Source organism: Tiliqua scincoides, chromosome 8 (assembly GCF_035046505.1).
Source record: "Tiliqua scincoides isolate rTilSci1 chromosome 8, rTilSci1.hap2, whole genome shotgun sequence".
Lineage (NCBI taxonomy): Eukaryota > Metazoa > Chordata > Lepidosauria > Squamata > Scincidae > Tiliqua > Tiliqua scincoides.
In genome coordinates, this window is record NC_089828.1 from 33,364,892 (window position 1) to 33,425,758 (window position 60,867).

The window sequence follows — 60,867 nt, forward strand, 5'->3', positions numbered from 1 at the left end:
CAATTTTAGTGCCTTGCCAGTATGCCATGAGATGAAACAGGTTGAAAATTGCTGCTTTGTACAATACAGTACACTTGCTTAGAGCCACACTGGGTTTTTTTTTCTTTTGAAAACCAAAGTTTCCCAGTCTCCTTCTTTTCATTTCCTTCCTTCGTGTCTTTTTCTTGAACACGTAGGAGGACATGGGAACATACACACTCTGCACATGTTTGGAAAAATTCTTTGCCATTTTCTTTTGCCTTTCTGGTCACTCTGCCTTTGGAAACTGAAACTTGCAATGTTTCCATTCTGGAGAAAGCACTCTGCACATGCTCAGAGGAATATTTAGCAGTGGAATTTTTTTTTAACCAACAATTGTTGGTCCTTTCTTACCTTTACTTGTAAGGGGGGGGGGGTAGAGGCATTCTGCATATGCTCAGAGACACACACACCTGTATTCTTGTCTGTAAGTTTTCCTTTTACTAAGGGAGGAGATTCTGCACATGCTCAGAGTTATACACACAAATTAAAAATCCTTACTCCTGAAGGAGGAGGTACTCTGCACATGCTCAAGAGCCCCACTCTGGGGAGGGGGAGTGGGTGAAAGCCAAAAATTGCCACTCCTTCCTTTCTTAAAGAGAGAGAAGGAAGGAAAGAAAAAAAAGAACAAGCAAGGCAACTTTGGGCTTCCAAAAAGCCCAAAGAAAAAAGTGTGTGTACCTCTGAGAATATGCAGAATCCCTCCACCCCATCTCAGCCTCCTCTAGGAAAAGGGGTGGAGGGATTCTGCATATGCTCAGAGGCATGCTTGGTCTTTTCTTTGGTCTTATTGGAAGCCTAAAGCTGTCTTGCTTGTTCTTTTCCTTCCCTTCCTTCTTTCTCTTTAGAGGAGGCGGTGGAGAGCAGCAGGAGGGGAGGAGACGGGCAGGCTCAGCTGATGCAAGAGGGCCGGCCCTTTGCAGCATCTATATAAGGGACCCGACGGGGGCGCTTCGTCACCTCCCTTCCCGTCCCTTCGATCGGCGGCGAGAGCCGGGCCGTGCCTTTCCATCAGCGGTGGCGGCAGCACTGCGGAGCCCGGGAGGTGAGAAGGGGGGGACACTCTCCCCCCTCAGGCAGCTCTGTGCAGCCTATTGCATGGAACAAATGCAACTGACCAGTCCTGGGAAGCCCTGGCAATCTTGCAGGCAATTCTGCAAAGGGAGTGGGGGTTGGGGGGCAGAAAGCTGGGCTTTGACACCCCCCCCAAGAAGCCCGGCCTTGAGTCTTGCAACTCTTCCATCTCTTTTTGTTTCTGCCATTGCAAACTAATTGCACCTCTAAACGCTATGTTTCTCCCCCCCTTAAAAGGGGTGGGTGACAGTTTGGGGGGGGGGAATTCAGTGTAAAAGGAAGGGGGAGGGTTAACTTTCATCCAGCCCACCCCCAATCTATGGGGTGGTGGGCAGGAAACAAGCCCACCTCCTTTGTAAGAAATACATACGTTGCAGCATTCAATTTATCTGCAGCCTAATCAAATAGCAGGGACTGGTTCCTCCTATTACAAGGGGCTGGGATGAGCTGAGAGGGTTGATCCCTCCTCTCTTTCCCCCCAACTATCTGTCTTCCTCTCCCCTTCTCTCTTCTCCCCCCACCCCAAGGGATAATAGAAAAAATCAGCTCAAGGGAATGGGGTTGATACATATATCTCCCAGTCCTTTAAAAACAAGACCGCAAAGCAGTCCACTCCCACTGGAAAAAGAAGGGGTAATATTTTGCAATGCAGTGCAGCCCCTTCTATGCTGCAGATGTGTGTGTGACATGGGTTGTAGGAATAGTTGATCTTTATTTCAAACTTTTGAGTTTCCTAAGACTTAAAATCCCCCCCTTTTTTTCTGGTCTCTCAATATTCCCACAACTATATGTTGATTGGTGTGGGTGTGTGTGTAGCATTTGCACTAGTCCCCCAGAACTGCCTGCAGCCCCTAATTTAGTCGACAGAGCAATGTGTATATTTTGCATGGGCTGTCTTTTACCCTTTACTTAAGCAGGGACAAACACATTCCCTTGTCATTTCAAAAATTTGGATCTTTGTGTTCAAATAATTCTTTTTTCTATTGCAAGTCTTCGTGCCTTCTTGAAAAACCCATACACTATTTTTCTTTTGAATATAATTAATGATTTCTGTAAGGTTGCAATACTGCACAAAGGACTGGAGATCTGGCGCAGCGCCTCCCCCTCCACCACCGCTTCCCCCCTATTCTCTTCCCCCCCTATTCTAATTCTCTTTGTAGAGAAACCCATCTATCTAAAGTAGGAAATCAGAACTGCTATTGTATAGACTGCAAATTTTCTTTTTTGAAAAAAAAGAATTTGTTTAATGGCATCTGTGGGCATTTCATTGTGCGTTTTCCTTCATATAGTTAGGTTTTCTTTTTTGTTCCGTTTTGGAAATGCTTCCTGCTGCAGCAGGTTGGTGTGCTCATTTTTCCTGGGGTGAAGCACTTTTTGACTTTTCCTTTTTTGCAGAAAGACCAAAAGTCTTATAGGTAGGTGGAACCTGTAGACTTGAGCCTTGTCCTCTTTCCTCCTTCAGATGTTTGTATATCCTAGAAATTATTATGTATTTTTAAAAATGCTGATTTTGGAATTTTCCTTTATTCAGTGGTAGCTGCTCAACACCATTAACGCACACCTCTTTTTTCCCTCCCCATAGGGTCTCCATCAGCAGATCCGGATTAGCTCCTTATCCACCTTTCCCCCTTTCTTGGTTTCTTGTGTTTTCTTTTTTTTTTTTCTTGTCTCTCTCCCTTCTTCATTTCGATCTTTCTCTTTTTTCTTAAAATAACCCCACTCTCTTGCACTTTAAAATCTCAAGATGGTGCAGAAGAAAACGGAACTCAAAGGTTTCCATCGCTCCTTCAAGGTAAGGCAACCTACATTTTTAACGTGAGTTTAAAATCTCACTTGGATTGTCCTTCATCTCTGTACAGGGTGGACATTGGAAGGAAAAGTCTGTTGGGAAACAGAATTTTCTCCCTAAAAACTCAGATAAATAATTTGTGTGCAAGCTTCCAGATTGTACAGAGATCTTTGTCTAACAGGGTGGAAAGATAACTAATCTTTGCAATGTATAACTAAGTAAGGAGGCTACTTTTCATGAGTGGAAATATCTATTGAATAAGCAAGATTGAAGGGGAGGGAGCATATAGAGTGAGGTCACACTGGGCACTGACCTGGATGACACGGGGTATATAATAAAGAACTTTTCTCAGTGCTTCTGACTCAGTTCAGTGTAATTGATTGGTGTTGGGGGAAACCGAGCCCTTTGTCATCTGGGGGGATCCCCAGTCAGTAGCTGACCTCATCACCCCTCTACGAGTTGCTCTTGGGCTTGCAAAGTTTTTATTTATTGAGCATGGTCACTGTGGGGCTCATTCGTACAGCACTATGCACAACCATGGGTCCCTACTCCAAGGAGTTTACAACTCCCCAGTGAGAGAGGGAAGAAGAATTGAGACAAGAATAACCTATTACTAATCATATTACATTTATGCTGCTTTTTCTTCAAGTAGCACAGGGTGGAGTACATGGCTCTTTCTCCGTCTCTTTGTCCTCACAACAATCCTGTGAGGTAGGTTAGGCTGAGAGGTAGTGACTGTGCAAAGGTCATCCAGGAAGCTTCATGACTGACTGTGATTTGACATCAGATCTTCCTGGTTCAAGGCCAACAGCTCTAATAATTTTGGGTGGTGTTTTGTTGGCAACTGTACTTCAGTCTTCCTTGTTACCGTGGGCATCAGCTAGAATGTGTATTTTGCTGAACCTATTCTGAAAAAGACCACACAGCCATGCTTAATTGGCTGCTTTTGGTGGCATAGCCTCACAGGAATCCTTCATCTCTTCAAAGCACTTTGAAAAAACACCTGATGCTGGAATGTAATGAGAGCTTGAAGTACATTCTTGTTCTGTTTTTTGCTGAGTGAGCAAAGGTGTGTGCTCTTTTTTCCTCTAGCCTATGTTTAGGTGGACGCTGGGCTGGGCTCACTTTGAGGTTATGGTTCTGCAGTGTTTGTTATGATTGTACCTGCAACACTATAGTTGCGAACTGTGGCTTTTAATTTCTTCTAGGAACAACACAGAGAGGCTTGCAGCATGTGTGTGAGATGCTAGTGGACACCTGGATGTTTCAGGAGTGACCAAACTTTTGGCGTTTGTTTTTCTCTATGATTCATAAAGTTGATGTAGAGGATTTCCCCCTCTCTTGCTGCCCAGTTGCATAGTGATAGACTAGTTCTGTGGGAGCACAGGTGTGGAAACAAGTACAGGATGGTGTGATATGGGGCAGTTTGTGCTTTAAAAATTTTAAAAAGTCAAGTTTCTAGTCCTTGAGAAAGCAGTCATTGAGAGAGGAGACAAAGTGTTCTAACCACTTTAAAATGTATATCTTTGTTTGCCCTTCTTCAGAATCTTACCTCTCTGCGGTCTGTGGAATTGCAGGTGCGAAGATGGGTGTGGCTTGTATGTGACTGAATAAGACTTTTGAAGGCTTAAGGATGGGGTTTCAGTACCCAACACAACTTGGTGCCTGCCCCCACAACTTGTGGAATGACTTGAAAAATATGCATACATTGTGGAATAAATGAAGCAAAACTAGTAAAAAGAAACTGCTGTGCAAATGGATTTAATTTGCAGCATTCATGCAGGCTGTGGAATGGAGCTACTTGTTGCATAGGTCCAGCATTGTTGTATTTGTGCTTACTCACAAGTGCATCCCCTTAAATTCAGTGGGGCTTATTCCTGATTAAATGTGTGTGTAATTGCAGCCCTAGGGCGCAGTCCTAACTGGCTTTCCAGCAGCAAGGTAGGGACAATGCAACTCTGAGGTAAGGGAACATTCCCTTACTTTGAGGAGTCCTCTGAGAGTGCCACCCAACTGCAGGATGCAGCAAATGTCCCATTGGCACAGCTATGTCAGCTCTGGAAGGTTGGTTAGGATTTAGGCCTTAGTTAACTGTGGTGCAGAATTTTGAACATATTGTTAGCTAACCTTGCCAACACTTGCACCCCAAATTTTGGGTGCTGCACTCCAAATCTTGACTGAGGGATTGTACTGTTGGGAAGGTTGACATAAAAAACAGTTCTTATGTTGACCCTCTTCAATCCAGATGCCCTGTCCTTTGCTTTTCTTCCTGGGAGAGTTAATTATGATGGGTCCATCTGTGGTTTACATGCCCTCTCTTCCCAGTAGCTGTCTTATTCCCATTGCACAGGTGGGGTCACTGAGTCTGGGAGGGAAGTGTCTTGGTTGAGGCAGAGTCTGAGAAATAGGGACTTGCCTGAGGCCACATAAGGAGTCTCTGGCTGAGAATGCTCTCCTACCCAACACAGGTCACAGGTCCATGCTACTTATTAATTCCTCCCCACATGGCTGCCAGTCTGCTGTATACTCAGCCATGGGATTGTCCCATGATGCATCTCCAATCTTTCTCGTCTGTCTGTCCACATCCTGTTGCTCCTAATGATGGGATGTCATCGTCTCTGATTGGCAGCTCATGGGAGCATGTGAGGGGTTGGCCCTGCTGGGCACCGAGCCAGACCAGTTAGGCCGGTCCTAGCTCTTTAGTAGTTGTTGTGACTTGCGTTGAGGTTAGCCATTGGGGCTTGCTGCCAAGGGCCTACAGACTACAACGCCTCCATAATGGTTGTGTGCAGGCAGAATTCACTGTGGTTATGCAGAGCAAAATCATGGTCTTGAACCATTTGGAGACATTTATTTTCCAGGGTGGAGAATGTGTTCAGATCATTTTAAAATGTATGTGTTTGCCTTTCCTCTTGCCTCTTTGAACCTGGCCTCCTAAAAAAAAAAAAAAAGAGTAAAAAGAGAACACATCAAGTTACTAGTCCTTGTAGTGGCAGACTTAGAAAGCTTGCCTATTTTCTTAGTTTTGTTCAGGGAAGGTGTATTTCTGAAGTCCCTATGAGTTTGCAGAGTATTCTGGGCTGCCATTCTGTTTTGCATGGCTATGCAGGACACTGAATTTGCATGCTACTTTTCGTGTGGTGGCCATTTCTTGAGCTGTGGTTGTCTAATCTGGATGGCTGAACCTCTTGTCTCTTCAGCATCTTTGTAAAAACTGATAATGGCAAACATTTGGTAGTAGTCTTGTTTGCTGAATGCCATTCTTAGTATTGTGCGGGGGTGTCCTCTACCCTAGACTACATTGGGGGGGTGTCATCTGAGATGGTTTTGCAGGCACCTTCTATATGCATGTGCCTGGGTTACCCTTGTGGGGTGTGAGGAACATCCTATCTTGAGGCTAGAATCTAGTAGATTCATACGGGTCACTTTCTGGGAATAGATGTGATTGTAGGGTTGCAATGAGGATAGAAGGAATTTTAAGATATTTATTTGTATACTGCCTTGTGAAAAGTATTACTATTTATACACCACTTTAAAAAAGTGTGTGTGTGTGTGTGTGTGTGTGTGTGTGTGTGTGTGTAAGTAATATATGGGAAGGGGCTGTGACCTAGTAGGGGATGAACTGTTCTGCAAGCAGAAGGTTTGAGGTTCAGTCCCTGGTATTTCTGGGTAGGACTGGATCCCCAGCCATTAAATCAGTGTAGACAATACTAAGCCAGGTAGACCTGTGATCTGACTGAAAGTACCACCATAATTTTAATGTAGGTTGGGTCTCATTATTCAGAGGGTTCCGTTCCAAGAACTCATATGGATGGCAAAAAACACACTATAGCAAATCAATTTTTTAAAAAGTCTCTTTGCTCCAATGATTTAAAAACAGCTTTGCTGACCTTTGTAATACACACAGAGGCCATCAGTCTCTCTCCAGGAGCTTAGGCTTCACTAGGAGGCAGCAATCCCTCCCTCCACCAGGAGCCCCAGCAATGGGGAAAGAATGGAGGTGGTGATAATCACTGCCATTTAGCCTTCTTTCACGTGCTCAGGGGGAAGGGAGGAGTGAAGCCTGCAGAGAGAATGATTGATGGATTGTCAGCCCACTGCCCTCTCTGGCATTATTAAATTACTGTTTTCCTTTAATTTAAAGGGCCCTTCTCATCAACTTTTCGATAGAAAAATCTGAGGTTATACCTGTAATCACTTGCATGAGTGTCTCTCTGCAACAGTAAAAAGCAGTTTTTTAAACTGTGATTTTAAAGGGTTGCATTTTTCCCCTTCTCTAGGGATCAGCACATTCCTTCTCATTTGCAGGGGTCATTTGCGTATCTCCTATTCCCACAACAGCCCTGTGAGGGTGCTCTGAAGGAGTGAGTGGCTCAGAGTTGCCTGGTGAGCTTTGTGTCTGAGCAGGGGTTCAAACCATGTCTCTAGAATAGTCCAGTGGCTCTTTCTGTAATCTTAACATAGGCTCTACTCCCTGTGTTTGACCATACACATTCCAGGTCTGGATTTGGGTGTGACATTCAAAGCCCCAGTTGTGGGTAAGATAATACTGTGCCACTGGCCATATCCAGCCTCCCATCTGTGTCTTGAAGTGGGAAGCAGGCAGCAGGACAGGGAGGGAGAAATAAGAAAGCTTTTTTGACTCCATGCCAGAGTGGTAACCACTCTGCCAGGTCCAAGAATGGCATCCCTTTCTGTAGCTGCAAGGCCGAACCACACATAAGGCCAGCTGAGGCGATTGCCTTGGGTATTAGACTGGTAAGGGGTACTAACCTCCACCCACCCACTTCATCAGATAAAGGGGGGCAGCATTCAGCATGCCACCTGAGGTGCTGAGATGTCTTAGTTTGGCCCTTTGTAGCCATTAGCTTATGATGAATAAGGCAGCTTTCACTGATTTAATACATTCTTCAAATGTGCACTTCTGGGAGGCATTGAAAAATGTCACATTTTCCCCTCTGAGTGTGGGTCAGGTTGCTGACCCTGTGCATCACTGCATTGTTTCATGTCTCCTTCCGTGATTAGGCAGGCATGGGGTCCTCTCTCCAGTAGAATGCAGGGTTTTGCTTTGGGAGGGAGACATCCCCCTTCCTGGGCTGGGCACTTCCAAACAGCCACGTTAGCTTGAGTGGATTTTTCCAAAATACTGGGATTGTTTTGGATACTTTGCCCATGAGTGGTGGTGGTTAGGACTTGCTGCATTGGCACTCTTGGCATGATTCTCTATTTTTAAAAAGTGTTTGTGTGTTAAAATGTAGAGCTTTTTTAGTATGCATATGTGCACCTTAAAATCTTGTTGCAAACAACATCTCCTGTGTAGGTGGAAACTAATGTTACTTCCTGGCATTCAACCAAGCAGCAGTGCGGTATTAAAACTCTTGTTTATGTGGGTTATGTCGTGGATGGCAGCTGGAAGCAGTGGGGGGGGGGGGGTCCAGTGGCAGGCGGCTTTGGGAAGGGGGAGGTCTTTTCAGTGAATAGATGTGCTTGTGTTGCAGCCTTCTGGAGTCAGCCATTCAGACCTCACTGTGTGTGTGTGGGGGGGGGGGCGAAGACATTGCATTGCTCAGGGCGGCTGGGAATGATGTAACTTTGGTTGTACCTCGTGGTTCGGGTGCGAGGGTGGCTGTGAGGCCCCAGGGAGGGAGAGGCAGGTGGGGCGGGCTGTTATGTAATCACCTCCTGAGTTCTGCAATGTTTTTGCTTGGTGTTTAAAATAAGAAGGTTTAGTGGTGGGGAGGAAAGTATTAAAAAGCTGTATGGAACCAAAAAAATTGTGTATGTGGTGGGGGGTGTGTGTGGACATGGGCCTAACCAGAAAGTTGCAGAGGATGGAAGAAAAGATTTCTAAAAACAGATTGGGGCGTGTGAGTGTTTTGGGTTTTGTGTGTGTCTTTTATAAAGTTGCTCAGACATAGGATGAGATTCATGCAGGGCTCAGCACTGTGCTGTCAGTGGCACAGGGGTTGCTGTTCAGCTTTGCAATAGAGCAGGGGTGCTCAATAGGTGGATCGCGATCTACCGGTAGATCGCAAAGCAAAATGAGTAGATCGCGGAGTAGATCTGGGAGGAAACGCCGGGAGTAAGGCCCATTGTACTCAATGGGGATTACTCCTGGGTAAGTGTGGCTAGGATTGCAGCCTCACAGCCTAATCCTAGGCATGTCTACTCAGGAGTAAGTCCTGTTATACTCAGTGGGGCTCAAGGTACACCAACATACATTGTACACATAAATGTTATATGTTATGATGGCGTGAACATTGTAAAAAAAAACTCTGGTAGATCTCCGGGCCTTGCTGGGTTTCAAAGTAGCTCTCGAGCCAAAAAAGTGTGAGCACCCCTGCAACAGAGGATATACATTGTGGGTTCTAGACTCTTGGGAGCTTGGGACCCAGAGAGAAGATGTAGTGAGAAGCAGCCTCTATTCTTCTGCTACCCCCCCCCAAATCAGTTTAAATAATTTTCCAGCAAATGGGGGAGAAAAATGTAGAATGTGTTCGAGTTCTTTGCACAAGGGCTAGGGGTAGTGGTAGAGAAACCTTCTGGCGGGGGGGGGGGGAGGCGGCACTCCTTTGATAATTTTTCAAATGGTCTAATTGCAACCCCCAGAAAAAAAAAAACACAACTGAAATTTTTCTGTTGTAGTTGCAGCTTTCTTGCACAGGTTAGGGAAAAAATGGTGAGTTATTAAGATGTGAAAAGAGTGCGATTTGGGTTGAGGGGTTGCTATAAGTGTCCTCCCCCCCCCCCGTGTCTGTATCTTTTTCCTTTGCAACTCCTGTGACCTCCAAGTGCAAGGCATTCTGGGATAGGGGGCTGCCTCCACCAGCTCTCCTCCCTGGCGCAGCATGGCAGGTTTGCAACATAAACATGCGCAGGAAAGGCAAGGGAGAAAAAGCAAACCACTTTTCTAGATAGCCATTGGGTTGAGGGAGGGAACCGTTTCCCCACCAGTCAGCCTATCTGATGTGTCCCGAGTGCTGGCTGGCGTCCCAGTAAATAGAGCCATTGGGGTGTGTTTGGAGAGAGAAGTTTAAAGAAAAAATTGTGGGAGGATTTGCCCTCCACCCAAACAGATCTCGTAACAATTGGCTGGCTTGTTCTGTTCAGGTGGCTGGTAAATAAATGCCTTTATCAAGAGGATGCCCTGGATTGTGTTTAATTGATGATAACATGCCAGCTTTTAATTATTTCCTTGGTATTTTGGGGTGTGGGTTGATCTCTGTTAAAGGACATAAAATAGGAGTGAGATGTGGAGAACAAAATTGAACAGGGTTGAGTCTCAGCAGAGCTGAAGGGGCAGGTTTGAGGGAAGCGGAGGAATTGGGAATTTGTGCTGTGAGATGGGTCTTAATCTTGGAGGCAGGTTTTTAACATTGTCTGAGCTAGGACCTGGTTACATCAGCAGTAGTTTGGAAGGATTCTTTAGAGTATGCAAAGAGTGCATTGCTGCACTGGGGGAAAGCCATATCCTTTAGTTGTGCGAGAAACTTACACAGGCTTTCATCTTACACACTTCACAAAAACCTGTTGGAGGGCCTTGCTGAGAACAGGACCACTTTAAAATGCAGGAGATCATGAAAATACACTTCTTTTCCTTAAAAAAAAAATTCTAAATATGGAAACCTAGCACTTCAGGATGTGTCCTATTTTTTCCACTTGATGTGCTATCTTTCTCCATTCAGAGTCTTTTTTTTAAAAAAAAGGAGTAGTAGTATTTAAAGTGCAACTTCTTGCACTGCTGCCTACCACCTGGTATAGTGGTATAGTCCGAGAAGGCTATACTTCTCCTGAGTTTGTAAGCTTGGTTCCAAGACAGTAGTGGTTTCTTACTTCTTGGGGCCTGGTGATGGCCAAGATTCCTCCTCTGAGAGCAGTGCTAATAAACTGTTGTGTTTTGTGTGTTTGTTTTGGTGTTTGTTTTCCCATCACTCCCACCAGACACAGCAGATGCACACAGGAGTAGGTGTCTTGTCCTACCATTAAGCCTTCTCTCTGCACCTTCTTTCCCTAAACTGACCCCAGAAGGTAGCTGCACAGTTCCCACTGATGTATTCTGCCCCCCCCAGTCATCTCCACTTCCAGTGAGGCAAGACCAGGGGAGGCAGTTCCATGTGAGCACCAGGGTGCTGAGATAAAGTTCCCCCTGCCATACCATGAAGTGGTTGCAAAGCACCTGACTAGTATAGCAGCTGGAGGCTTTTTTCTTGGTTTTGTCTGTTTTCAATAAACAATCTCCTCCCAGTTCATTATGGGCTATTTCTTTGACAAGCTGGCGGGACGATGTTCCAGCCAGGGCTTGTTGTCGGACCAGCCAGTGGCATGTTCTGCCCAAATAACCTCGCCCTTCTTCATAGCAACCTGCTTTACTAGCTTGTGTGAGCAACACCTGTCAGTGGAGGCAATGACTACGAACTGGTCAGAGCTGGAGCCTGTGGTACTGTGTTACTGGTGACCACAAGGGTGACTTTGAAAATAGTTGGAGTGTCGGAACACTCTTGAATGAGTGGAAAATTAGGAATTTGCTACCTCGCAAATACACCCACAAGTTACTGTTCCTGAAGGCTGCAATTCTAAACATGAGCCTTTCTGAATATGGTGAAACTTACATCTGAGTAAATGTGCCCAGAGTTGTGCTGTATGAATGTTTGTATTTAAAATCATTCTAGGTTGGTTTTTTTTACACAATATGCATATAAAGCAGCTGATAGAAAAACAAAAACAAGAACGTGGACATAAGGCATTAGTCATTTTGAGTCTAGAGGAAATGATGAGAAACCCATTTGGGGGGTGTTTCGGTGCCTGGGCTGCTGACTTGAACTGTGTGTGTGGGGGTGGGGGGTGGGGGGCAATTTTTGACTTGCAACGACCAAATGAGCTCATTTTTATTTGAAGGGTGGCCTAGGAATATGTTTTTAAAATACAGCAACTGTTACCCTGCACATGCTGGATCTCGTCTGATCTTGGAAGCTAAGCAGGGTCAGGCCTGGTTAGTACTTGGATGGGAGACCGCCTGGGAATACCGGGTGCTGTAGGCTTATACCATAGTCTTTCGAGACTGAAGGTTGCCAACCACTCACTTGGAGGCCTCTTTTGTTTCCTAGATGACCAGGTAAGCGAGTGTTTAGAAACCACAGAGGTGACTGGGCAAGGCAGAAAAGAGCGACCCATACAATTGGGGGAGGTTGAAGTGTTTGGGGCTTTTTAGTTTAGGAAAAAAACTAACTAAATAGGAACAGGATATTTATGATGTTATACACTATAGACAAACTGGTGGGGATAATTTTGTTTTTCATGGGAGAGTAGAAGCTTATCAACGTCTAAGTCACAATAGCTAAATTGGAATCTCCATGGTTAGAGCTGGAGAGAGGTAGTGGCTAGGGGAAGGGAAATTGCTTTTGAGAGTTTCTGAGAGGCATCTTGGCTGACCACTGTTGGAAACAGGATGCTAGACTAGGTGGAATTTGGGTTTGATTTGGCAGGACTGCTCTTAAGTTCTACTCAAACTTGGCAATCCTGACAAAAGAACATCTATGCTGCCCTTGTAAAACTCTCACAGGGGTCAGCAACTGCTGGCCTGATAGCCTGCATGGGCCTACTGAAGGGTACAGGCTGCTGCAAGGTTGGGGATGGAGTTTTTTGTTTTGTCTTGACACCCTCTTGGACCAAATGGGACAAAATTGTGTATGTATGCAATGGGAGGGGATCTGCCCTCCAGATGTCTTGAATATTTTGGCCTTCAGACAAATGCTAATATTTGGTTCTGTGTTGTGTGTATGTAGGTTGTATATGCAAGAGAGGAACATCTTCAATTGTATCTGCTCTTTTTCTGGCAGGGGCAGAATCCTTTTGACCTGGAATTCTCCCAATCAAATCACCTGGAATCTGTCTTCAACTTTGAATGCCCATCCCGCCCTGGTGAGCCCCCTGCATCTCTTTTAAATACAGAGGAAAGAGGGTAGGAATCGGATTGAAGGTACACAAGTCTTGATTCAGGGAAGGGAGGAAAGGCTGGTGTTCACAAGGCCATTTTTAGAAAGTATTGTTCAAGAACTAATTAGATAAATTCATAGAGAAAAGGTTGTGGAGAGTCATGATAAACTGAGTGGAGCCTCCGTGACCAGAGGCAGTATACCTCTGGATAGCCAGTGTGGGGGGCATATAATGGGTAGGGGTGTTGCCTTCAAAACTTGCTTGTGGGGTTCCCAGAAGCAACCACTTGGCTGCTGTTGGAAACAGGATGGTGGGTTAGATGAACCTTTGGTATGATCCAGTAGGCTGCTGTTATGATAACTAAGGGGAGCTTTGATGTCCTGAGCCAGGCTGCCTGAGTGTGAGATGTCAGAAATGAATGAAGGCTGTCATTTTTGTGCCCTGCTTGAGAAATTCTCAGAGCCATCTTATTGGCTACTATGGGGAAGTCAACGTTATGCTAGATCAGTGATTTTCAATCTTTTTCATCTCATGGCGCACTGACAAGGCCACTAAAAATGTCAAGGCACACCATCAGGTTTTTTTTACAATTGACAAGGCACGCCATGCTGCCAGTGGGGGGCTCACATCCCCATTGACCCTACTAAGAAATGACCTTCCCCAAAATTCCAGTGGCACCCTAGTGTGCCACGGCACAGTGGTCGAAAATGGTTGGCCTAGATAGATCTTTAGTCTTATCCAGCAGAGCTCCTGTTCATATATGTTCTTTTAGAGGTTTAATCTTGAAAGCTGTTAACTAGGTGAGCCAGATAGAACACCCATGCACAGTGGCAGTCAACCTCTGATTGTGAATCTGGAGGACTGTTGCCTTCAGGCCCTGTTGTACATGCATCCTGCTGTGGATGCATGCAGCTATATGCTGTTCAGGGGCATGATGCTGATGTAGGTAGACTTAGTGTTCTGATCCAGCATAGCCCTTGTGTTGTAAAATTTCTTGGGCATCAGAGCATGGGCTTTGATTGGCTCTTTTAGCCAACTGTCAGGTGCTCAGTACTCGGAATTCCTTGTGTGGGTGGGTGGGTGGATCCATTCAACCTCCTGTATCCCACAGTGACCCACCAAATGCCTCAGGGAGCACAAGACAACAAGAGACCTGAGTCCTGGTGCCCTCCTTGCATATTCTGAGGTAACCCACTTCTAAAATCAGGAGGTTGCACATACACATCATGGCTTGTAACTCATGATGAGCTTTTGCTCCAGAAATTTGTCCAATTCCCTTTTAAAGGCACCAGGTCATTTATGAAGAAGTTAAAAAGTACCAGTCCCAGGACACATCCTTGGGGCATACAGCTTTTCACCTCTCTCCTTTGTGAAAATTGTCCATTGACACCCACTTAGGAACTGATCGATTTTCCATTGACCAGTTCCCAACCCTTGAGAGGACCTGCCCTCAAATTCCCTGGCTGTGGAGTTTCCTCAGCAGCCCTTGGTAAGGGGCAGCAGCCTTTAGTGAGAGATACCAGGTTGTGATGGGTTGAGGTGTTTACAAGTCAAAAGGCTGAATTTCCTGTGGGTCCCCCTTCAACTGTGCCCTCATTTTGAGATGCTAAATATAGACTGAGGGAGTACTTCTGAGTCTGTGGGCAAGACTCATCTTTGTTCACCTCAAGACCTGGTGAACATCTGATTGTAGGAATGGATGCACTAGTGAGTAGTGTATTAACTGACTCTGAAAGCTGCCTTGTTGTAATTGTTGTAACTGTTTTTTTGTGGGACAGACATGCCCTCAAGTCAACCTATCGACATCCCCAATGCCAAGAGAAGGAACAAGAAAAAAAAACGCTGCAGAGCCACGGATAGCTTCTCAGGGAGATTTGAAGGTAAGATGACTAAATGAGTGGTGGCAACATCCTTGACATAATTTTTTCTTTTCCCTAGCAACAAAATATTTCAGTGTAAGTTGTGGGGCACCTGAATCTTGCAATAGGAGTTTGACCTTATGGGGAGGATTCCCTTGATCCCCAGCTAGGCCATTTTCTCCATGAGGACTAGTAGCAGAAATGTGAGAGAGCAATTAAGTACTGGAAAATGTTCATGAATGTGATCAAGTAAACTACAAGTAAACTCATGTCTCTGTTATGGTTTTTAACTATTTTAAAAACACACAGTAAACCTCCTTGTTATATGCTCACAGCTTCAAGGGTTGTTCTTGCAAAGTCTTGAAAATGGCAAACAAGACCAGTTCTCTGCCCCCACCAAAAGAAAATAAGGGAGTTGTATCATCTTGGTTCAAGGGCTGTTCCTGTGCAGCCTGGAAAATGGCAGAGATCAATTCTCTGCCTCCAACTAAAGAAAATAATGAAGGTGAATCATCTTGGCGCTGCTAGGTTTGATAAAATGATGAGAAATCCAGGACCGAATATAGAGAAGTCTTAATGCAGGGCTTTTCAAACTGGGAATCCTTCCACCCACCCCAGCTGCCTCCGCCTCCTGCCCCTGCAAGAACTTACAGTGGCTCAAACTCTCCTGGAGAGTTTGAAAACCACTGTCTTAAAGGATTGATTGCCAGTTACTACGGATATGTTAAATATCCCTTGAACATGAATTATAAACCTTGGCATTTATATCTTGTAATTTTTTCTTTCTTTGTTTTCTTATTTGCTATCTTGTTGGACTTGTAACTAGAGCTTTTTCAGCTGGAGATGGAAATGAGTGTAGGGAAAGATCTATATCTGAATACTTTTTTAAAAGCATGAGTAGAAATTTATTTTATTCATTCATTTTTAAAAGGAGAGTGTTGCAATGCACAAGCTTTGAAACTGGAAGAAGCTTGGTTTGTTAAGCTCTGTTAATTTGTCACTGCTGTCTAGTTTTGCCCAAGTCTCCCCAGAAGCTTAGTGCAAGGTTTGATCTATTCATTCCTAACACATTCAGTCTTTGGTTTCTCTCCCTGTCTGCTTCAGATGTTTACCTGCTCCAAGAAGAGATACTTGGGGAAGGAGCCCATGCGAAAGTCCAGGCCTGCGTTAACCTTATTACTAATAAGGAGTATGCTGTGAAGGTATGAGCTCTGAAGAAAAAAGGGTGCTTGAGCCATTGGTTCTAGTTCAGCTAACCCATGAACAGGGTTCGAGACATGTATGTTCTAGATATTTCGTCCCTCCCCCACCTCTGCAATGTTGATGATCTGGTCAGTAGATCACAAGAGAATTGCGGCCCTGAGATACCTCTAGATTCACTTGTGATCATTGTACTGTTGTAATGTCAGTTGGTTACAGAGCATCTTTGGAATTTGACAGAATTTGTTCTGGTCTCTGCTTGGCCTGAATGGCTGCTTTCTGTTTTATAAATTGCAATTGATACAAGTTTGGGGAAAGGAGCTAAGGTTGTGCAAAGAGGTTGGCTTTGCAGACTGCAGAGGAGCTGAGGTCTTACCAGGCTTTCAGATAGTGATGCTGTTTTGAGAAGTATCTTTAAAACAAGCTTGCAGAAGCCCTTGTGTTTCTCTTGGCATACTCAGCTACTGAGGATCCTAACGTTTAATCTTTCTTGTGAATAAATGTCTGCATTCTTGTTGTAGGAGTGTGTGTGATGATTCCAGAAGTTTTGCAGCATTTGGAGCTGGGGTCCAAGGGGATGACTTGGCCACAGATACTGTTTAAATGACTTTGACCCATACTACCTTTTCTCCTTTCCCAGCTCATGGGATTATTCTGAGAATGCTAGTAAAATAAGACTGGAAGTGTGTGCTTTACACACAAAGGAGCTCCTTTTTGTTAATCTGTGCAATTATCAACACAACAAATTTCTTGTTTGGTCTTGGTTGAATTGCTTAACTATGTTGGAATGGTTAGTTCCTGGGCCGTTGCCAAAAACCTTAAAGAAGAATTGGTAGCTATGAAACGTGAATACTGTAAATCCTTAGTTTTGTTGGTGCCTCTCCATGAATCTTTTGTCCACTGAGATGGCAGTGTGGTGTATTGCTAAGCCAGGCAAGGCTGGTTTGTTTTAGATAAAAACTCAAGACTGTTTGATATGCTTTGTAAAAAACTAGCAATGCAAATTGTTAAGATTAAACTTGGGTTGGTTCTTCCCTGCAAATTTGCTCTGATCCATCTGAGTTTGGAGTAGGAAGACAGAGAGAAAGAAAACAATGTAGACATTGATGTGTTGATGCTGATGTGGACCCAGGAAAGTTTAAACTATAGTAGTAGCACAGAATTAATTCCAAACCCACAAAACAGGATGTACTATCACAGCCTTGCAGAGAAGTCTACTACTTTTAGTAGTCCCCAACCATAATTATTTATCTATTCTAGACACAGAGAAGAATAAAGTGGTAGAGTCCTGAGATGGTTCAAACCTTTATTAGCATATAATATACATTAGATAACATATTACTGTTCCCATTACCTTCATAAGTAATATTTATAAAGACTCATTCCGATAAATGTGTAATATGGCTTCCTGAATTCAAGACTTAAGGAACAAAACAACCTGTTTAGTGCAGAATTTGTCTTTTCCCACTAACAGGTGCTGTAATATCAAACTATCCATCAGGCCCAGATGATGAGGGAGGAGAGGCTTAAGAAATCTTGAGCAGGATTCTTGTTTACTATTACAATATAGCAATATATGAAGTAAGGAGTCAATATTACCTGACAAGCAGTTGCATCCTTAGGAATGCCTTTATATCTGCCCCTGAGAACAGAGGGAAGGGCATTACAACATGCTAACATAAATGCCTGTCTTTGTTGCAGACAGTGGAGAACAAACAGATAGTTGGACCTGCTGCCATAGTTTATCATAAGATGGTAATGTAATAGGGAACAAGTCTGTTGGCTGCTGCCATAGAATCCTATCAATATCTAGAAGTCTGGTTGTCAATAGTCTAGTTGCAGCAGCTAGCGAACCAGACCCCAGTAATTCAACTGAGATTTTTTTAAAAAGAATTTGACCAGGTGAAATAAAGGAATCTGAGTACTCCTTTTAATCAAGGGTGCTGATCTGCCCTAAAGCTAATTCTGAACCAGAATTTGAGAAATCTAGACCAGACCTGCCACTCAATAGATTGTTTCCTGCAGTCTAGACTGACAAACTTTCTGTCACCTGAGGATTCTACAACTGTAGGAGTGAATAACAGCATGTTAAAATGCTCAATTACAATAATTTCCCTACATGTAAACAGCTAGCTTTACCATGCTGGGATTCTACCTCTTGTTCTGCATGTATAGATCAGGATGCAGTCATTTCAGGAGAGGTGAGGAAGTGGAACAACTGTTGTAAAACTCGATCACCAAGAAAAAGTGCTCACTCATGACAAGTGACCCAAATGTGTATGAGTTATAGCTCCCGCGTGTTCCCAGTGCTACTGGGTAATCATGTTGTTTTTTACAGAGAAACAGCCAAAGAAGAATTTGGCCAAAGTGCTTCTGAGCATGTACAGAGTGCTTATCCCTCAGTACTGAGCAACTGTAGCTTGTCTTGGTAGATGTAGAATTAAGGCGGACAGTTTATTTCCAGGGCAGATGGCTGGGCTCCCATCCAGGCCTCTGCCTAAGCAATGCTGTGTGTTAAGTGGGAACAAGTGTCTGGCAGATTCAAAATCCAATTAAAAAAAATTAGATGTGGTGGAGATGTATGAAACACATCAGCAGATTGGTTTATGTAATGACTGCCCGATTACATAATTAAACTCTTGTTTCTAAAATGATGAACTTAAAAAAAATAGTTTTTCCCTCCTTTGAAGATAGTTGTGTTAAGATGGACACACAACATCTTGATAAATACTTATTTAAAAATGCAGAGGCTGCAGAACAAAACTGCATGCATGTGTTTGTAAGTTGGCATGATTTGTCTTGGGGCAGTTGCTAAAGATGATTACATTAAATTTTAAATTCCAAATGGATCACCATGATTTGTCTATTGGAGGGGGGGAAATTGGCTGTGACATCTTGAAGATTGACAGGTTTATTTTGGCAACTGGAAGTAGCTCTCATGGACTGGAGTCCAGTTCCATTAAGCTTTTGCCACAATTAATCTTAGTCTTCAAGGCAGTGTTTCTCAAACTGTGGGTCGGGACCCACTAGGTGGGTCATGAGCCAATTTCAGGTGGGTCCCCGTTCATTTCAATATTTTATTTTTAATATATTAGACTTGATGATACCATGGTATGTGGCTGCATTTGGAGAAATGTTACAGACCTGTACTTTGAACAGGCTACTATGTACGTATATGCTTTTAACAATGATAGTCAATGGGACTTGTTCCTGGGTAAGTGTGGGTAAGATTGCAGCCTAGGATTGCTAAAAATTTTTCCTGCTTGATGATGTCATTTCCGGTCATGACATCACTTCTGGTGGGTCCTGACAGATTCTTATTCTAAAAAGTGAGTCCTGGTGCTAAAAGTGTGAGAACTGTTTTAAGGTGTCCCAAGGCTCTTGTTAGGCCACAGCAGGCCAAAGGGGAGTTTTATGACACCTTGAAGAATAACAACCTCTGCCCCACTGTATCTTTTGTGAACTTCTGTCTGACAAGCTGAGGTTGAATCTGTGAAAGGTAATGCCACAATGAATCTGTCATCTTTAAGGTGTCATAACACTAACCAGTTCCTTATAACACTTTTAAAGTCTAGCAGATTTGTTGAAGCAGAGAGCTCTGTCCAGCACATAGATCCATTGAGCTCCTCTCCATGAAAGGTTCTGCCTGTTGCCACAATAAACCTGTTAATCTTCAAGATGTTACAGGACTCTTATTTTTCCTCCCTGCAATAGGCTTGGAACAGTTAACTCAGCTGAAATTCTAAAACTTGTGTTTTTTTTATTAAATAGTGTTAGGTACCACAAGATGCAGCTTCTGTGTCTGCTGAAATAGACTGACTTGGCACCCCTTCAGGAATGTTGAATTTTTATTTTACTTGGGTGTGAGCCCGTACCCTGCTGACTTTCATCACTGCCCCTCCCTGTCTGATCTTCTGTCCTCTTTCAGTCCTGCTGATCCTCCCCACCTCAGTCTCTCTTTGTAACCCTCCCCCAAATTCTCACTGGCGTATGTATCCAAGCAGTGACGCAGATCTGGGGTCAGCTGGCACTTAAATGGAAAAAGGATCCTGGCAGAATATGTGTTTTGCACAGATGCGGAGGGAGTGGGGTGGGGAAGAGGAGGATTGTAAAGCTGGCTGGTGGGTTTAGGGGGAGGCGGCAAGGTCATGACCTCCCTGGGTTGGAGGAGAACAGCAGCTGCTGTGCAGAGGGTCAGTTTCTGGTGCTGGGAGTGAAACAATGGCTCTTTTCATACAGCTTGTAATGCAACCTAAAATTGCAACTTGATGGAGTCTCTGCTCCATCAGTCTTCCATTTCTTCCCCTCTCCTGCCCTTACTCTCTATTTCATACCTGAGTTTGCAATAGTTTTTTTTTCCTTTTTGTAAAGACTTGAAACCAATTGCAAAGGGAACAGCTGTTTGCAAAGGGAAAAAACTTCCTGAACAGTTTTTATCCCACAGCCATAATTATGTTGAATAAGGCGATATAGTTGTTACCATGCTCCTGGGCATTATGGTCTGTTATACTGTTTTTTATATTATGATGCATGCTGTATAGAATGTGTGGGTGAGTGTATAGAGTGTGATTGTTGGAATTTTAGTACATATTTATGCTTGTATCTTAAAGGTGCATAAATTTCATTGTGCTGTAGCACAATGACATAAAGTTACTACTGCTGCTACGACTACTACTACGACTATTTTTCTCCCTCTTGCAGCTAAAGGAAGTCTTCTTAATTTCAACAAAATGAAGCTCAGGGGTTCAAGCATGTTTTCATATAGCACTGTTCATGCAGGGCACTTTACTGTGACGGAGGGGACAGGTCTCCACCCTGAGGTGCTTGCAATCTAGAAATGAACACAGATGAAAGGAGATGTGTAGTTTTTGAATTTGGGAGGTGTAGCAAGTGTTGTGCTCTTCCCACTTCCAAATTGGACCTTGGTGGGGTATCTGCAGCTATTGGTGATGTGATCCTGCTTCTCTGAACTTCAGGCTTGATCTGATCCCTGAGAGAGGGACAAAGGGTGTAGGAAAGGTGTAGTGGAAGGTGGAGATACTGCAAGAATTGAGAAATTTGACAATTCTCTTCATGCAGAAAACTAGAATGCTGGGGGAAATGATTCTAACCTTCTCTTCTCTCTTTACCATCCTAGTTTACTACCTGCAGGGATTTTTACATGAGGGAATGCTCCTCCATGCTCAAATGTAATCATATGAATTTTTTAAAGGTCTTATTTGTTTTTGGTGCAAGTTCATGATAGAGAGATCCTCAGTGCAAATAAAATAAGATTCCCACCCCAAGAAAACTAGCACGTTAATAGCAGTGAATTTTATATTTTAGGAAAATACATGGACATATTTATGGTTTTATCAGGTTAGCTCTTAAGGATGATTTTTGTATGTAAACTTTCTTGTGTATAGTATGCAAGTATTCATTGTATTATAAGACTATAAATTTTTTTTTAAAAACTTGCTATTCAAGGGAAGAGTCTGCAGAATGTGGGTGGCATGCAAGTATGTGAGGGTATGACCTTCAGAGAGTGCTCATGTGAATGTTTTACCACTTTTTTTCCATAAATATCACTTCAAGTATATGTGCTTAATTGTTACCTATAATACACACTAATGTGTTGAAATGCATAGTATCTCTTGTGACTATTATGTCAAGGTACATTAGGATAAAGGTGTAGATGTTCTCATTAACTTGTATGAATTCGAGGTTGGGCAATACAAAAGAACACAAATCATTGCATGTATGCTACTTAACCACTCCGTGACTGTCTATCCAAAATATCTCATCCACCCCCCTCAGCATCCAGATGTGACTTGATTCCCTCTGGCTTCTTTCTTTTTAAAGATAATTGAGAAGCGTCTGGGACATATCCGAAGCCGGGTCTTCCGGGAGGTGGAGATGCTGTATCAGTGCCAAGGTCATAGGTATGTGTGTGTGACTTAAGCCTTGGCCTTACTATGTCTAACATCTCATTTATGTCTGAGATGACCCACTCCAGCCTGTAGATGCTCAAATTGAATGCCTGTTCATTCAATATGTATTCTCTGTGCCTAGAAAACTAGCATGTCAGGGAGCAGGCTAGGCTGGATCCTAGTTTTCTATGTGTAGGAATTTTTCTTATGGAGGCCTATTCTATACAGCCCAGTCACAAGTTGACCACCTCAGTGAGAACTAGACCCTTTGTTTATTATGGAAGAGTCTTTTTATCTCTGATATCAGCCTTGAACTCTCTGCTGCAGAATCCCCAAGAAGCTGCAGTGGGTTATGTGGAGATATTATAGGATTTGCACTCTGGGGTGGGGTGTTGCACTCTCCTGCAACCCACCCCCCCTCACAACCAACATCCTCTCATCACCTCTTGAATGGGTGTTGGAGTGAGAAAAATGGGTGATAGTGAGAAAAAAATGTGCTTCAAGAAAGCTTGCCCACCACTTTCTTATTAGGAGATTTCATTGAGAAATCTTCTGTATAAGAAAAGGTTTGAATGTTGGAGACCTTACTTCACTCTTTGAAAACTAAAAAGTCCCCAACACTCTTACCCTTCTTCACATGGAAGCTTCTTGCAAATTTGTTTTATCAGCAGTTCTTAGCCATGGTGGCTAAAAGGAGCTTCCATGTTCAGAGCCAATCAAGCTCTGAATGCCAATTGATGGGGAGAGTAAAGGTAGAGAAGGGCTTCTTCTGGCCTTGCTTGACATCCTGGAGGTGCTGACCTGGATTCATTATAGCTAAATGCACAGTTCCATCTTCAAAGCCAGATGCTGGGATAAACATGGGAGGACTGTTCTCTTTTGACTGCTGCTAGGCATCCTGGAATGTCTGACTAACTAATGTCCTCCTTCCAATAGGAAAATAAGAAGCAAAGATCCTTCTCTTCCCTGATTTCATTCTATCCTTTCCCCTCATAATAGAAACATCCTGGAGCTCATAGAGTTCTTTGAAGAGGAGGACCGATTCTACCTCGTGTTTGAGAAGATGAGAGGAGGTAAGCAGATTGGGTGAATTTAGGGAGATATCTAACACTAACTTGTTATAACCAAGGCTTTCCTGTTTTTCTGAATTAAAAGTCTGAACACTGACTTCTCTTTGCATATTGTGAGTGAATTCCTACTTTATATACTTTTTTGGCTCAGATTAGTGACATGCACAAAAAAATAAAAATACAGCACAACAGTTAAGCTCCTTTGAGGGCAGGTAATTATTATTTTTAGTGACACACGTTATCTTCCCTTGGAGAGCCCTATGTGCTGTGCGCTTGTGTGGGTCACTTTTAAAAAAAGACACTAAAGCAGTTGGTTTCTTTCAGCACAGGTAACTTTTTTGTAGTGTTGTGTGTTCCATTGTGAACCATAATTATTGTCAACATGAAAGTGTTCAGTTGACCCTCTAACCAAATCAATATTGTTCTTGTAACCAGTGTGCTTCTGCCATTTTGGTGGTGAGGAGAAATGCTCTGCACTTGAATCTTCCTCATTAAAAATAGCTTGTGAGACATAAGCCCTTGCTGTATGGATCCTGGGTCAAGGTGTTCAGTGTAAGGAGCACCTGGAAGGTGTGTGTGTGTGTGTGTGTGTGTATGTATGTGTGTGTGTGACAAACCAAGGTCATTAAACATGCATTAATTCCTCTTCTCTTTGACTTTTTCAGGTTCCATCTTAACCCATATCCACCGTCGGCGCCATTTCAATGAGCTGGAGGCCAGCATGGTGGTGCATGACATAGCCAGTGCCCTTAATTTCTTGCACAACAAAGGTAGGTAAACTGTGATGACAGCTGCTCATTTAACTGGGCTTAAAAGAGGATTAGATCCATTTTCCTTCCTATCATGGCCACCAGTACAAATTGGTGACCACAATAGCTTAATGGATCCTTCATATTTAGAGGATGTTTGTCTCTACATGACAGCGGGAAGAGTCAACAAATTATGCCTTCACACCATAATTTGGTTTTCCTGGGAGCTTTAGATCAGCCACTGTAGCGGGTAAGATGTTAGACTAGACATGCCTCTTATTCTTACCCAGCAGGCAGTTTCTCATGTTCTTAGATGGGTTTATCATATCAACTAGCTTTGATAACTAAGGGCCCAATCCTATCCAATTTTCCAGCACTGGTGCAGCTGCAGTGTAGCCCTAAGATAAGGGAACAAATGTTCCCATACCTTAAGGAGGCCTCTGTGACTGCTTCCCCACCACAAGATGCAGTGCATGCCCCACTGGCATAGTTGCACTGGCATTGGAAAATTGGATAGGATTGGGCCCTAAATAGAGCTTCTATAGACTTAGTCGTCTTTGTGCCCTGCTTGTGGGTTTCCCAGAGGAATCTGGCTGACCAATGTTAGAAATGGGATGCTGGGGTAAGACCTATGGGCTGCTCTTACATTGGGGGCATCCAGTCTCTGCTCCACCCTAGTTATTGCTTTCATCTTCTTGTTGTACAGGGAGTTGTGAAATGCCTGCATGAAGTGGACTGGTAATTTCATGTACTTTTTCACTTTTCTTTACAGGAATAGCACATAGAGATTTAAAACCAGAAAATATTCTCTGTGAGAGTTCCAATCAGGTGAGCAGTAGCTTAAACTCCCTCCTTGGTAGGAAGTTCCATCTGTTTTGGAGAAACTCTCTGTAGGATAGGTGATCTTTGGAACATGCTGTCAGAAGATGTGGCAATCACATCAAAATATTTTGGGGGGGGGGAATAGAACTTGTACAAAGGAAGGGTATCATCCTGATAGCCGACATAAGAACTGCCCCACTGGATCAGGCCATAGGCTCATCTAGTCCAGCTTCCTGTATCTCACAGCGGCCCACCAAATGCCCCGGGGAGCACACCAGATAACAAGAGACCTGCATCCTGGTGCCCTCCCTTGCATCTGGCATTCTGACGTAGCCCGTTTCTAAAATCAGGAGGTTGCACAAACACATCATGGCTTGTAACCCATATTGGATTTTTCCTCCAGAAACTTGTCCAATCCCCTTTTAAAGGCATCCAGGCCAGATGCCATCACCACATCCTGTGGCAAGGAGTTCCACAGACCAACCACATGCTGAGTAAAGAAATATTTTCTCTTGTCTGTTCTAATTTTCCCAACACTCAATTTTAGTGGATGTCCCCTGGTTCTGGTGTTATGTGAGAGTGTAAAGAGCATCTCTCTATCCACTCTGCCCATCCCCTGCATAATTACCAAGGACTAAAAGTTAAGAGGGTGTTGTCTTGACTGTAATTTTTGTTTTTTCCTCTCTTTGTCTGGAATTCAAGGTTTCTCCCGTGAAAATCTGTGACTTCGATTTGGGAAGTGGGATCAAGTTGAATGGCGACTGTTCTCCCATCTCCACCCCGGAATTACTTACCCCGGTAAGATCCCACAGGGAAACCAGATGGAGATTTGGTGAATTACAAACTGTATGCATAGTGCCCTGCCCTGCTGTGCCCGTATAATACTAGAACTTGAGCTCACCCCATGAAATTGATTGTCAGCATGTTGAAAAGAGACTAACATGTTGGATTTGCCCTCACAAAGTTTTGCATGGGGGGAAAAATGACTGGGGGGTAGGGGTGGAATGATGGAGCTTATACAGTTATGCCAGGTGTGGAGAAAGTGGGTAGTGGGATTTTTCACTCTTGTAGTACTAGACTTTGGGGTCACTCTATGAAATTGGCAGGCCATATTTGAAAAGATACAGGGATTTATTGCGCACCACATGGTTAAATTCACTATCATAGGATGTGATAACTTCTGGCTTGGATGGTTTTAAAAGGGAATTAGACAACTTTATGGAAGAAGAAGAAGAAGAAGAGACCTATCTTTGATTCACTGTAATAGTTAAGTAGAACATCCATGTTCAGAGACAGTCTTCTGTGGAGGAAACAGAAGCAGAGGGCAAGTCTGTTTTGTGCCATGGTTGACTTGAAGGCATCTCATTGGTCCTTGTGGAAAGTGAGAGACTTGATGCCTCTTTGCTCTGAGCCAGCTGTTGTGTGGTGTTGATGTGGCTGGTGGATGGATGACTCTTTGACGTGAAAAGAGGGGCTAAGGAGACTGTGACTTGCATGCCTTTCTCTTGTGGCTATAATTGTTGCGTAGGAGGCAGGGGAATGCTAGATGGTGAGAAAACTGCACGCTTGCAAATGTTCTGAAACTTTTAAAATGAACTGGAACTAGTAAGACATAGTGATGAATACACTGCATTGTTTGCTGCATCTCATTTTTTCCTTCCCCTCCACTACTAAGATGTGCATTGATCAGGTTTTTGCACTTCAAATGGGGAACAAGCTTGTAAACATGCTTTCAGATTTTGATTATGGAGTATTAGTGCTTCACAAAGCTCTCTCATAGTTTGACTCCCCCAGCCCCCTTGGCAGTACTTACAGGAATCTACCTTTTTTAAACCAGATTTTGAGGTTCTGTTTTACAGGAACACAAAACTTTCAGGCTCGGTTAGTTCTTCTGATATATTTCTGAAATTTTGCAGGCTGGAAGGAAAGAGTAGCGAAATCTTCATGTAATTCTACCCTTCGTCTTTCAGCCGTGCTACACTGGATGAAAAGTGTACACTGGTGGCAGTTTGGCAAAAACAAAATCCTTGTTCTTATGAAAACATGCAGTTTATTAGGTTTGCATTTGTGGTTTTGAAAAGCAGGAATGGTGCATGGTAGGAATTGCATCCCAAAAATCCAGGTTCCCAACTGGAATTCAGCTAACCTGGAACTAAACAGGTGTTGGAATCTCATAATAATTACAGAATGGCACTGAGAGAATCTGAACTGTCAAAATGGGGGTCAGGGATGGGGTTTGAATTTGCAGACCTAGATGAGTGGTCTGTAGGTGCATGGCCAAATCTTACTGTGCTTCCGTTTTCTCAGGGATATGTTGTGCTATCCACTCCTCGTTTTGTCTCTTCCCTGCTTGGAAAATGGATTGGGGGCTTATCCGTTGATTAAACTTGAACCATAGATTGGTGTTGTGAATGTGCATACTGTATTTCATTCTGAATGGCTCTACATTCAAAGAAACTGACTGCTTTGGAAGTGAACAGCTCTTGCGAAAAAAGGTGCAGAAGTCGGCAATTACTGAGATCTGTGGAATCTAGAGAGCAGCTATTGCATTCACATTTCATAATGTGCTTGATTTGTTTTTCCCCCCTCCTCCCTTTCCAAACACGCCTGGTCTTTACTGCGCCATTTCTCTAAGCTGAGGGAGGTGGCGTCTCTCTAAGCCAGCTCTGAGAAGTTAAAAATCTGGCCTTAGCAACAGCTTGGCTGATTGGCTGAATGGCTTAGGCTTTTTTCTTTTGCTGGCTGTTCCCCTCACCACCTCCCTCCTCCCCTTATTCCTTTCCTCTTGATGTGGGAGGCTAGGAATCTTGCAAAAGTGGGTCAGGCCAGCCTTGTGCCTGTGGGGTGGAGATAGGAGGCTAGTCCTTCTGCATTTCATGGATGTCCTGTCAATCTTTTGAGGAGGGTTGGCTGCAAGGTTGGGTTAGCACACGTCCTGTACATTGCTTTTCCCCGCCCCACTCAGCAGCCGTAAAAGTTCCCCCAATCACTGCCCCCACTGTGTTAAGAGTTAAAAAAAACAGCACACCGTTGGCAACCTTCAGTCTCGAACCACAAATAGTATTTGAGCATTGTGAAGCAGGAAAAAATAATTACTGACTGACTTGTATCTAAGATCAGACTTCTGGTCCTTGCCTTGACTTTTGTTCCTCCCCTTCCCTCTAGAGAATCTACAAAACAGGTTTGTGAACCTGTGGCGGGTTTAATATTTAATGTCAAAGCTGTAGACAGTATGCCAAGTGCATTCTTCATCAAGGACGGGATTCTTAAAAAAAAAAATTCTTCTGGTTCAGAATCATGTGTTTGTGCATGACTTCTCTAGTCAATTCCAGTTCTAAACCACTAATTTTAAAAAGTGGTTTGGAAACCAATTTTTAGAGTAACTTTGATGGTGGTATGGTATAGTGGTTAGAATGGAACTGGGGAAATCTAGGTTTAAATTCCTACTTGACCATGAAGCTCACTGTGTGACTCTGAACTGGTCTCAGTCTTGCCTACCTCAAAGGGTGATTGTGAGGAACCAGGTATGGTCCCCTGAAATCCTTTGAGGAATAGTGGCATTGGGTACATAATAGCATTTAACTCTAAAATGAATACAAAGATAAATATTTAACGTGAGGAAAAATACGCATTTAAAAATCACCAAAAAGTCTGTGTTCAAGTTTTTCAAAGGCTTTTGCCATCAAAATGCAAACAGTGGGATTTTTTTTAAAGAAAGGAATGGAAATACAGAATATGAATCCTGTAGTCCAGTGTTTCTCGAACTGTGGGTTGGAACCCACTAGTTGGGTCGCAAGCCAATTTCAGGTGGGTCCCCATTCGTTTCAATATTTTATTTTTAATATATTAGACTGATGTTACCATGGTATGTGACTGCATTTGGGGAAATGCTACAGACCTGTACTTTTAACAAGCTACTATATATATTTTTTTAACAATGATGGTCAATGGGACTTACTCCTGGTTAAGTGTGGGTAGGCTTGCAGCCTAGGATTGTTAAAAAATTTTTCCTACTTGATGATGTCACTTCCAGTCATGACATCACTTCTGGTGGGTCCTGACAGATTCTTGTTCTAAAAAGTGGGTCCCGATGCTAAATGCATGAGAACCACTTCTGTAGTCACAAGCTGAAAGTAAGTTCCATTAAATTCAGTGAAGCTTACTTCTGAATAGAGAGATACAGGCTTTTGCTGAAAGCTTCCAATGCTACTTTTGAGCTGGGTACTTGAGTCAGTTAAGTTCAAATCTTGGATACTAGGAATTTCTCTGAATTGCTTTTTAAGTCTTGATTCCCCACCTGGTGCAGGTCAGTATGTGTTTGCTTTTTAGTACAAGCTGAAGAGACTTTGTTAACTTTCCTTTGACTCTGAAGAAGTGGGGCATGGGGAGGCTGACCCCACTCCTGGTGAAGTAGGTAGACATGTGACCAAGTTCCTTGGCTCCTGTTAGCCTGATGTGGCTCCCCCAACCTGCTGGTTGGGCAGGTTCTTGGCGTCTCTTCACACCCTGTTCTTATGGGTTTTTCCCAGGTCAGCTGTGATTTTTTTTTTTTCCCCTTGAGGGAGAGGCATTCTTTGGCAGCTGATGCAACCTCAGGGTAAGGGACTTGCAACTTTGTACCCAACAGGTTTGAACTGGACTCCTAGGAGGAGGTGGCAGTAAAGGGTGAACTTGGTGCCTTGTATTGCTAGAGGAGAAATTCTAACCTCCCCAGGGTGCTGAGGTTATCCTTGTGTACCATTTTTAAACCTCCTTGGAGGGGACGAGATAGAGTTTAATTGTTGCCAGATCCAGGTTTAGTGACTGGAATTCTGCCTTGGAATGTGTAAAGTGGTAATAAAAGCAGTAGTTCCTCTGAGCATATGGAAAGTACCTTTCGTTGGCTAACATAATTGCAGCCAACCGTCTTCCTCCTCTCTCACGTATCTGAGTTTGTGAAGCCTCAGGCCGGCTTAAGTTCCAGCATTTACTCTTTGGGCTAAAAATAATGCCTTGCTTCATTTTTAGTGAGAATTATTTTTTTAAACCCCCAGACAAATATATGCCTGGAAGGTCTTTCTAGAACACTCACATGATGTCCTTTTCCTTCATGGAGGTTAAATGAAGCCTTCATGCACAGTGGCAGCCAACCTCTGAATATCATAGGGCAACAATGGCAGAGGATTGCTGAATTTATGCACTGTCAGCTTCCTGGAGGCATCCGACTGGCCCCTGTGAGAAATAGGATCCCACATTAAATGGGATTCCCCCTTGGTCTGATCCAGCAGGGCTCTTACGATAGCTAAATGAAACAGCTATGTCCAGAGGCAGTGTAAGACCCTTTTAGACCCTTTGTCTAATTTAGCAGGACTGTACTTCGCTCCAAGTTAATGGTAAGATGTGAAGGAACACTCCTGAATTTTAAATACATCCTACTGCATTGATATACATACCTTCTTATCCCTACTCCCCTTGCCCCTGTGTCCGTTCACCCCCCCATATGTTTCCCTTTCCAAATACAGGCGTCTTCAGCTTAACAACGGATCGCATATATGATGGTGGTCAAAGCACAACAAAGAGGCTGTTAATGAGGCAGTCAGGACTCCCATAGCCTGCAGCAGAGTGTCTGTTTACACCACAGAGGCCCTTAATGCAAAGAAGAGGCAATCTGTCTCCAGTAACCTGTACAGCCAGCTAGTTTCTGGCAGGGAGTATCTGTTTACACAACAAAGGTACTAGTTTGGGCTGAATGTTCGCTTAACAGCCTAATCATATAACAACGGAAATTGGAGAACGGATCTCCATTAAGTGGCGCACACCTGTAAAAGCTTTGTTTTCCATCCTTATGGAGCTTACAGTCTGTCTATAAAGCATCATGTTATCAGTCCCTAGAGGTAGCTGTGCCCTTTTCCTGCTTGGGAGGGGAGGTAAGCCTGCAGCTGTTTTCTCCTCTCTCCCACCCTGTCCAGTTTTGCTGGTAGCTTAGGTGTCATTATCAGGGCAGGCAATGATGCGTGATCTTTCTGCATTGACGGCATGTGTGATCTGGAAATCCCCCACTAAGCTTGAAGGAGGAGAGTTCAAGCAGCAGGTGGACTTTGAAGGCACCCTGCCCCATTGTTTGTAAGGCTTACTTCCCTCTAGCCTCTTTCCAGGCACTAAACAAACTTTTCATCCATTTCTCTTCCTTCCCACCACATAATAAGAGTTCTGCTGCATTGGCCAAATACTAGTGTTGTTTCCAAACAGAGCTGGCTTGTTTTGTCCTTTCTGACATCTACCCATTCAGAGGTAGACTGCTTCTGAACATGGAGGATTAGATTCTACTTCACTCTTTTGCACAATGACTAGTAAACAGGAGTAGTCTACCTGAGCACACAGAAGCTTGGTTTTTGTGTTTTAAGGAAATAAGGGAATGGGTTAAAAAAAATTGCATTTCTTAACTGTACTTTCAGTTTTCATTTTGTGGGGAAGAAACCTGTGCTCCACTATTTAACAAGGTACATTTGGCCCTGAGCCAGTGTCAAGCTTTCACTGAAAGTTTGATTTAGTTATAAAATGAAAACCATTTTCATGCATCCCAAATTTTCATGCATTTCTGCTTCAAAACAGTTGGCTAAGATGGGTTTTGATTTTAGCTGGGGCGGGGGGGGAAAAGGATTATCTATCAGGAGCTGTCCAAGTGTCTGAATGGAGTATTGCAACAATAATAGCTCTTGGAAATCTTGTTATTTTTAACAAACGATTTAAAAGTGGTTCTGGTTTTGGAGCAGTTTTGTTTCTCTTGTTTGTGTAGTCCCCGAATGGTGTCTGCTTCTTCCCACCCACCCATCTACTCCCATTACTCCAAAGCTCTGAATGTATAGCCCTTTTTTCCAGGAAACACCAAGATCTCTTCATAGTTCTTGGCCTGTATCCCCGTGTGTGGGTGTGTGCGTGCCTACCCAAGTGCTTCTGGGAAAGAATGTGGCAGGAGGAGCTATATTTGAGCTGGGTGAAGCCAAGTTTGGGATGGGAATGCCTTCATGGGCAGCTACGTTTGCCAGCCAAATCACAGGAGGTGCCTTCTAGAGAGAGTCTTGAATGGAACACCATCACCTTGCTGGTTCAGATCAAAAGTCCATCTCGGCTCAGCATTTTCTCTCTAGCTGCCATGTGCCTCCTGCGGAGCTCTGCTGCTCCAGCAACCATTACGCAAGGGTAGACTGTTCCTGAACACTTTCATTTTTGCAAAGCACTATGCACATGGATGGTTCAATAGAAATACTTTTATAAATCTGCTAGAATAGATTAGAATAAAAAAAGATAGAATAAAAAATTAGAATAATGGTTTACTTAGTCTAATGTGGGTTTTTTCCCCAGTTAGTATTAAATAAGTATTTTCCACAATTAGCTTTCCCTGTTTCTCCACTGGGCAATGCCAGGTAGACAACTCCTAACCATGGAGGTTTCATTAAGCTAGCTATTAGCTATGATTGTATGAACTTATGCTTTGTGAATTGTCTAGTGGGGTTTGTTTTTCCATAAAACCATCGCTGCATCTTGTGGCAGGGAATTCCATAAGTTATGTCTCTTTCCTTTCTTGAACACTCAAGAAAGCGAATGAAACAACTATACAATAAAAATAGGCTAAAGTACATTGAAGGAAGGTTCTAATCCTCCCTTTCCTGAACGTTTTGCCAGTAGATTTCATTAGGTGACTCTTGAGCGTTGTACCAGGCAGCTGGGAAATTTCTTTCCAATGTAGGCAGCTCCTGAAAAAGCAAGCTGCTAGTTCTCTGAGATCTGCATGGAAGCAGGTGCCTGATCTACTTTCTTACTGCTTCTGCCTTTATTGTGAAGAAAACCCAGCTGTTTAAATACATGTATACCATTCACAACTGGCAAATGTGTGGCCATTTTTTAAATATTGCCCCCTTTTCGGTATTAGTTTAATATTTAAACAGTTGATTGCCTTTTAACTCCTGCTTGCTTTTTCTCTATTTCCTTTTCTCTCCCCACCCACAGTGTGGTTCAGCAGAATACATGGCCCCGGAGGTTGTGGAGGCTTTTAATGAAGAGGCGTCCATTTATGACAAACGCTGTGATCTCTGGAGCCTTGGAGTTATTCTGTATATCATGCTGAGTGGTTATCCCCCCTTTGTGGGACACTGTGGGACCGACTGCGGCTGGGACCGTGGCGAAGCATGTCCCGCCTGCCAAGTGAGTATACACCTAGTATAGACAATGAACCCAGTGGTGTCACTAGAAGGATGCAGACCACACCAGGTGATGCCCTCGGTGGGGGAGTGACACTACTAGTGGCCAAAATTGTGAAAATCTTGGTATTTTCTAACAATACCATAATGTTATATACCATTCAATGGGTAATTTAATGCAGAATGCATTAAACAAACCACTTCAAAATATCTGTGTTCTATAAAAAATTACAGCCAAACAACCAGAAAAGGAAAACACAACTGCCTTATGTAACAAAAAGTGGGTTTTAACTCAGAACCGACCAATGAGACTGATTGTTCTGAGAGCCAATGAGGTGTTATTGACATAGCAGGGAACCAGTAATGTGTTAGTATGAGTCAGCTCTTAATTCCAGCTCCCAGACCTAATACTAGAACTCTTATTCAGTTGTGTGTCATCAAGTTGGCCACTGATTGTTGGTTACTGATTTGTTGGGTGGCCTGCATTGTTAGATATTAAAGAAATAACTTTGGGGATTGCACCAACGATGTCACTGTATTTAGGCTGTGCGTATGATATTGTAACTTATTCTGTGTGGTCTGGTACAGGAGGAGGTCCATCATGGGGGGCGATGCAATGAGCTCTTGCACCAGATGATGCAAACCCTAGTAACACCACTGAACCAGCCCTCCCCAAAACTGAGCCATTCAGTGCTATCATGTACAGCAGGGGAAGGTTTCAGGAAGGTGGGAAAATGAAAACAGGTCCTCTTCCCTTTCCTACTCTTCTGAAACCTTCCCTCTTCTCTGAGGTCTGAACAGCATGATGAGGTTTCTGTTTCAGGCTGTATCTAACTGTGCCTCTCTTTTCCAGAATATGCTGTTTGAAAGTATCCAGGAGGGGAATTATGAGTTCCCGGACAAGGACTGGGCTCACATCTCTTTCAGAGCCAAAGACCTCATTTCAAAGCTTCTTGTGAGGGATGCCAAGAAACGGCTGAGTGCAGCTGAAGTCCTCAAGCATCCATGGGTGCAAGGGGTGGGTATTGGTTAAAAATATAGTGATGGGGAAATACTGTGCATGGCTGGGGGGGGGCAGGAAAAGTGTGTGTTTCTTAGATCCCAGGTACTTGAATTTTATGGAGCTGGTTTTGATGTGGCTCTAAGTTCAATAACATGGCTTTGTGAGTCATTTGAACCTCTGAGCTACTCTGTGGTTCTAAAGTCTTGGCCTGGGAAAATGTGGCTTGAGATTTCTTGATTGTGTGCAGAGTGCCTTTCCATCATTACTGGGGGGGGGGAGCCCACACATTTTTAGGGTGGGGGAGGGATGGGAGGGAAGCTAAGCCCTGCCCCCCCATAAAACTTTGGCCATGGAAAATGTAGAATTGCTAGCTCCTTGGGGGAGACACACATTGTACTTTGTAAAGCGCAATGCTTGTAGATAACCTTGTATTGTGTTTTAAAAGGGATCATAAAACTTAAAAACCTTGGGCGTCTTATAACCAGAGAAAGGTGGAGATACTTGGAAAAATGTCAGAAAACTGGCAACTTCCAATTGGTGGTAAACCAAAGACCAGAAACACATGAGACCTTTCCCATTACCTGGCACTTTCTAGTATTCTTGGAGCTGTACATGACCACTGGGTGATTCCAGCAGGCTGTATCCGGCCGTGCACTATAAGGAGTGGTGTTCTTATTGCTGCTCCAGTAGACAAAGGCAGACCCCAGGGTATGTCCCTGGAAAAGCAGGGGGATGAAAGATTATGGATTGGGGGTGGTAAGGGAATGTTGAAGAATGGGCAAGAGATCTCATGAAAAATTTCTTGCAAATGGGGCAAGAATTCCAGTAGTTGGGACAACTGTGGTAAGTAGAGTGAGAGGAAAACAGGTTCACTATGGAGGGAAGCAATTGTGAACCTGGGAAGCAATTGCCTGGGATTTTGGAGGAGCTCAAAAGGTGAATTGGGGAGGGAGTGAACTGCTGAGTGAAATGGCATGTGTCTAGCCACAACTGCTCCAAGAGACTTAAAATCTAAGGGATGCAAGGGAGACCACAGAATGATTGTTTCATTTTGCATGCATTTAAGCTTCATTGAGAAGGTCTGGCAAAGGCTTCAGGGAAGTACAGAAGATGATCTTATCTTAACATAAGCATCTCTCCTTTTGGTTCTCTTCAGTGTGCTCCAGATAATACTCTCCCGACTCCAATCATCCTACAAAGGTGAGTGAAACCTCTAGTCACCTGCCCCTCTCCCTTCCGTAGTAAGCCTCTGTAAAAAGTTATAGATGAAACTAGTACTTGGAAGTATTTTAAGCATGATAGTGTAATTGGGCCTCCATGGTCAGAGACTGTCTACCTCTGAGTACCAGTTGGTGAGGAGCTGCAGCTGCAGGGAGAGCTATTGCCTTCATACCCTGCTTGTGGGTTTCCTAGAGACATTTGGCTGGCCACTTTTAGAAACAGGTTACTGGATTAGCTGGACTTTGATCGGAGCCAGCAGGATCCTTGGTGTTCATAAGATACCTTGAATTGGGCAGCTGTTTTAACAAAGAACCACTGCAAAATTGCATCCTGAGTGTCAGTTGCGGAATTCACATTTTCTTAACCTGGGAATTTTTTTAATGCAGGCATAGTGATGTTTGTTCGGGTAGATTGTTGTTTTTGTCTCTTCCCCTTACAGGAACAGCAGTGCCAAAGAGCTCACATCGTTTGCTGCTGAGGCCATTGCCGTCAACCGGCAGCTAATGCAACACGAGGAGGAGGCAACAGAGGAGACCCACCCCATCATCATCAAAGCTACCTCGTGTTCTATGCAGCTCTCTCCCCCTTCGGAATCAAAGCTGGCCAAACGTCGACAAAAGGCCAGCTTGGCGAAAGTGGATGCTGACCAGCATCTGGTCACCCCCTTGGTCCTGGTGGGGGATCACATGTGATTCTTTTGCCACCCCATGTATATAACAATTTTTCCAATTTATTTCACTTTTCAGACACCCCCCCCCCCAGTGATGCTGATTGAATAGCTATCAAGATCAGAATTCTTTGACATTTTGGCTGGTTTCCAAGGATATATAATTTTGTTTCCTGATCTTGTTAACACTGGCTTTTTCTTTTAAAAGATGGTATTATTTCTCCTCCAATCCCCTAGAAAAGTTTACTTTTGACCTTTTTCAGCACATTTGTAACATGTAATTTGCTTTAAAAATGACTTAAATCCTATGTTTTTCCCCTTCCCCCCCAAACAAAACAAAAAACCCAGGTTTCCCCTTCTTTCTTCCCCCTCCAACTGAAGGGGAGCTTTAAATAAGCAGCTACTGGTTCTCTTTTTTGTTTTGTTTTCCTTATATACTCATCTTTATACTGTGAAAAGAGGCAGAAAGCCCCTTTAAAAGTAGCATTTTAATATCTATATTCCTCTTTTGGGGAAAAAAGTAGTGGTTTTGCTGTTGATTTCTCTTTTCCCTCTTTGTAAAACATCCCCCCCCCCCAAATGTGGATTTTGGAACTGAAATAACTGCAGTTTGAAGGGTTTGAGGGGAATAGTTTTGCCTATTTCCTGTCCCAGAAAGCATCACTGTTTCAGATTTGCCAAAAGTTCTCATCCCTCCTGCCTGGAATCTTTCCTTTAAAAAAAATTCAAAGATTCAAAAAAATTGGCAGATTCTGTCAATGGGGAAGTACTTAGGATTTTTATGGTGGGGGCCTTCATGAGGAAGATGGCAGCATGGATGTGTTACCAGTATCTGGCTTTTGGGGCAATAGTTGGATTTATTAAGGGGCCAAACTAGTCACCATACCTACAGTCCTGATTCCTTTCCCATGGCATTTTAAAGCTATCTGATTGGATGAACTTAATATCTAGAATATGAAAAAGGGCACACAGGTGACTGGTATCTAAACCCTGCCCCATCTGCTATCTCTGTACAGTATTCCTCCCTCCTGCACTTTCTTGCTGAACCAAGCTCAGATAGGAGCTTGACTAGGTGAAAAGTTCCAAGGAGAGGGTAAGAATAAATGGGTGGGGCTTTCCCTTGCCCATGTCCTCCTTTGCTTTAAAAATGAGGTGTGCTTATCCCCTCTCTTGAGACAGACCTGTGTTTCAAGAGAAGGGTCTGTTGCTGTCTAGTTTTCCCCCTTATTGGGGTTGGGGAGGCGAGTCAGATGGACCAGTTAAGTTGAAGGCCTTGTTGCTTGCTGTTGGAATAAGCTACTGCAAAAACCTGGGATATTGTGTTTTTGTTTAAATACTTTTATTACAGGGTGAGATCCCCACAAGGTAAAACACACCTAGTAAATGGCAAAAGAATTTACATAATCATCATGCAAAATGCTTGTGCGTGTTTTTTATTTGCAAATTTAGAGCACTGTGGTAGGTGGGTATGGATTTTAATTTTTGGGGGTTGATGGGTTTAAGGACAAGTAAAGCACTCTTTCCTGAACCTTGTGGTGATACCCCTGTAATCTTATTGTGTAAATTTCTCTTAAGCTTGTGCGTTCCAGAATGTGCTGGTGCATGATGTGGTTCTTCCCACCACTGACCAGATGTGGCTGTGGTGAGGGGGGGGGCAACGCTAAAATGCAGTTTTGCTCTTTGCCTTTCATACTTGGAGATCACTATTGACTTTAACCAGCATAGCTCCTTCCAGGGAATTCTTGGAATGGCCTGTTCCAGCAGGGGACAGTGTACAGTACTATTAAAACCTACAGCATGTGTGTCCCCCTTTCAGTCTTAGCAGAACTGTACTTTACCAGCATTCCTTGGGAGAGGAGTCATGGTTAATTTAGTTTGAAGCTAAATGTGCTGAGAGATGTTAAACTTAAGGAAGTGTTTGTAGAATTAGCTGGGATGGTGTATTTGTTTCCTCCATCTCAGATCATCCCTTTTGGCACTACACATAGGCCAAGGAAATCTGCTTTAGTTAGTGGGAGGAGAGATGGGAAGCAATTGTTCAGCTGCTTTCAGTTTCCCAAAGCTGGATTTCTTCCCCACCCCCTCCCCAAATTTAAAAATCCAGGAATGATCTAATGGGGTAGGTAGGTGGGTGTATGCATGTAACTTTTAATTAGAAAGAAAACTCTATTTGGAAAAATCTAAAAATAAGTAAATTATAAGCAGAAATTGACTGCTACCACCTCCCCTGGTTACGCTGCTTATCAAATAAGATGGAAGGGTTAATATTTGGCAAAGGTCTGTGTAATTTAACAATACCTTAGTTCTTTCTCTCTCTCTTTTTTTTTAAACCCCATATCATGCTAAAGGCTTTGGCTTTTTGGACATGTGTGATGCAAACATATTTTTGGGTGGGTTTGGCTGTTGACCTATAGTGTCCCCAACTCCCTTTCATAGTCTAGTTTTGCATTTGAGTTGGTGAACTCAGGGATGTGTATTAATTGGGCTGAAGGGAAAGTTGGCTCTTAGTGCTGTGAGGGTATAATATAACCCTTGCAGGAAGAGGGCTAGTCAGCTCCCAATATAGAAGAGGAACAGAGCTGATTTCCAAAACTTTGTATCCTTGAAAGTGTGAGGATGCTGGCCCTTTTTGTCTTGGCCATCACTACTCCATACCTTGCTTAATCCTGCCCTGATACAAGAATCATCTTGTCACTTTTCCATTTTGTAGGGCTGTTTAATGCAGGCAACCATTTCGCTTGTGTGGGGTTCACTGTTGACCGACTGCCTTGAAATGAAGTGCAAGCTGCCCTCTGCCTCTCTTCACCACTTCTTCCCAAATCTAATTAACTGTTGTTTCCTGGAGATGCCAAGCAGGGTGTTGCTGGTGGGTGGCAAAGGCCAGAGCAAACAAACAATGCACTGCTATAGTTATGTATGGTGCTGCTGCTATGAGACATCAGTGGCTGCAGTTGGAGGGGTGCCTGTGGACCCCCACCCTGAAGGCGGCAGATACATGAGACAGGGAACTATAGCCATTGGGGTGAGAGACTGCAGGATTGCTTCGCAACTTTGAGTTTGCAGGTTGTTGTCTATTTTAGAGGTTATGATCTGGTTGTCTGAAGCAGATACTTCAAAATTGGGAAGATGGCAGCATGCTGTGGGCTAGACGACAACAGGAGCTGCAGCTGTCTTGCATGTCAGTGTTAACTTTCCCTGTCTCTAAATAAGCTACACATTCATTTGGGAGTAAGGTTCATTAAACGTAGTAGGGCTTGCTTTGGAGTAGGGCTTGCTTTGCATCAGATCAGACTGCTGGTATTAACAGGATTGGATGATAGTCCTAAGGGTACTTGCATAGACTGAAAGTAAGTCTCGCTGGATCTGTTGGACTTGCTTCTGAGTAAACGGGTAGGATCGAATGACAGTAGTTTAATATTGGAGGAATAAGTGGTTTTGCCAAGATGGCGTGAGGGTGATTCTATGTTTCTTTCAAGTTGCTTGGATTGACATGCGTGGCCATCTCTGCAAGGGAGTCTAGCCGCATGTTGAACCAACAGATCTGTCTTGTAGCTTTCAAGCAAGATCTTTAAAAGTTTACTTTGCATAAACTAGCTTCAGGCTCCTTTTAAAACTATCTTTTAAAATGGAGCTCCCCTGAAAACATCTTCATCCTATGAAGGATGAGGCATTTCCTAATGGTACTTGTCCCAGGGATCCTCCCCCAAATGACCACAACCACTCCCAGAACCTTTTGGAGAGAGTGCCACAAAATTTCAAACTGGTTTGTTTGCCAGTGGAAAATAGGAGAATAAAGTTGTTCTTCTAATTAAATGTGACATTTTCTCATCATAATGGCCTTTTCTCTTTAACCTCCTTAACGCCTGTGCAGATATGCACAGCTGAAGGTTCATTCTCGGAGGAATTTTTAAAAGACAATACTATGCAATGTTTTCAGAGAGATGGGTGATGCCTGGGTGTGCTGTGGATGACATTGATAATGGGACAGGGACTGTAAAATAGTTTGATGTTCCTTTTAACTTTTTCCCTTTACTTAGCAACCAGTTAAACATCTGAATCCCTTCCTTCTCAAAATAGATTTGTTCTTCATTCCTTTTTATTACCGAATGCTTTTCCATGGGATGCCCTGCTTCCTTGTGGGGAGGCTAACATGTAGCAGTGTGACTGTGTTTCAAAAAGAGAGCTGTAATGTCAGATCTCTTTTAAAAAGAGGAAAAAAAAATCTTTGATTGTATGTTACTTAAGATGTTTTGTTGTAGAGAATTCCTCCATTTTATGTTAAATACTTGAACAATGTAAAGTTTTGCGCCAATGCCTTTCTGTTGGGAAAGCTATTCTGTTGCTGCGGGTTACAGCTGTTCAACTTGTCGAGGGTGGCATGTTTAACTCATGTAGCACAAGAATGAAAGTCTCCCCTTGACACCCCAAGACTGAGAGGATCCATTTTTCTGTCTTGTCTGAGTGCCATTAAAGGGCACAGAAAGAGTGCTGGAGTTACCATTGTGGAACGCTGGGAAAGTTTCTACCACATCTACACTCCAAATTTTAATCTATCTTGATGTCAAGGCTTCCCTTTTCTTGCTCTAAAAAACTCTGATAATGCTAGTTCATATGAGTGTGTTGAGCGTTCAGGAGTTCACAGAACTAGTCCCCAAAGTTCCTTACCTATGATGATTAAACCAGTACTGAAACTGGTTTTGAAATATTATGATGTTAAAGATTACCAGTTCTCATTGCTTTTGGGCTGTCTGCTTGGAATGTAATCCTTTTTTATAAGAAGATACGCAACTTTTTTTTTAAACTGTTCTTTGTGAGTGCGTCCATTCCTCAGATGACATGGCACCTGGATTCACCTGATCATTTTGCCCATCCAGTCACGTTGTGCTGTTCATGGGCAAGAGCTCAGTTGGTACCCACTGAAGAACAGATGCCTATGGGCTTTTCTGTTTGCGATGCTACTTTGGGGATGGGCTGCTTCTCCTCCCTGCTGATTGCTAAAGGGCCAAAATGGGGGTGCTGGAAACCCCCGTGGTGACATGCTCATACTCATTTGGTAGACTTGGGGCTCTAGCTTGTAAGGTTCATTTTTTAAATGATCGTTCTTAACACAAAACCCTCCTTGTCTTTCAGATTACAATTCTACTCAGGTTTATTACACTGTGTGAAGATTTGCTCAGAGGTTCTTTTCTACTTGAGTCTTTGACTTGCTCAAGAACTTTAAAAAAGTCCATGAACACTGCATGAAACTTGCATTATTGGCCATGGTTACCAAATAAAATATTGCAGGCCTTCTTTATACAGCTTTTGCAGTCTTTTATTATGTGCAGCGCAATCTTGGCATGTATCTCCTCTCCTGTGCAAGGTTGTGCATAGTCCTCTTTCTGTGCAAGCAAAGCCACTTTAATGCATGTAGAGTGGTGAGTTAAGATTGAGGACCGGGAAAGTGACTGGATTCTCTCAAAACCAGCACATTTTATTTATTTATTTTAATTAAAAGAACAAAGGAGAAAAATTATAAGTAAGGCAACCCTGATAGAAATGTTGTTGAACCATTCAGCTTGATTGGTGGGGTGCTAATTTAGTGGCCTATAGAAATAAGGCAGTCATGTTGTTCAATAGTCAGTTTTTAAGACTTCTGTTGAAAGGGGATGCTCAGCCCCATCATTCTTGCAATACAAGATCAAATTAGGATGCCTTTGGATAAGGGGTGATTTCACCCCTATCAGCATCTTGGACTTTGGAGGCGGTACACTTCCCATCTCCACATGCATGGTGCTCTGGGCTGCAGTGGTCTGTGTTTCTGCTGGAGGCTGCTACCCCTCCATTCAGCATGGTGGTTGATGGTCAAATGATATGTTGGTGCTTGTTGAGGGTGAAGTGTCAGATCTGACGCATTTTTCTCAACATCATGGCTTCCTTAAATTGAGTTTCTGTGAAGAGAATTGGGATGTTCAATCCCTCAGTGCAGCCAGCTATAATTTACTCTGATGTGGAGGTATAGGGTCTGTGTTGATGTTTAAAGGTTGGGGGGGAAAAAGAGTGAGTGATCCACTTTAATAACATGGGAGACAAACATCAGGCTGAAGTTTAGTTGTGATTGTTGTTGAATCCTGTTGAAAGCAACAGGACTTGAGCAAGTCAAGATTAATCTGCCCCATTCAGTTTCAATGGGTCATGGTCATAAATGAATGTTTATTGGATTATCCCATTCACCTGCTATCTTTGGCCATATGTAGCCTTTCAAGACTTTGGGTATCTCAGTGATTGGGGGGGGGGGATTATTCCCTAGACATAAGCAAACTACTGTGTTTGTCCCTACTAGAACTTCCCTCCTTTCTTGTCCCCTCACACATGATATGCGCTTTTCTTTTTGTGACCAAAATGGTGGTGCTTAGACTTCTCAACATAGAGCTAAACATACATTTTTCTTTTGAAAATGTCTTCCTCCTGGGATATCCACACTACAAATGTAAATGTGTTTTCAAACCCTCAAAGAATTTTGGGATGGAGACTTGAGGCTCTTCAGATAGAGCTGCTAAGCGATTCCTTATCCCCAATAATTTGTCCTGACTTGGAGGCCAGATGAGTTGGTTAACAGAGAAATGGGCCTTGTACCTGCTGGGAACTCCTATATTTTCTTGATTGCTTTTCATAGATGTATTTGTTTTGCTTGGAAGTATTATTCTTCCTCCCCCTGCTATTGTTTTAAATATGCACAGATTTTTAACCCTGCTTTCTCATTATTTTAAACTTCTTATTTCTCTCCCCATCCCCATTTTCATTGAAAATATTCTTGTTTTGGAACACTTTTGTATCTTTTGAGGTTTTTTATTAGCTTCAAGGTTGGGGGCAGGACAATGTAGAGGGGGAACAATGTTCTTGCATTTTAAATTTAATCTTCTCTTTTCACCCTACCACCATTAAATCCATTTAGAACTGGTTAGTAACTTTTTACTGTGAAATGTTTTTCTTTTCTCTTTTTATGAGAAAAATCAGTCCAGGAGAAACTTTTTTCCTCTGGTTACCATAAAAGACTGCCAAAGGTTTGTGTTTTGACATGAAGCCACCTTAATGCACCGCTGGAGACTGTGCATGTGCACGTCTGCCGGTAAGGGACTGGTTTAAAGTGAAAAATAAAAAAACTTAAAATAAAAAAAACCAAGCACTTTATTATATGTACCAGGTGAACTGATACAGCTTGATGGAACTTTTTCCTTTGTAACACCTTGTTGATGCCAGAATTTTTGTATTCTGTTTTGTAAGAATTTAATAAACGCATTGAAACACATGAACATATGTGTGAGAATTGCACTGTTTTATCTCTTTGTAAAAAGTGCTGAGGTTTGAACTTGTTCAAAATACTGTAAATGAGGAAACAGATAACTAGCTGCAGTAATGGAACCCCCTACTCCAGTGTTTCCCAAACTGTGGGTTGGAACCTACTAGTGGGTTTTGAGCTGATTTTTGGTGGGTCATGTAAAGTTTCTGAAATTTTTTTTAAAACTTTGCAAGCACCTGTTTGCAGAGGAATATTGTAGCAGCAGGTAATTGGAAGAGATTACTCTTATGGCTGGAATGCTAACCTGTGGTGAGGTAATCTGCATACCCCCCAAATTAAAATGTCACCTTTTCCAATTTGCTCTAATAATTGCCATGCTTTAGATCAAGTGTGAACTTGGTTTCAGCCTTTGGTCTGGAAGTCGCTAACTGCACATCTTGTTTTCCAGTTCAACTTTCTGGGTACCCTGGAATGGGTAGAAAATTGGGGGAAACAGTCCTTCAACTCATTTCTAGGGAGAGTCTAGCAAATATCAACACACATATAGGATATGTAAGGTCTCTAATAGCCTTGGGAGCAAAGGACCTGTATTATCAATAAATAAAAATTATTTCTTTCTAGATCTTTGTCTAGTAAAGCTATGTGGGTTGCGATTGTCATTTTAAAAAGTGGGTCCTGGTGCTAAAAATTTTGGAAAGCTCTGCCCTACTCAACTCCTGTTCTGAGTACGAGTTATAGTGGTTAAGCATGCAAATACATCTGAGAAGATGGTGGTAACAGCTGCTGATGTGAAAGAACAATACTGTAGTTTCATAAAGCTGGGGGAAGTAGCAATATATGTTAGTATTACTAATACTATTAGTATCTTTTGACATTGGCAGGTAACACTAATTGCTCCTGTCACCCAAGACTTATTTTGCAAGCCTAGTAACTATTACCATGCCTATTGCCTCCTAATAAGAAGGAGCAAAGGTTGCTTCTAGCCCTTGTATATGGCAAAAAATTAAAGATTACCACAGGCATACAGCCAGCATGATGTAGTGGTAGATGTTTAGACTATGACTTGGGAGATCAGGTTCAAATCTCCACTTAACCATGGAAGCTCACTGGATGACCTTACTATCTGCTGAACCTCAGAGTGGTTGTGAAGATAAATTGTGGCTGGGGTGGGGAACCATGTGCATGGTCTTGACCTTGAGGAGAGAATATAATCAAGAGTGGTAACACTTCTACCACTTGAGGATTTTGCTAGCTACTAATATTTCCACCTATTCATTCAGCAACTATTTGATATCACCTGTTGGTTCTCTCCATACTGTCACAAGCTTTCTGGGACTCTAGTTTCTCAATCTTTACACTTCTGGCACACTGTCAGCTGCAAGTTTGGTCACCTTAGCCAAACATCCCCAAATCTTATATGAAGTTGAAAAATCCATCCAAAGGCAGATGAGTCATGTTAAAATGCTGGGGATGGCAGAAAGGTTGATGTCACACTGTATTTCCCAAAAAGTAACTAATGACCCTGGCATATGAAACATCTCTGTTCCACCCTGAGTCATGGCAGCTGTTCAAGGAATCAACCAAAAATATATTCTATGTAACCAGTTTGCATCTTTAAGTTAAGATTCTTTTCAGTGTTCAAAATACTCTGTATGTATCACTCATCAGCCACAGGAAGGAAAGTGGATTTGCTATCTGAACTGGGTGTGAGGGAAAGTCAGCCTTCTGTGTCTCTGAAGAGGCTGACCCATTGTGTTTCTGTGCATCAGTCACTGCTCTAGTCTTGCCTCCCTCCAGTCTGCCTCTGCTGGAGGACAGTAATGTTAAGTCTGTGCTTTGGATGTGACTTTCTGCTCCAGCTGCAGAAATGCAACTACTTGTGCACAGAGTTGGTATGACCAGAACACTACCACTTATGTTAACAATGAAGTGGACTTCTCTGCTCTTACACTTGAAATTTATAATCTTAGTTCAGGAAAATAAATAAACTTGATACCACTGCTATTAAGTCTGAGAAATAATGATCTAGGCACCATATGAAAATTATTTTTAATGAAGAATATCTTTCACAATTCAATAGCCTAAATTACAGCTTAAAGATAAGTTTTATAGTGATTGGGAGAAAGTGAATGTTTTGAAACTGAATGTTCTACAAACCACACATCCACAAAGTATTTAGTTGGGTGCATTTTCTCATATTTAAAGTGTTCTCTTATTAAGGGCACAGGGAGAAAAATTCGTTCAGCCATGTAAGTTAGTCATAGCAAGAGAGAAAATGTGATAAACAGCAGTTTTAATAGAACCATTTTACTCTCCAAATCCACCAGCAGGGCAAGCAAAAAATGGTCACTACAGGTTGCTCAAGACCACAGTACTGTATAAAAAAAGTTAACTGGCTCCCAGCCATAGATCACAAGTTAAAAAAAAAAGGCTGAACCCTTGATGAATGGAATTGCAAGACCGCAGTGTTGCGCTCCTTATTTTAAAGATTTACTCACTTTAATCATATACATGTACATTTTTCAAATACGTACTGTACTGTTCACTTGTGTGTCTGTCCTAATGAATGCAGTGTGACTACTGTAAGTAACCATGCAATGGATTGGGTTAATTGTTCTGTTTCAGAATGAAAGTTCACTGCATCTTCTTAACAAAATGAGAATTCCTAATTCTTTTAGAATATAATAAAATTTCTTTCTAATACTACCTCCTTCACCAGCCCCATAAAACTCCTTGCCAAGCGGAGATGTTTTTAATGATACGTGGCTTTGTAAATGAATGAATAGCAAAGTGAGAAATATATTTATGAAGTCCTTCCGACACCTTGCTAACCTAAGACAAAATTCCCCCCTCTCATAGAAACACCCTGTATTCTGAAGTGAGGTTATGTGCCTACCTTCCTCTTATCAATATTATAAATTTTTAACTCTTTTAAGGATTTAAGCTTTAAAGCTCTTTTTCATACCTTACTAACAGGGCAAAGAGGTACTTTTCCAAGGGTTCTTCCCTTCTATTTAACGGGGGGGGGGGGAGAGTAATGGTCTCTCTTTTCCCCAGCACACTGTCTTTGCCGAGTGGACGCTGGTGGTGGTTGTCTACATCTTTTTAGAGTGTGAGCCCTTTTGGGACAGTGGGCCATTTAGTTACTTGGTTTTCCCTGTAAACCACTTTGTGGATGCTTTTGCTGAGAAAGGGCTACCACTATTCTTAATGATAATGATAACGGCCAGGGATGTGAGGCAGAGCCTCCCTACTGGAGTCCTTCGAAAAGTGCCACCCCTGGCGTGTGAGGTGTGCTCTGCGTGTGGGTGGTGTGTGCTTGCACACCTCACACGGGGGCGCTTTTTGAAGGACTCCGGGGGGGGAGGCTGCGCCTCTCCTGCCTCCCCCTCCACCACACAGGGGAGGCTGTGCCTCCCCACATCCCCGATAACAGCAGTTCCCTCCCCCTCGCCCCAGGCCGAAGTGAGAGGGGGCCTAGGCTGCCCCCCAGCCCCACTTTCCTGGGAGTCAGCGCCACTGTCTGGACCGGGCCTTCCTTCCGAGCAGCCCTGCGCGGACGCTCTTCCCGGGCCCGATTCGCCTGTCTGCCTGTCAGCCGCGAGAGCGCAGAGGAGGCTGCGGCCGGCCTCGCCGGCGGCAGCGCCCCTCCTTCCTCCCTCGCACGCCGCGCCTGGCCTCGCCTCCCGGGCGTCCCCCCTGCCCGCTCATGGGCCGCGGCTGCGAGGGCTGCTGCCGCCGCCTGCGCCGCTCCCCTCGCCCGCCTTCGGGCCTCCTCCTGGTTGTCATCGTCGTCCGCCCCCTCCTGCCGCCGGCCCCTCCTCAGCCGCCGCCGCCGCCGCCGCGCAAGATGGCGGCCGGAGCCGGGCCCGTGGGCAGCGGCGGCGGAGGCGGCCTGTCTCCGCCCGCCCTCCCCTCGGCCCCGCAGGCGCCGGGCAACGCGCCGCTGCCGCCCGCGCCGCCGCCCCCGCCGTCGCCCCCCTGCTCCAACGGCGGGCCGCTGCTGCTGCTCTCGCCGCCGCCCCAGGCCTCCTCCGCGGGGCCCACGCACAACCACGGCGCGGCGGGCGGCGGGAACCCGCTGGCCGCGGCCCCGGCCCCGCTGACGGCGGCCCTGGTGCCCTCCAGCGCGCCCGCCTGCCCGTCGCCCTGCTCGCCCTCCGCGCTGGGCCGCGAGCCCGCCTACAACTGGCAGGCCACGAAGCCCACCGTGCAGGAGCGCTTCGCCTTCCTCTTCAACAACGAGGTGCTCAGCGACGTCCACTTCTTGGTGGGCAAGGGCCGCGCCGGGGCCCAGCGCGTCCCCGCCCACCGGTGAGCCTGCAGAGGGTCTGGGGGGCTGAGGTCACGGGGGAGGGGTCACGGGGGAGGGGAATGAGACTGGGGCGGGGGGGCTGAGAGATGGGGGCTGTCACTGGTGAGGAGAATGAGGTTGGGGTTGGGGTCTAGTGACTGAATGAAGGGGGCTGCAGGGCTTGACAATGGGGTATCAGAGAGAATGGGACTGGTGTTTGTGGGGTGTGTGGCACTGAGGGATGAATGGGGGGCTGTAGGGGTTGAGAGAGGTTGGAGGGCTAGCAGGTGACTAAGTGTTTGAGGGATGGATGTGATAAGGGGTGGGAGGCTATGAATTGGGGGTTATAGGGCTGGGGGGCTGAGAAAGGGTCTACACAGGGTGTGACTTGAGAGAGGGCGTTAATCAGGCTGCGAGAGTGTCTGTGGAGGCTCTCAGTGGGGCTGAGGGAATGGGGGGAGGGGAGGGGATGGTGGGGTGTCACTGGTGAGGGGAATGAGAGACTGGGAGGGGGTCTAATGAATGAGTGAGGTTTGTCACTGTTGACACACCATGGGGGGTCTGAGAGAATGGGAGTTGGAAGTTTGTGTGGTTTTGAGGGTTGATGGAGGGGCTGTAGGGATTGAGACAGGTTGGAGGGCTAGCAGGTGATTAAGTGTTTGAGGGATGGATGTGCTAAGGGGGTGGGAGGCTGTGAAGTGGTGTGAGACAGTAAGAGGGGGATGGCGAGGGCTTGAGGATGATAGGGGGAGCTGTGGGGCAAGGGGGCTGTGTCACAGGAACTGTTGGGGTGAACAGGTTTGGGCTTAGGGATTCTGTGAAGTTGGGTTGAGAACTATGAGACTAAGGCAGTGTTTCTCAAACTGTTGGTCAGGACCCACTAGGTGGGTCATGAGCCAATTTCAGGTGGGTCCTCATTCATTTCAATATTTTATTTCAATATATTAGACTTGATGCTGCCATAGTATTCTACTGCATTTGGGGGAACATTACACATCTGTACTTTGAACAGGCTGCTATGTACATGCTTTTAACAATGATAGTCGATGGAACTCCTGGGTAAGTGTGGATAGGATTGTAGCCTTTGGGATAGTTAAAAATGGTCCTGCTTGATGATGGCACTTCTGGTGATGATGATGGCACTTCCTGACAGATTCTCATTCTAAAAAGTGTGTCCTGGTGCTAAAGTTTGAGAACCATTGGGTGCTAAGGGATTCTGTGAAGTTGGGTTGAGAACTATGAGACTAAGAGGCAAGGTGTGGGTAGGGAAGTTATATTTGGGTGTGGAAAGATAAGAGGCTGTAAGACAGGAAGAGGTGCACTGGGCTATGAAGAGTTGGGAGACTTGAAGCTAGCATTGGTGGGGGGCTGTTGGCTTGAGAGAGGATTGGAGTGTGGGAGTTGTGGGATGGATATGATTGGGGTGGTGGTGCTGTTGAGCAGAAGAGGACATATTGGGAAAGCTGTGGAGAAATGTGGGTCTTAGGGCACAATGGAGTGGGAGAGAGGAGTTTGAGAATTTTGTAGCTGAGAGCCTGGAAAGCATATTATGCCTGGGATGTTCAGAGATGCTGTGGACAGTTCTCTTGCAGCCCATGACTAAAGAGGAACGTACTTAATAAGAACTTGCAATTTCATGCACTATAATTCCTTGTCTACACTGCTAGTTATGAGTGGGGCCATAGCTTGGTGGTAGTGGTGCATGTAGTTTGTGTACAGAAGTTTCCAGAGAGTTGCTGCCCATCCCAGCTGTTGCACTGGGCTTGGTTTGGCTGACTTGGTGTAGAGCTGTTTGCTGCGTCAGATATATGTTTTTCATTTCTTACTATGTCCTGGCCCCTGTGTTATTTAATTTGCACAGTGTAATTTGTGGAGGGTCCTGGAGCCCCTGGCTTCTAATTAGGGGGTGGGCCAGGAGCCATTTGTATATCGGCATTATAATATTAGCTGTTTTGTTCTCAATACCTTTTCGAATGATCCCAAGCATAGAATTGGCCTTCTTTACTGCCACCTTACATTGGGTTGACACTTTCATCGACCTGTCCACCACCACCCCAAGATCTCTCTCCTGATCTGTCACAGACAGCTCAGAACCCATTAGCCTATATGTGTTTCGATTTTTGCCCCAGTGTGCATGACTTTCCACTTACTGACATTGAAACGCATCTGCCATTTTGCTGCCCATTCTGCCAGTTTGGAGAGATCCTTCTGGAGCTCCTCACAATCACTTCTGGTCTTCACCACTTGGAAAAGTTTGATGTTGTCTGCAAGTTAGCCACTTCACTGCTCAACCCTGTCTCCAGGTCAGTTATGAAGAGGTTGTAAAGCACCAGTCCCAGGACAGATCCTTGAGGCACACCGCTTTTCACCTCTCTCCATTGTGAAAATTGCCCATTGATACCCACTCTCTGTTTCCTGGTCTTCGACCAGTTCTCAGTCCATGAAAGGACCTGCCCTCTAATTCCCTGACTGTGGAGTTTTTTCAGTACCCTTTGGTGAGGGACCGTGTCGAACGCCTTCTGAAAGTCCAGATACATAATGTCCATGGGTTCTCCCGTATCCACGCGCCTGTTGACCTTTTCAAAGAATTCTATAAGGTTAGTGAGGCAAGGCTTACCCTAACAGAAGCCATGCTGATTCTCCCTCAGCAAGGCTTGTTTGTCTATGTGTTTTGATATTCTATCTTTGTTGAGGCATTCCACCATCTTAATTTAAATCATTTAAATTGATTTAATTTAATTTAAATTGATTTAAATCATGTTTCCAATGTACAAATTGGTTGATATAATAAAGCATTTAGATTTATGACTAAATACAGTAGAGCGTTTATAGTACCGTTGTTTGTTTTATTATTGGTTTTACTGTTCTTATACTTTTAGTCTGTTTATGTTCGAATTGTAACCCACGTGGCCCCATAATGAATGGAAGAGCCACATATCTGTAACAATATGAGCATCATCCAAAATCTCTGGTGGTGCAGTCAGCAAACCTTTTATGTTGCAAGATGTGTGTCTCTGTGTTTAAGGGGAGAGAGTGTTGCACAAATAAGTTCTATTTGGCAGTCTTTTTATACATGTAAAGATGACTTGAGTTCTAAACATGTTTACATTGTATTAACACAACTGTACTTTGTTGTGCATAAATATGTATAGGATTGTACTTCAACTGCCCCAACCTTTCCAGAAGGCAGGGCTTGTTGTTGCAAGGCAGGACAGAGTTTTTGTTTTTGTTTCCATGACATGGAAAATAAATGACCATGCTATGTTTGGTTGATAGTCTATATATTAAGAATTTGCACAATAAAAGTAACACGTGACTTATTGCTTTGTATTTATCATTCTAGATCTCAGAAGTTGCAAATTTTTATCCTGGTTTGTTGTTTACTTAGAAAAAGTCTTTTGATTCTGTGTCTTCGATAGTGGGTTGTACAAGCAGTCTTAAGAGTTTGAGAGTAGCCTTTAATATGTTTGTAGAACATTCAGTTTGATTGTTTTAAATCTGGGAGCCCAATCCTGTCCAACTTGCCAGTGCTGATACAACTATGCCAATGAGGCATGCGCTGCATCCTGGGGAGGTAGTCACAGAGGCCTCCTCAAGGTAAGGGAACTTTTGTTCCCTTATCTTGGAATGAATTGTAGCTGCATTGGCATTGGAAAGCTGGATAGGATTGGTCCCTGGGTTATATTAAGGTAAGCAGAAAGTAGAATGTAGAAAGCTAGTAGATCTCTGAGTGATCTGCAACAGTTTTAGCAAGGGTCCCAGGTTTTCAACAATAGTAACAACACAAGGCCTTTTTCTTCTTTCTTAATTAGACTGCTGAAATAAAACTGGGCGGGAGGAGGAATCAGAATGAATTTTTGTATGGAAGGACTGTGAGTTCATTTACAGTATTGAGAACAAAGTCTTAGACCTAGAACAAAGTGCTAGCATGTGTTCAGAGACACCCTGTTCCTTAATTTGAAGTCTGTGTCCATCCCCTAAGTTGCTGTTTTGTGCTTGGATCCTGTTGAAGGTGGAACTTAAATCCAAGTCATTTTTGCATGCTTTGAAGTCTGGCTACTATTTGACATGTGGGACACACAGATATTTTTAAAACTTGATTGAAACCTGATTTATTTAAAGAAAAAATACCCAGCAATTTGTAATCACCCAGTTATGACCTGTGTGCAAGAAACTTGGAAGAGGAGGATGACTTGGAGCATCTGCTGTGTAATATGGTTATTGCAAAACTTATTGTGGGTTGGGCAGGCAGTAGAAAGAACAAATGGAAGAATGGAGACACAAATTGGAATCAAGTAAATGCAGGATTCTTTTGTTTTTTGTTTTTAATGTCAGGTTTGTACTGGCTGTGGGCAGTGCCGTCTTTGACGCTATGTTCAATGGTGGTATGGCCACGACTTCTACCGAGATAGAACTTCCTGATGTGGAACCAGCTGCTTTCCTCGCCTTGCTGAAGTAAGCTGCTTCTTTCTTTTTTGTAGAAGTAATGCAGTTTCCAAGGCCGTCTGTCATATGTAGGGCTGAATGGAGCAACTACAACCTTTCACTTTAACCAAAAAAGGTTCTAGTTCTCATGCCTGTAAAGAAAACTTTTTGGATTTTCCAATTCTTAGTCTGTATCTTTGTAACTCAGCCTCTGTCTCCTTACAGCACTCTTTATAATCTCCTTCTCTTCTTGCTAGTCACTGAGCAAATGTACTTTTCAGTACTTATTTATTTCAAGCTGTCTTCAAGAGTTGCTTCCAGGGGCTCCTAAAACACTGACTTGACCTTTGAATTAATGTATATGGTAGTAGTTCAGAAAGAAGATTTATCATACCATTTTTGTTGTTGTATCTGCAAAAAGTATTGCTTCTCTGAGGTGTGAGCTTGGGAACCTACAGCTGTGGAATGCTCACCTCAAGGAAACCTGCTTGGCTTCTTTTGCCCTCTTCTGCAAAACCTTTTTAGTATGGCTTTATCACCATAAGAAAGATCATATTATGTAGTTTAAACCGATGTTTTATGTATTTACTGTATCTACTATGCCTAAATTGCATTTTGGACTTCAAGTTTATTTGCTCATGTTTGACTATTGTGTTTAAGAATGGTGGGGTATAAATCCATTTATTTATACACACACGCACAAACACTTTAAAGCCCTGGATAATCTTAAAAGATAGAGTCTTGTGCTTTTTGGAATAGTGGATTGGAATTGGGAGACCCAGATTGAAATTCTTTTATCAGCCTTTCAATGTCACTGGATAGCTTTGTTCTGGTCACCTCTTTTCAGTGTAACATACCTTACAGTATAGTTCTGAGGATGTGTGTGCTTTCCGTAGCTCCTGTGGTAAGAACAGGATAAAATACAGTAATCTGTTAATGGGGATGTGGAAGAAGAGAAAGGAATTGTACAAATGAAGTGATAAGGTGTTGGGAAATTGGAGTGAAGAGTAGTGAAGGAAAGCTAGTATGTTCCTTTTCAAAAATTACACAACTCTGATGGCAAGATTGTCTAAAATTCTACTTTTAAAAAATTCACTGAAATTGGTGAAAGTCTTATGTTTTGTGTAGTGAATTGAGTGAATTAAATTATATAACTACTATGTCTTTGGCTTTTAGTGCCACACTAAGATAATCAAGAAGGTGAGAATACAAGAAAGTTGTAATCCACAGAAACTCAAACCATATCTTAATGGAGATCTAGTTCCTAAAAGGATTTCAGGATGTATATCCTGAATTTTATTCACCAGTGCTGTCCAGTATGGAACACCTCATCCAAAGAGGTCTGTTTGTAAGTTTTCTAATTCTCAGGATGGCTGAAAGAGGAGGGAGGCATCTAAGCTTCAGTGATAATGCCTTAAATGTCTGTTTATGAATAGACAATAAGCTTCTTCTGCTGAGTTTTTTGGAAGAGAACAGAGTCGGGTACAAATGCAGAATCCTTTTCTGTTTAGTGGGCATAGGAAGGCCTTTGTACATGACAGCTAATTTGTTCCATAGAAGTGTTGCATCTTCTCTAGTTAAAATACTGGTTTATCACAGCAATTTTAGATTCCTTTTCCTTTCCTTCCTTTTTCCAGGTTTCTTTATTCAGATGAAGTTCAGATTGGACCAGAGACTGTAATGACGACTCTCTACACCGCTAAAAAGTATGCAGTCCCTGCCCTCGAAGCTCACTGCGTGGAGTTCTTAAAGAAAAATCTTCGAGCTGATAATGCATTCATGCTCTTAACACAGGTAAGTTTTAATCTGTTGCTCTTGGCTACCCTTATCTGTATGTCATATCTCCCAGATTTGTAAATAATTGGAGAGATAGTTGGGGAGATCACCAGCTACCTGACCTGTTCTCCCCCACTCCTGTAGGTTGACAAACATCTGCTGTTGGGATGGGCAACCACCTTAGCAGTGCCATGGGTTTCCATGGCATGCTATCAGTGCAGTGATTTTCGTGTTTCTTTCTTAAAGCTAAAAGGTTGAGAGGAGGTTGGAATGAACAGTCACCATAGTACTGCACAACTGAGGCAGCAAAGTCTTATTGGTTGGTGGCTGCTCCTACTATCACCTTAGAGATTCACTGGGCAGCAGCTTTCTGCCAGCTTTTGGGATAACAAAGCAAGCAACCACCAGAGCACTGCACCTCAAAACACTGTGTTGAGTTGGCTGATGTTGTAGTTCCCTCCAGCCTTTCCTGCATGCTGCTGCATCACAAAATCTGACCTGCCTAAATATCTATCTCTCTTGCCATTGTTTCCCCCAAGTTTTGTGTCCATGGCACTTGGAGCTATGCTGAACTGTAAGTCAGTATGTCATTGCAAAATGCCAGAAGACACCCTGCCCCACCTTACAGCAAGCAAAGGGGGGGGGCACATAGTGACTCAGACCCCTTACAGGGAATATTACTTGTGGCCATGCTAAAATAATCCACAAGCATTTTTTAACACACCACATAATTAACTTCTTGACCTCTCTACCACATTTATATAGACTTTATAGCCTTGAGCTGCTTTACTCCTTTCCAAGTGCCTCTGTTTCCCAGACTGAGAAAGATTAAGTCTTGCTGTAGAAAACCGAGGGGAATGAATCTCTTGATTGTTTTTTATATCTGCCAGCCCTTAAAATGTTATTGCAATGGTAGATTTTATTGTGTGTGAATCTGTTTCATAAGGTGGGGTATAAATATGTAAAATATTCCTCTTGTCTTTGCTGCATACAAGCCTACCCTCACTGCTGGAGAGTCAGGGAGGTACTTCTGTACAAAAGTGTGAGTGAACAGTCCAGACCAACCCTTCACCCGTGCACTCACTTATTTTTCATGCCATTTGATTCCGGCATCTTAGGCCAGACTTTTTGATGAGCCTCAACTGGCAAGCCTCTGTCTGGAGAACATAGATAAGAACACTTCTGATGCCATCAATGCAGAAGGGTTTACAGATATTGACCTGGGTAAGTACCTCTCTCTCTCGTGTGTGTGTGTGTGTGTGTGTGTGTGTGTGTGTGTGTGTGTGTGTGTGTGAGAGAGAGAGAGAGAGAGAGAGAGAGAGACTGACTGACTGACTGACTGTGTGGTAGCTCAGAAAAAGCAGAGAATATGGTACTAGAGCTTCTTGAGAATCTTGATTTTCAGTTTTAAAAAATTATGTTTCTAGCCCCTGTGGCTGTAACACAGGACAATACCAGCTGATGACCTCTCTGAAGCCAGAAAGATAGCTGAATAAAAACTGTCTAGTGGCTGGAGAGCAGGGCTTTCAATGCCCTGCTTAGCTCCTTAGTCCTCTGCATGATACCAAAATAGAATATATCATTTTATTTATTTAAAAAATTTATATCCTGTCTTTCTCATGCTAGACCAATGTCCAAGGTGTCTTATAAAATTCCAACAATAAAATTTGCAATGTAAAAATAAACAAAATAGCTAATAAAAAGATAAAACTATTGAGGGTTGATTTAGACCAGAATAAAACAACAAAACAAAAACACTATCATAGAGGGCAGATACCAACCTGTTATTCAAACTTCCCAAATGATGCAACTTTCATTTGCAGTTTTTACAATCTTCTTAACTTTGCAAGTTTCCAAATCCGACTATTCTTTATCCAGGATTTTAGGGGTGGATGGGTGTTTTTAAGCAACATGTACAGCCAACCATGGAGTTAAGTAATTCTTCCTTTGGAAGCAGTTTGTGAGCCCAGGAATTGAGACTTTGGTTTAATTCTCATAAGCAATGGTTGTGGCAGTCCATCTGAACTAACCATTTAATAATAATAATAATAATAATAATAATAATAATGATAATAATAATAGGCTTCATTTAGTTTTTGTAAAGAATTAACTGAGAATTAAGTGAGAGTTTGTTTCACCTGTAGTTCAGCATGGCATGGCCTAGATGCAGACGAACCACTTCATCTGCTATTTGTGGGAACTAATGCTGGCTAAGTTTTATCTCTGTGCCCCTTACTGGGCATTTGCATCAAGTGACAGAAAGTACGTTTTGTCCTTGCTGTCACCCGGAGGAATGCTGCAAAACCCATTGTCTTACAAAGATGAACAGTTGCCAACAAATGACTGGTTTGTGCTGCTAAATTCCTTTAAGCCACACAGAGCAGAGGCAAATGTAGACTGGACTATATGTGGGCAGAGCTGGCAGCTTCTGGAAAGAATACAGTGAATATGGGGGTGGCTCCTTGCTTGCCATACGTGCAGTTCCCCCCTCCCCCCATTTCAACTTGGATGGAGAAATTCATCAGCATTAACTTAGCCTGAGCGTGTGTGAGCAGACCCGACTGGGCAAAATCTGCTTTGTTTTGGATTTTAACCTCATGACTGACCTGTCAGAGCCAGGACATAGTGGCATAGGAATGTGGGCAAACATACAGTTAGAGTGAAAGAATGAGGTGTCTCTGAGTACCCAGTCCAAGAATCAATTTTCAGTACCATCTGATGCACAAACTCATGGCTGCTTTTCCTCCCAGATTTCTTCATTTGAGATGAACTTAAGGAGGGAAAGTGTTTTTGTGTTGCTTTTGTTACTGCCCTTGCTAATTTGATAAGAGGCACTTTTTCAAGTGGGTGCTCCTCTTTTATTTAGCAGGGGGTGAGTAACTGGCCCTCCTCACCCCAGCAGTGTTTTTTCTAGTGGCTGTCTGCTGGTTTTTTGCATCTTTTAGATTGTGAGCCCTTTTGGGACAGGAAGCCATTAGTTATTTCTCTGTAACCACTTTGTGAACTTTTGTTGAAAAGCAATAAGAAAAAGAAGAAAAGGAAGAAGAAGAACCAGTTATTCTCCCATCAAGTGTAAATTATCAGCCAACACCAGGAGCTTCACTAATGGCAGGCAAACATCTCTGAAAGGCAAACCTGCTTGCCACTACCAATCGTTCTCTGAAAAGCACTGCCAAGGGAAGTGTTGCATTCATGCTCTGCTTGTGGGCTTCTCTTGGAGCATCTGATTGGTTGCTTTAGGAAGCAGGATGCTGGAATAGTTTGACTCATATAGGTCTAATCCAGCAGGGCTTTTTGTGGTGGTTTATCAATGGCATTTAGGCATTATGACTAAATGGAGTCTCTGTTTATAGAGCAGTAATACCCCTGAATGGTGCAGGGAGCAAAGGACAAGGGAGGGATGAGACATATATTCCCTGCTCATAGGCTTCTTGAAGCATGTTGGTATGAAACAGGATATTGGATTAGGTCAACTTTTGATCCGTTCCCAAGGGCTGCTGTTTTGTTCTTGGATGTGCAGTCTGAGTTCAAATGGATATCAGTGAGGCCTAGTAGTCCTGGAAAGTATACCATATCAATGGATTTTTGCCCTAGAATCATCTTAACACAAGGCTTTCTCAGCAGATGAATTGACATGAGGAAATTCCTTCAAAGGTAGAGCATTGCGAAAACCACCAATGCTGCAGAGTTCATTTCTTTCCTGGGTAAAGAGCAAAATACCAGTGCCTCCTCCCTCCCAGTTTGCTGCCTTACACAAAATTCATGGGGGTTGGTACCTGTAGCTAACAACACTGTCCTTGTTCTGCAGACACACTCGTGGCTGTCCTGGAGCGGGACACTCTAGGCATCCGGGAAGTGCGTCTCTTCAATGCAGTTGTTCGGTGGTCAGAGGCTGAGTGCCAGCGGCAGCAACTGCAAGTGATTCCAGAAAACAAACGAAAGGCCCTTGGCAAGGCACTGTCATTGATCCGCTTCCCCTTGATGACAATTGAAGAGTTCGCTGCAGGTAACTGGAATGATAAGAGCATCTTAGAAGTGTGAGTAACTTGCTCTTTTCCTAGCAGGGCAGAGCAAAGTTAATCTTTTGATAGAACATAAGGGATCTTGAGTGGTGGTTTGTTTTGATTCCATAGTGGTTCTCTGTCACTTGGGGTTTTTTTATTTGTCTTGCAAGGACTGGGAGAATAGATCCCAAGCAGAATATTTTTCTATTTTCTGTCAACAGTTAAGGTTCTGTTTTGGTTTCAGGAGACCACTGCTTTTAAGTTCTGACTTTCTAAAGCCTGAAAAATACTTAAGATGCTTAAGAGATTTAATGTAATTTAAATCTCACTTGGGGTGAGTGAAGATCTCTAGGCAGTATAGTATATCTATAGCTATATACTATATAGAGCATATATACTGTATACCAGGGGTGCTCAATAGGTGGATCGCGATCTACCGGTAGATCGCGAGGCAAAATGAGTAGATCGCGGAGCCCTGTCTCTCCAAACCGTTAATATGTCAGTTTCCTCTAGTCAGTAGACGAAACTGACATATTTAGCTAAACTGACACTGAAACTGACAATTTAGCTGCTCTTCAGGCATGCAGCAACGAAACTGACTAGACTCCAGCAGGGGCTCCATACATTAAAGGGGGTGTCTGTCAGACGCTTCCTTCCCCCCTGGTAGATCTCCGGGCCTTGCTGGGTTTCAAAGTAGCTCTTGAGCCAAAAAAGTGTGAGCACCCCTGCTGTATACTATCTAAGGAAGAGAGTTGTTTTCTCTGTTCCTTTCACGCTGTCTTTGCCCCCAGAGCTACTTGTGGGCAATGGGCTAGTAAAAAAAAAGGCTGATGATGCCTTGCTCCATCTCTCATTTCTGTCATCTACATAATACCGAACTGTGCGACAGCTATTCCCAAATCTACAGATGACCCTTCACAGCAGTTTCACACAGGCGTTAAAAAGCACAGGGAGCAGAATAGAACAGGACACCATAAGCCAAGGCCATGTTCGCAACCAGGAGTCCTTCTGTATCATGTACTGGAACCTGTCCACCAGGAAGGATTGGAGCCACCGTAGAAACCTCTTATCCCTATCCTAGAGACACAGTCCAGAAGGAGAAGATTCAGCAAAACAGAGAGTCTCTTCCCCTGTCTGGTTTCTGGTATAGGTCAATAACAAAGGCTGTTTCAGTTGTGAACCTGAGGCCTAAAACTGAACTGAAAAGGATCCAAATAATCAGATTCCTTCAGGAACCACTAAAGCTGGATCACTGCAGTACACTTGAAAACCTTGAGCAAGAATGGCAAATTTCCCGGAGTCATTAGGAATCTGTTTGAATCTATAAGCTTCTGGTCGCAGAACTTACTAATAGGTTCCCCCACCCTCACAGAAGTCAGAAACCACAGTGAACCTAAACGCTATCAAGTAATTATTGGACCATGATAATGGAGTTAGAGTCTCTTTCACCATCAGCAGACCAATTGCCCAGAGGAGAAAAATCAAGCGCAGTGTGTGACCAGCCTGATGCATATGGACAGATATAACCTGAGAAAGGCCCATGGTTGTCATGGCTACCATGAAATCCTCAGCTGCATCATTATTGGGGACCTCAGTGTGGACACTGAAGTCACCCAGGGCCAAGATCCTGGGGAATGCCAACATCACTTCCAAGACCTCTGCAGCCGACTCAGGCAGTGAGACTATTCTACACTAGCAGAATCCCTATCCTGTCTTTTTTCTCCACCCTCAGGAGCAAACTCTCAAAACTTAGTGACCACTGGACAGGGGGATGGAATCATGATAGATTGTTGCAAGTCCTCCTCTCTGCCCCTAAAGCCTTTGGTGCTATAATACCATGAAATCTGGTGGATGGAGTTTTGAGAGGTTAACTTCCCTTCTCATCAAACCAGTTTGGTATATTGTTCTAATATACCAAGAGAAAAACACCAGCACCCCTGAGTGGTCAAGCTCATCCAACTGACCATGGCTGAGGAGAGGTTCTAGGGCAGTGATTTTCAACCTTTGTCATCTCACGGCACACTAACAAGGTACAAAAATTGTCAAGGCACACCATCAGTCTTTTGACAATTGACAAGGCACACCATGCTGTTGGTGAGGGGCTCACATCTCCCAATGGCCCTACTAATAAATGACCCTCCCTCAAAATTTCACGGCACACCAGTGTGCCAGGGCACAGTGGTTGAAAATGACTGTTCTAGGGTCTCACTGAGGTAACACTGAGGTGTTAGTCAGACTGTCACTTTCAACCCACAACTTAGGTTAAGCTTTTCTGTGGACATGCAGGTTACATGCTGGTAATGGCAAAGCCACACTGACTACCCAAGACAAGCCAGCTTCATGTTATATAATTGGGTCTTCCCATTTAAGCGAAGGGGTCGTCACATCTGAATAGTGCAAAGAGATAAAAGTTATTAACTGAATAGACACATGGGTATAGCACCTTCTAGATTACCGTGGAGTAAATCTTCTACCAATACCCTCTTGGGTGTTGCTCTGTTTCTTGGCCACTCCATTAGCCATAATCTCCAGAACAGTTGTTCTCAAACTGGTGGGCCGTGACCCACCAGTTCGTGTAAAGGTTCCCCCGTCCCTTTAAGGGGCAGGGGAAGGGGAGAGGCAGGGAAGCGATCCCCAGTATCACATCCATATGGGGGAACAAGGGGGGTGCTTGTGACTTACATTATGTAGGCAGGGCTGCTGCAGGAGGTGCAGGGAGACCTGCACAGCCCTTCACAGCACTCCACGAGGCTTGGAGCATTTGGAAAAAGTGAGTGCAAAGCACTTCCGTTTTGCAGGAGGCGCTTTGCTCCTGCTGTTTCCAAACGTTCCAGGCCTCAGGGGAGTGCTGTGGAGGGCTGTGCAGGGCTCCCCACAGCTCCTGCAGCTTGCTGCAGCCCTGCCAACATGATGTAAGTCACAAGCACCCGCCCTTAGCGACACGATCCTGGGAATCATGTCACTGCCCTAGTCCCTCCCCCACAAGAACTTACTGAGGGAGTAAAGCTCCTTCAAAGTTTGTGAACCACTGCTCCAGATGAATGTTCCAATGCAATATTTGAAAAATCTGTGCTCTGCAGTGGTAATTCATTTTAACAGATTGACAGTTGTGTTCCACCCTCCCTTCTGAGCAAATATTTTGGAGTGTTCCACAGCCTGGAAATGTGCCTGTGAGATAAACACTTCAGGTGGTAAATTTTGGGCAAGTGTAAGACTGAGCTAGTCCTGGCCATAGTCAGTCATTCACCAGGAATTGAACAGGCAAGAAAGTGCTATTTTGGTTTTTCCCATGAGACACATACCTATACATCCTGAGCAGACCCTGTTAATGCCTAAATATCTGTACAAATATCTATTTGTGATTGCTGCCTCTCTTTAAACTTCCAGTTTATGCAAGCTGAACTTCACACTGATTTTCAAAACACATAATGGTTAAGACAAAAAAGTCCCTCTGCATAACTGTTGCATAACACTGTGCACCTGTAAATAAAGCCCATGAATTCCAGAGAAACTTATTTGCAAATAAATTAGTTTTGGATTGCAGCCTGAGTGAAAATTGGAGCAGAAAATGTTTGCAGGTTTGATTTCCAGTGCTTGT

The 60,867-nt window shown here is 43.6% G+C and overlaps 2 protein-coding genes and 1 pseudogene across 2 annotated transcripts in view; all 3 read left to right on the plus strand.

The window, feature by feature from the left end:
* Positions 1–987: 987 nt before the first annotated feature.
* MKNK2 (MAPK interacting serine/threonine kinase 2) lies at positions 988–42,783 on the plus strand. The gene is made up of 14 exons (XM_066636536.1): positions 988–1,063; positions 2,675–2,884; positions 12,718–12,799; positions 14,593–14,694; positions 15,778–15,875; positions 21,715–21,794; positions 22,782–22,855; positions 23,518–23,622; positions 24,374–24,429; positions 25,126–25,221; positions 32,410–32,604; positions 33,454–33,618; positions 34,760–34,803; positions 35,264–42,783. Exons 2-14 carry the CDS (start codon positions 2,837–2,839, stop codon positions 35,514–35,516), a joined length of 1,398 nt encoding a protein of 465 aa, XP_066492633.1. The 5' UTR covers positions 988–1,063; positions 2,675–2,836; the 3' UTR covers positions 35,517–42,783.
* LOC136659783 (5S ribosomal RNA) lies at positions 11,800–11,919 on the plus strand (annotated as a pseudogene).
* A 4,083-nt stretch (positions 42,784–46,866) lies between the features above and the next one.
* BTBD2 (BTB domain containing 2) overlaps positions 46,867–60,867 on the plus strand; it is a 21,516-nt gene continuing 7,515 nt past the window's right edge. The window contains exons 1-5 of the mRNA XM_066636537.1: positions 46,867–47,084; positions 51,400–51,519; positions 53,127–53,283; positions 54,384–54,489; positions 57,074–57,271. Coding sequence (XP_066492634.1) covers positions 51,437–51,519; positions 53,127–53,283; positions 54,384–54,489; positions 57,074–57,271 — 544 coding nt within the window. The 5' untranslated portion in view covers positions 46,867–47,084; positions 51,400–51,436. The remainder of the gene's footprint in view (positions 47,085–51,399; positions 51,520–53,126; positions 53,284–54,383; positions 54,490–57,073; positions 57,272–60,867) is intronic.

What these genes read in the sequence shown, in the direction of transcription:
- MKNK2 (XM_066636536.1), top strand. Translation starts at nt 2,837, where the DNA reads ATGGTGCAGAAGAAAACGGAACTCAAAGGTTTCCATCGCTCCTTCAAG. An exon ending in GTTTGAGAAGATGAGAGGAG is followed by an intron (nt 22,856 to 23,517) that starts GTAAGCAGATTG and finishes TGACTTTTTCAG; the next exon opens with GTTCCATCTTAACCCATATC. An exon ending in ACTCCAATCATCCTACAAAG is followed by an intron (nt 34,804 to 35,263) that starts GTGAGTGAAACC and finishes TTCCCCTTACAG; the next exon opens with GAACAGCAGTGCCAAAGAGC.